General features: G+C 39.1%; 2 protein-coding genes across 4 annotated transcripts; one reads left to right on the top strand and one right to left on the bottom strand.

Moving 5' to 3' along the window:
- Nucleotides 1–30,173: 30,173 nt before the first annotated feature.
- On the top strand, nucleotides 30,174–36,045 carry LOC131222320 (subtilisin-like serine-protease S). Of its 2 annotated transcripts, none has more exons than XM_058217346.1 (11): nucleotides 30,174–30,620; nucleotides 30,724–30,818; nucleotides 30,905–31,002; nucleotides 31,114–31,272; nucleotides 32,749–32,860; nucleotides 32,964–33,513; nucleotides 33,773–33,867; nucleotides 33,963–34,205; nucleotides 34,293–34,407; nucleotides 34,526–34,712; nucleotides 35,125–36,045. In XM_058217346.1, the coding sequence occupies exons 1-11, from the start codon at nucleotides 30,537–30,539 to the stop codon at nucleotides 35,685–35,687; spliced, it is 2,301 nt and encodes a 766-aa protein (XP_058073329.1). In that variant the 5' UTR covers nucleotides 30,174–30,536; the 3' UTR covers nucleotides 35,688–36,045. The 2 variants fall into 2 exon arrangements, with proteins under 2 accessions (XP_058073329.1, XP_058073330.1); XM_058217347.1 differs by having other exon boundaries at nucleotides 30,600–30,620; nucleotides 30,916–31,002.
- Nucleotides 36,046–44,977: 8,932 nt separating this feature from the next.
- On the bottom strand, nucleotides 44,978–48,510 carry LOC131222319 (uncharacterized). Of its 2 annotated transcripts, none has more exons than XM_058217345.1 (2): nucleotides 48,197–48,510; nucleotides 44,978–45,602 (listed from the first exon to the last, which is right to left on the bottom strand). In XM_058217345.1, the coding sequence occupies exon 2, from the start codon at nucleotides 45,586–45,588 to the stop codon at nucleotides 45,145–45,147; it is 444 nt and encodes a 147-aa protein (XP_058073328.1). In that variant the 5' UTR covers nucleotides 45,589–45,602; nucleotides 48,197–48,510; the 3' UTR covers nucleotides 44,978–45,144. The 2 variants fall into 2 exon arrangements, with proteins under 2 accessions (XP_058073328.1, XP_058073327.1); XM_058217344.1 differs by lacking the exon at nucleotides 48,197–48,510 and adding an exon at nucleotides 46,585–46,657.
- Nucleotides 48,511–72,089: the final 23,579 nt, after the last annotated feature.

Here is a 72,089-nt window from a genome sequence, read left to right as displayed (position 1 = left end):
TGAGCGTCTCGATCGCATGGGCATGCGCGATATACATAAGCACCCGCGAGTAAGGAGCGTTGTAAACGGGTGCGAGTAAGGTTAGAAACACTCAAAATTTTTAAATGAGAGAAAATCGAAAAAAGAAGAAACTCAATCACCACCCTTTATTTTTTGCATTGCATCTGGATTGTCCAGTTGGTGGTGTGAATTGGATCTGCTGCCCACGTTGTTTATGACCATCCTTTGATTTGGAGACGTTGGGTCCATGTATTTTTGACACATGGCACATTTCTGTGTGTTCGTTTGGATGGTCCAAATCCAATCAAGGGTCTGCACCTTTCGCTTAATGGGCCCACCTTGGATCAGTTATTACCCAAAAATCACTTTGAACCGCAGATTCTAACTGTTTTGGGCAATTGAATTCGGAAACTTTCCTGTAGTTTATGTTCTCTTGATTGGTTTGTTAAGACCATCCTATCCGAGCAATTTAGGGATACGAGAGATTCAAGTGAGGGTAGTTATGTGGACGGTCCAGATCAGTGATTTATCTGTCCATTGGTCCAATTCATGCTGAGTTGCAAACTACGCGTGGCCCGGGAACAACAGCCGGTTGCTTGCTAACTGAGCATGCAGCTTCATCTTTCCCGCTGGCATGGCATCTGTGTAAGAAATCTGAGCCATGCAAATGGTTGGGCCCACAATGAAGAGAGCCTAGAACTAAAATCAGATCGATCCACTGACTAGCCACGCCACACTCTCAAAATCAACGGGCTGCCTAACCATGGTCGGACTCGATGTAGAGTTGTGGCCATCCTAATGAGTGGATTGGCCCCATTTATAAATGGGTGGTGTTCATGATGGAGCCCACGTTTTCAAGGGTTCAGATGTCCTACACGGGAGACAGGTGGAAAAGACGGTGACCGGTTCAACAACCGGCTGCAGGTTAGCTTTACAGTGGGTTATTTGTCCAAGTGGCCCTTAAGGTAACGTGGCTGTGGTAAGAAAAGTATATATATCGTTCCATTATTCATTTCTTTGTCAAGGCACTCGACAACTGTATTCCTCTTCAATTAATGATCAACATACATTGTTCTTTTTTCTTTTATCTCGCTATTAATCAAGCAACATGGTTAATCCCAGATGATATAGCAAAACCCTATGCAATTAGGTATTTTCTTTAACTGGATCCCTACTCTTGCTCCGGGGTGAAAGACTCTCAGGAGTTTCAACACCTGGTCAAGGGTTTGCGTATCCAATAGGTGGTGAAATCCCACTACGGTGTGAGTGTGTGGGGGTGTGTGCACGTGTAAAAGAAAAAAAGAAAAAAAAAAGTATATTCTTTAACTTCATAAATTGTGCCGGCCATCATAATCATTTTATAGAAACAATATTTTATGAGTTACTATATAACCCATTGAGAATACTGTTCTTGGTATGATAAACTTTTGTTTTAAAAAGTGAAAGGTCATTTTAAGAAAGGCTGCACATTCAAAATTAAAAATTGGCTCACCCCTTGATTAATTTGATTTGCTTATTTTAATTGGAGAATAGTAAATTGATAAAAAGGTCTTTTCAGTTCTATGCTTGAGCTCTTTATGACCCACAAAAATATTGACATTGTATATTAGTTTTGAATTGTTTTCTCTCGTGTGGTCTATTTGTGATTAGTTTTGCCCTTAAACTTGGACCGACGACATGAAATTAAATTTCTCTACATGTGGACGGGATTGATTTGCTTCGAGATAACCTAGTTGAGCTACACATAAGATGTGAATGGGTTCAAAGCGTGAGACCCTAGGGCCATTTGGTTGTTTCCTTCTCTCTCTCTCTCTCTCTCTCTCTCTCTCTCTCTTCTGCACAAGAGGAGAGGATGATATTTTTTGGCCCCCTTCTTTATTCTTCTTTGGTTTCCTTTATAATAATAATAATAATAATTATTATTATTTTTTAAAATTTAGTATGAATGATGAGACTTTGTGAAAGGGAATATAATTAATCAGTTATAATATTCTTTCACAATATTATAATTGATGAATTTTTATAATGAAGTAATGTTGTAATTGATGAATTTTATAATAGAAGAATGTTATAATATATAAATTTTATGATGGAATAATGTTGTAATGGATGAATGCGATCAACGTTAGAATTGATGAATGTTGTAATTGATACTTGTTGTAATGGATGAATTTTTGTAATGAAAGAATGATAAGATAAATGTTGTAATTGATACTTGTTGTAATAGATGAATTTTTGCAATGGAAGAATGATAAGATAAAAGTACGTTGTAATGGATGAATGTTATATGGTAGATCATCGATATTTACTGTGGATCCCTCATATTTACTGTGGATCGTCGACATTTTCACTGTGAATCACTGATATTCTATGTATATCATCGATATTCATTGTAGATTGCCGATATTCATTGTGGATCCTTGATATTTCCATTGTGGATCACAAATATTCACTGTTGGGTATTGGTCTGACGAAAATGAGTATAACTCACTCGTTATATATCTGATTTAGGTGATCTTGTGATAATTGGAAATGTAATTTGATGAACTTTCAAATGGATTTAAAAATATTTCATTTTGACACAATTTCATTGTCCAAAAGTAGCCTCAAAGTTCATCATTCATCGTGGGATTGTTGATATTCACTGTGGGGTATCGGTCTAATGAAAATGACCATAACTTTCTCATTACATGTTTAATTTGGGTGATCTTATGCCTATTGAAAATATAATTTAATGAAATTTAAAATGGCTTTAGATTAGTCTCATTTAGAAACTATTTTATTGTCCAAAATTAGGTCTGAAATTCATTATCCACCATAGGATCGTTGATATTCACTATGAGGTACCTGCCTGATGAAAATGGATATAACTCTCTCGTTACATGTCTGATTTGAGTGATATTATGCTCATTGGAAATATAATTTAATAAAATTTGAAATGATTTTAGAATAATCTTATTTTGACACCAGATACGAAAATTAGGCAAGTCCAATCATCACATGGACCAAAAGGGTAGAAAGCAATAAATGGGTTAAATCGGACGTGGATTGCCTGTAGACCCAATCACTAGCTATATACCTGATGACCCAACTCTATAGAGACCATTATGATGCAAATGCTTTATCCACGCCATTTATCTGTTTTGCTAGATAATTTTAGAACATGAGTTAAAAAATGAGGTAGATCCAAAACTCAAATAGACCACGCCATAGTAGACAGTGAGATAATGATGCCCACCATCGACACATAGAAATCTTTGTGGGGCTCACCTATGTTTACTCCCATTCAACGAGTTCATAAAGTCCCACATGCATGGTTGAAGGGAAAACAAAAATATTAGCCTAATCCAAAACTTCTGTGGCTCAAGAAATTCTGGATAGTAGGTGTTCAATCCGAATTATTTCTTGTGGTCCACTTGAGCTTTGCATCTGCCTCATTTTTAGGGTGAGCTGGCAAATAAATGAACGACATGGATAAATCATGGTGGGTCTATAGAGCTTTTACACCAGCTAGCTGGGCGATATTGGGTTCACCACCTACGAGTCCCTGTGGACTATCCTACTTGCAGGCCAATGTTGCCATGTGTAATTAAGGGAGACACCACAACATGAAAGGGAAAAAATTAGTGCTGTAGACGAGTCCCTACTATGTATTTTATTTTATTTTTCGCTGTTCAAAAAGTATCTCACAAATTTGAATTTTTAAGGTACGGAAGTTGGTTTTTTGACGAAAATACCTTTGCCTGTTAGGGTAAAGTAGCTGAAAAAAGCAAACGTATTTTCGTCTTTCTGAGTTCATCGGTATGAATAGTAGTCTAGTTTAATAATTTAGGTTTTTTCGGGTCAAATGAAAAAACGTACGTAGTACATCCGGTCTCTATTAAAAAAGTACCCCATGAAAGGAGATATTTAAACAAATAAATTTAAAAAATCCACCTTATAATTCTATTCCTTGGCATTAGCAAGAGAAATTATTGATGATCTTGAGGAGTATAACCGTCAATATCCATGTCCACAGCCATCCGATACATGACATATATCAACCTTCATCCTAACCTTTGAAATACTTTCTCCCATTTTAGATGGACCATAGGGCAAATATCACAGTTATTCGATGATCACAATTACCTGATTAATAGAGTGGTTATAGTGAAAATTAGTCAAGTTGAAATTGGACATGCGAATACCTGAGTCCTGTAAGGTCAAGATTGCACGTCCAATCCACGATTATAATCAAAATACCTTTCTATATATATATATATATATATATATATATATATATATATATATATATATATATATATATGGGGTTTGCTAAGCCCACGGAGGAGTGGCATCCCAACCATCCTGAAAAACAATGAAAGCTAAATGATCACCGTCTGATGGAGATTGACTGCGGGGAAAAAGGGTGCCCATGGGACACATGGGATGGTCAGATAATCAATTTTGTAAGGAAAAATCATGGGCAAACACTTATAATTATAGTTATTCATGTATTAACCGTTTAATTACAACCATGCAATAAAATTTTTATAATATTTTCTTTTATACAGTAAATGAAAAGGTTAATTAAAATTTTTATTTAAATAACTAAAATACCTTGTTTAATAAAACTTAAACTTTTTTCAATACAATCCTTCCCTCCCACACCGACTAGCCTAAGTATGCATAGGCTTAAGGGGCATGACTATTACTATGTAAGCTGTGTGTGGGGGAACTATGTGCATGAGATTCACTCCATCCATTAGTTGCACTGTCATGTTTCCACCATCGTTAATTGTGTATGAGGAACACTGGTTTTATACATGCCATCCAATCCATTCATATAACTCTCCTCATTGGGAAAAAGGAACCCTTCAAAATTCAGGCTATTCCAAAAACTAACTGGACCACACCACATGAATTTAGAGGTTTTAAGCATATTTTACAACTTTTCTTCAGTTGAGACCCATCTGAGTTTTGCATTAGTGTCATGTTCACTTGAAGGATAGGGTGGATCTCATCCACATATTATCATCCATCCATGTCAACAAATTAGCCATGTCCTCCGGGATTGCAAGTGGTCCCTTTGGAAATAGTATTTTGATCATGTAAATGCATTCCATTTGATTAAACATACAAAAGAAATTTTATGGTCAATTGTAATTAGATGAATAATAGGTAGATAACTGCAATTTTACTTTGATAATTATAGATGTTTAACTTAATCTTTATTAATTTCAGAGAACCATCGAAATGGTGAATATTAGAAAAAAAAACTATCTAAGAGGCATGAAGTTGAAAATTATTTGACTGCTGTTGTTGAAACTTGATTGATCTGCTGCTAGATGCTAGAATAACCGAGTGTAGTTTGAAATGACATACATACTGTAAGACTTTGATTGTTGACCGCACATCTGGCCATATATACAGTTGCTATGTAAGAGCATCGTAAAAGCCACTTCGTTTTTAACTGCAGCTCTGTAAAGAGAAGTATGTATGATACTTAAATTCGTGCCATGGGACATTATGTGTGATATACTTGAGTAGCCGTGAAGTTTCATTAGTGGACACTGGATCAATGCCCTTTATAAAAGCTTCAGTCCACATAAATGGAGGTAAATGATCTTTTGTGAAACACCAATAGTAAAAGTTCACTGTTGGTAGATCTATTTTAGATTGAACAGTGATGAAAAAAGACCACTCATATAATTCCAACCATTATGAGAAAGTGGTAAGGTACTGCCTTAATGAAATTCCAAGGTTGATGTCCTACACGTTTACTGGAAAGTGGGAAATGTTTGTGTATTGTCTTCAATACCAAACGTGCTGGTTCTGGGCCTCATTTTTTAGACTCTTTTAGAAGTCAGGTCTTTTAGCTACCCGCCTAACCTCCAAGCTGAGATGGGCCTGACCCATTCCGAATGCCACTCAGGAACCTTGGCCTGATCCAGATCACGATCAGCCCAAGCCCAAACATAGCCCAAAATTAGTTAAGTATTCCATGTCTAATCTTATCTGATATTTTAATTTTTAATTTTTTAAGGCTGGGTTAAATCCAGTCTGTTCATCGGTTGCATGCAATTTTTATTTTTATTATTATTTTTTTTAACACACACACACACACCCCCACACACACTCACGCCGTAGTGGGCTTTCACCACCTATGGATACTCGAACCCTTGACCGGGTGTTCATCGGTTGCATGCAAATTAATTTTCTCAGTGCATAACAAAAATAAGCTTGATCCCAATGTAAGGCTACAACTAAAATCTCTAAATGTGTATAAGGTGTGGCCTGCCTGACTTTTCTTTTCCCTCTAACAGCTGATCTTTGGGATGTATCTTAGTCCTGGTGGGGCTCACCTGATGAATGGGTTGGATGTCATATAAACATCAGAGTTGCCTCAGGAAGGTTTCTACAGTGGGCATGCCCATCCATGCTGTTCCCTGCAGCCTACCTGAATTTTAGATGAGCCTGCAGATTTTTGGGTTTTCTGTAGAGGATTCCGTCCTACACTTATATGTAACAGGCATTCATAGGACCAATGTACAAGATGTCATCAGCCTACCTAATGGTCCCCCTCATAAAAGAGTGGTGAATGCATGTTTTCTCTTCAGTAGTTAATTGATAGTACTCCGTCTGCAAACTAATTTATTGGTGCCTGCGTATTATCTATACACTGTTAGGGTATCAAAGTTTTTCTCCTCTCTTCTGCTAGTCCTTTCTGAAAACAAAGGGCACTTGAAAAATAATTTTTTTCTTAAAAAAAAAAAAAAATACCAGAAAGGTTTACAAGGCAAGAATAAGACATCCAGGGGTCCAAGCTGGTTCATTCATGCACACAACAGTCTCTACCGTCTCTACCTGTTGCAAAGTGATTAAAAAAAAATGTCCAAGTTATGGGACACTGTAGATAAGTCATCAGTCCAAATTCGGATTCGATAAGGGCCTATTTGGATACCACCCAATAAGCAACTTTTTAATTTATGTTAAATTAATGAGTTACCTTTTAACTTAAGTTAGTTTGGTAATCACACTTATAAAAGTAACTTATTTGATGTAATGGATGGTCCATATCATAGTAGGCCCTACATGTTGGGTGATCCGCATCAAAAGTGGGGTCCACCGTGTGCAATCCACATCAAAGGTAGGCCCCTAATGATGAATGACACATTCAAAGCAGCCTCCACATGATAGACATCACGCGTTGAAGGTGGGGCCTACACAATGGACAATGCATATTAAAGGTGGGCTCCAAATGTGGGCGGTGGATATGGATGGTCGCCCTACGTAATAGGTGATAGCATTGAAGGTGGACCCCACATGATGGATGACCCACATCAAGGTGGGCCCCACATAATTGACTGTCCACATCAAAGGTTGACCCCTAATGATGAATGGCCCGCATCCAAGGTGGGCTCGGCATGATTGACATGGGTCCCTCTTCGAAGGTGAGACCCAAACAATGGATGGTCCACATCATAGGTGGGCTTCACATGATGCGCCATGGACATTAAAGGTGGACACCACATGATGGAAAATTTTTTTTGATAGTGGGCCTCACATAATGTGTGGTCTACATCAAAGGCGTTGATGATGAATGGCCCACTTCCAAGGTGGGCCCCACATGATGGATGGTCCACATCAAAGGTGGGCTCCACATGATGGGGATGGATATTCAAGGTGGGTGCTACATGATTAGATGACCCAATTCAAGGTGGGCTTCACATGAGGACAATTCACATCAAAGGTCAGCTAGTAATGATGAATGACCCACATCCAAGGTGGGCCCAATTAATGGATGCCTCAATTTGAAGTTGGGCTTTGCATGATGGACGGTCCACACTAAATGTGGGCCTGCATGATGAACGACCCACATTGAAGGTGGGCCTCATAAGGTAGATGGTCCACATTAAAGGTACGCGCCACATGTTGGACAATTCACATTGAAGAAAGGGCTAACGTTGGTTCCACTTAATGATTGGTCCACATTAAAAGTTGGACCATATGATGGACGGGGGATATTACTGTTGGACCATACAAACTTGAGGGACAAGTACTCATGTGATGTTAGAAACTGAACATACTTTTTTATTTTTTAGATGATAAGTATGTTATTTACCAAATATTTTTATTTACTGAATATGTAGAAATTGAGATAAGTTACCTGAGGCATAAGTAACTTATGGAAAGTAACTTACAATTCAAACACCCCCTGAATAACCATGAACTCTAATGCTAATTTTATGTCCTCTATCAATTAGATGTCCATGGATCTTCACTTAAAAAATTAAGTTAATGCAACTTTTGCTTATGGTCCACCTAATAGCCCCACAAATTGAATGCTCTTATTTGAGTTACCTGTTTCCTCCTGCACAATGCCTTGCTACCTCTACATCAGCCACCACAATACAGTGGAGTATTTAAAAAAAAGTTAACAAGGTAGTCAATAATCTTTGTTCTTCATTAAGGGGATGATAAGGTAGAGCGACAAGAACCACGATACGGTCTAGAGTACGCATGGAAGCCTAATGCATCAATCATAACCTTTCATCTAATGGGTCCTATTATAGACAAAAATTAATTAAAGACACATTAGATGATTCTTTTGTTGGGATTTTTGAAATACTGGATTTTTTTCTTCAAAACCCAGTTTTAATTTTTACAGCCCTATAAATTCCTGTTATGATATTATCAGATTTCTTATAAAGAAAAAGATTAAATCCTTTATGGCTAAGATTTATCCAACTAGTGTTGTCAATCAATTGTTGATTTTGTTCACGTTGTTTCTTCAACTAGAATATATCTTTTTGTTGTATACCAGATGAGGAGAGAATGAGAGCCACATATCAGCCCTTGGAGTTAAGGCCAAGGGAGATACTAGAGCCCTTTACACAAAAAATATGGTTGGGTTAGCAGGCTTAGGTTGACCCAAAACCAGGTTGCAGACCCACCTTATGTTGGAAACTATACAGATTAATATAATTTCTGTATAATGTGGAAACTGAAAATTACAAATAAATCTGAAATATGGACAGGTTGAAGCACGTCTAAAACACTGTCCTTAAAGCGTTATTTGCCCCTACTCAAGTGAATTGAGTATGCTGATAGGTTACAGGTAAATTGCTTCTAGGATACGACGAGCCTGGTGTGGGTCTGCGTTCAACAAAGACGAAGGCCCACCTATTGGAACTCTATTACAATTAGTCTAGCTAGTAGAAATATAATAAATAAAAAATCTCAGAAGAAAGAAAAAGAAGAAAATTGTGATTTAGACCACTGCACTAGTCAAGTTTTCAGCCACTGGTTCAGTTGAACCGTTCTAGACCACACTGTTGGTTTGTTCTTCTTGCAAAGGTTTAACCGTTGCTATCTTACTAGAATTACTGGAGTATAGAGAGAGGAGTAGTGAGCTGTCTCAATTCATATGGTAGTGCTGGATTGAGTTGTGAGATGGTTTGGAAACCCATCCAGGCCCTCCTTTTATAGGCTATGGTGGATGAGGGTTATGGTCCAGGGAATTAAATCCCATGACCGTTTTCTAGCTGTTGGAGAAAACTAGCCATTTTATTGCCATTTTCTAACTATTGTGCATGGACCATTAAGCTACTGCATGCTGACTGTTGTGAGACAGCAGCTAGTCGTTTTCTAGCTGTTGGGCTATCCATGCAGCAGTTACTGCTGGACCCTACACTAATGGCACAACTATTACAGATCTGCTGCAAAAACTCTTTTTTCAGCTCTCTATATATACTGGAGGACTCTCATTCAGTCCTCTAGTCTCCCCTTCATCCAGCCATCTGCCTTAGCCACTAGCGCCTCTATAACTACGATGCGGACGTGCAAAGTGCAAAGTGCGCCACTAGCGCCTCTATAGCTACACTGCCTCACATGCCCACGCCCTCGCACCGAGCTTGTGACCGTGACCGAGACCGAGACCGAGATCAAGAACGAGACCGAGACCGATACCTATACCGAGACCGAGACTGAGACCGAGCCCGTGCCCGTGCCAATGTCTGTGCCCGAGCGCGAGCGCACGTGCGCGCGCGGGTGTTCCAGTGCTACACATTGGAACACGCAAGGTCCATAGTCCTTGGACTAGGTAAGTAAATATTATAATACTCCACTATTTTAATTTAAACTACTTTTTCTTCTCTTCCCTTTCCCATGTGGGACTATTCTTAAAAACCCCCAAAAGGTGTTTTTCAAACACTTTATATATTATATTATATTTATTTTAAAATATATATTTTATATAAAATCAACAATTTTTGTAACAATTCCCTACTTGATTTTTATAAAAAAATATTTTCTCGGTTAAACATTTCTACCAGAATAATCAGCTTATATGTATAAAGAAAGATATCTTTTGATTTTAATATTTTCTTAGTGTAAGTATCTCAAAACTCTGTCGAAATGACTGGTAGCCGTAGCGTTGAACCAAGTATTCCTAAAAAACAGAGTTGGAGAAATCATACACATATTCGCTATATATTTGTTAGAGTTCCCACAATCTTGCTCAGCACAATTAATGGTCATGTGCTTATCCTAATTCGTGAACGATCCCGAGAGAAAACTCCTAACTCTCATGAGAGACGGCACCATCTCTACGTTCATATAGGTGAAATCCTTCCAGTTTCTCCGTTACTATAAGACACTTTTCCTATAGACTAGATTTTATTAAGAGTTCTAAGACTCAACCCTCTTTCGTAATGCTCAACAGTTATCCATTATGGACGAGGTTTTATAATTTAGTGTTGAAAACCACATATCAGTGACTTGTTCTTACCCATTAAACCTAAAATTAGAGATTTTCTGACTTTAGGTTGAGTTACCATCACTGGTGGAACTTTGGTTGAAGAGTTTTAACCCCATCCATCTAGATGTAGCCTTTACTAGCTCTCTCGGTAGAGGTTTAGTAAAAGGATCTGACAGGTTATTGCTTGATTTCACATAGGAAATAACAATAATTCCATCTCGAATCAATTGTCTGACATAATCATGTCGAAGATTGATATGTCTAGACTTTCCATTATATGTGCTGCTATAGGCTCTAGCTAATATGGCTTCACTATCACAATGTAGTGACACAGCCGATATAAGCTTTACACAAAAGAATTTCTAATAGAAGATCTCTTAGCCACTCAGCCTCTTTGCCTGTTGCAGCCAGGGCTATAAATTCAGACTCCATAGTCGAGTGCGTTATGCAAGTCTGTTTCTTAGATCCCTAAGATACAGCAGCACCTCCTAGGGTGAATACCCACCTTGTAGTAGACTTGTTGTTCCCTGCACTTGATATCCAGCTCGCATCGGTATATCCTTCCAATACGGCAAGAAAGTATGAATAAAATAATCCTAAGTCTTTTGTTGCTTTTAAGTAAGTAAGTACTCTACTGATTGCATTCTAATGTTCAGTACTGGGGTTACTAGTAAACCTACTAAGTTTACTCACAGTATATGTGATATCAGGTCTAGTGCATTGCATAGCATACATAAGACTCCCTATAACACTCGTACATTCTAATTGTGTAACTGTTCTTCCAGTATTTTCTTTTAACTTGATACTTGGATCAAATGGAATTTTTACTTCTTTTATATTTAGATAGTTAAACTTGTTTAGTATCTTCTCAATATAATGAGATTGACACAAAGTATAACCCCACAATGTCTTTTAACTTTGATATCTAGGATGGTATCAACTTGTCCAAGATTCTTCATTTTAAATACGGAAGATAAAAACCTCTTTATTTCAGTCACACCTTACATATTATTACTGATTATTAACATGTCATCAACATACAGACAAATAATAACAATACAATTACCATCTACTTTAGAATATATGCATTTGTCAGCTACATTATACATGAAACCATGAGATAGTATTTTAAAATCAAACTTCTCATGCCATTATTTTGGTGCTTATTTTAATCCACACAGAGATTTGACTAATCTACATACTTTGTTTTCATTTCCTAGTAGAACGAAACCTTCAGGTTGTTCCATGTATATCTCCTCATTGAGGTCACCATTCAGGAATGCAGTCTTTACATCCATTTGGTGTATGTGAAGATGATGTATGGAAGCTAGCGCAAATAATATCCTAATGGATGTTATCCTAGCTACAGGAGAGTATGTGTCAAAGTAATCTATCCATTCTTTTTGTCTAAAACCCTTAGTTACTAGTTGGACTTTAAAGGTTTGGATAGACCCATTAGTGTGATATTTCTTCCTAAATACCCACTTACAGCCTATGGGTCTAGAATCTGGAGGTAAGTTTACTTGTTCCTATATTTGATTTAACAGTATAGATCTCATTTCATCGTTTATAACTTCTTTTCAGAAAGCTGAGTTTCTAGAGGATACAGCCTCTTTATATGTTTTAGGATCATCTTTTATAGTCATTACTATATGTATTTTTCTAATAACATTTTTTCTATCTCCTTCTATAAGATGGAAAATGACATGTTGTGAGTCTATGTAGTCATCTCCTAGACTCTTTTCTATTTCTGCTTTTTTACTCCTACGAGGTTCAATAGGAGCTTTCACTGTTTGTAGAACTGTGCTATCTGATTTTCTATTAGGAGTTTGGATTTCGTTATCCTTTGACTCTAAGGATAGTGAGTTCTCAAAGAACTCAACGTCTCTTGATTCTATTATTATATTAGACTCTATGTCTAGAAGTCTATAAGCTTTACTATTTTATACATACCCTACGAAGGCGTACTTAATAGCTCTTGGTTCTAACTTAGTTCTTTTTGGATCACGAGTTCTGCAGTATGCAAAACACCCCCACACTTTTAGATATCCTAGGTTAGGTTTTCTACCTCTCCATGTTTCATATGGAGATATTTTATATTTTTTAGACAGAATTTTATTTAGTATATGGCATGCTGTAAGCAATGCCTCACCCTATAGACTTAGTGATAACTTTGCTCTTATCAGCATTGAGTTGACCATTTCTACTAATGTTCTATTCTTCCTTTCAGCTATTTCGTTTTGTTGAGGTGTGTATGGTGTAGTACATTGATGTATTAGTTTATGTTCTTCACAGAAGTTATCGAATTCATTTGAGAAGTATTCTCCTCCTCTATCACTACGGAGAATTTTTATTTTCTTATTTAGTTGATTCTCTACTTCTACTTTATATATTTTAAACATGTTCAATGCTTCATCTTTGTTCTTTAACAGATAAACATACACATATCTAGAACAATCATCTATAAAGGTTATGAAGTACCGTTTACCTCCACGAGTAAGAATGTCGTTTAATTCACAGATATCACTGTACACAAGATCCAATACTTGAGACGATCTTTCACCACTTGGAAAAGGTTTCTTCGTCATTTTGGATCGTATGCACACTTCACATTTATCGGTTTCATTATCTGTGTATGAGATTAAACTATTCTTAGCCATGAACTTTAAGGTACTATACCCTATATGGGCTAGTCTATCATGCCATAGTCCAGCAGATTCAACCATATACGCAGAAGTGCTACTTTCATTCAGAGAAAACTTAACCATCCTGTTATAAGCATATCCCTTTCCGACAAAATTTTCATTCTTGGACAGAATTAGTTTTCCTGACTCGTACACCACCCTAATGCCTGGTTTACCCAGAAGATCCTCAAAAATTAAGTTTCACCTCATGTCTGGGATGTGCAGTACATTAGTCAGAATCACTTTATTCCTAGAGGTGAATATCAGTTCGACAGTTCCTTTGCTGACGACCTTCGATCGGACTTCATTACCCATTTGGACTTCTTGACCATCGGTCAATTCCTCATAGGTTTTGAAGGCTGATTTGTCGTAGCACACATGTACTGTAGCGGCAATATCATACCACCAACCTGGAACTTTGCTTTGGATGGTATTAACCTCAGTGATCATAGCCACAATATCTCTTCTTCTACTGCACTTGCCTCTTTTTTATATTTGTGATATTGGAATACTTGAGCATAGTGTTTGGTTTTTCCATAGATATGGCATGGGACTTTGAACTTTCCGTTCTTCTCTGGGGCGTTTTTCTTGAATTTTTCTTTATTAGGTTTAAGGGAATCATCCTTCTCGGGATTCTTGTTGTTGTTCTCTATTGCATGTACCTTGGATGAGGCATTCCCGTTATTATTCTTTCTGTCGCGGTTACGGGATTCTTCCTTAATCCTGAGGTGTTTCTGGATTTGTTCCAGTTTGTAGTCCTCGATTTTATGCAGCAACTTCTTTTTATAGTCTTCCACATCGGTGGTAATTTAGCGATTATAGCCCCGACTTGGAATGATTCGGGAAGATCAATCTTTGTCGCTTTGATTTTGTTTACTATTAGCTGCAGTTCTTTGATTTGGGGCAGCAGCGGTTTATTATCTACCATGCTGAAGTCAAAATACCTGACGATGAAAAACTTGTTGGTACCTCTTCTTCAGCCTTATATTTGAACTCCAAAGCGGCCCAGATCTCCTTTGCTGATGACATCTGTTGGTACAGATCGTACAGGCGGTAGGAGAGCGTGTTTAGAATGTGTCCTCGACATAAGAGTTCGTCTTCGGCTCGTTTGGTGCGGGCAGCCACCTGTTCAGGTGTGTCTGTGTTGGATGCTTCAGGTAGCGCTTGCAGATTTGGATCTAATATGTAATAGATCTTCAACGTCGTAAGGAGAAATTTCAGCTTGTCTTGTCATCTTGTAAAATTGGTTCCATCGAACCGATCAAGACGTATTAAGTCCTGATTCATCAACTTGATGGATTAAACACTGTCGGCTTCCATCAAAATAACGCTTTAAGATTGTTGGAAATTATATAGATTAATATAATTTCTGTATAATGTGGAAACCGAAAATTACAAATAAATCTAAAATATAGACAGGCTGAAGCACGTCTGAAACGTTGTCTTTAAAGCGTTATTTGCCCCTACTCAAGTGAATTGAGTATGCTGATAGGTTACAGGCAAATTGCTTCTAGGATACGACGAGCCTGGTATGGGTCCGCGTTCAGCAAACACGAAGACCCACCTATTGGAACTCTATTACACTTAGTCTGGCAGAAATATAATAAAGAAAAAATCTCAGAAGAAAGAAAAAGAAGAAAATTGTGATTTAGACCATCCACTGGTCAAGTCTTCAGTCACTGGTTTAGTTGAACCGTTCTAGACCAAATCGTTGGTCTGTTCTTCTTGCAAAGGTTTAACCGTTGCTATCTTACTAGAATAGTGAGCTGTCTCAATTCGTATGGTAGTGCTGGATTGGGTTGTGAGATGGTTTGAAAACCCATCCAGGCCCTCCTTTTATAGGCTATGGTGGCCGAGGGTTATGGTCCAGGGAATTAAATCCCATGACCGTTTTCTAGCTGTTGGAGAAAACTAGCTGTTTTATGACCGTTTTCTGACTGTTGTGCATGGACCATTAAGCTGCGAAGTGCAAAGTGCGCCACTAGCGCCTTTACACCCACACTGCCTCACATGTTCACGCCCTCGCACCGAGCCCGTGACCGAGACCGAGACCGTGCCCGTGCCCGAGCCCGAGCGTGGGTGTTCCTTGTTCTACGTAAGTAAATATTATAATACTCCACTGTTTTTATTTAAACCACTTTTTCTTCTTTTCCCTTTCCCACGTGGGACTATTCTTAAAAACTCACAAAAGGTGTTTTTCAAACACTATATATTATGTTATATTTATTTTAAAAAATATATTTTATATAAAATCAACATTTTTTGTAACACCTTAAAATGCAGCACTCATTTCATGATCCAACTTAAGAAATACTGTATTTTAAAGTGGGTGTGCAGCTTGGTTTCGGGTCAACTTGAACCCACTAACCGAACTTATTTTGTATAGGGCTGGATCAGGTTCTGAACCCATCTGACTGACCCAAATTTGGATCAGGTTGAGTTGGGTAATCAGGGTCCGCAGGCCGGGTGAGGGTAAAATCAGGTTAGGTTTGGGTTACGCAGATTCAGATTGGGCATCTATTTAGGCAAGAAAGGACGTGTCACGTCGGCCGTAGCAGAAAAGAAAAAAGAATTCCCCGGTTCTCTACTTTAATTTGGTATTACAATGGTAATAATGCTGAAAGTAGTAGAAGGAAAGTGTATCTATCAAATAGGAGGGTGAAAATATCAATACAACAAAAGCCTCATGTGGTCACCATCATTTCTTACCATCAGAGTCAACTTATTTTATCATAGCTTAGATAGGATGCCTTCCAAGGATTGCACAAAGGATGATGTATTATGATTATAATTATTTCTCCTTTGAGTGATGGATGGTATCATGCCCCTCATCTTTGTGGTCATCATCATCATGCATGCAGCCAACTCTGGGAATTTTCTGTGGTCATGATCTTCAGGATCTCATCTCATCAGTGGACCCGAATATTCAGTGGATGAAAAAAGCATGAAGTCAACCGCCGCATTGATAGATAGATGTAGGTGGTCATAACTTATTTAAAGTCACTGGACCAAACTTCTAGCGGCTCATGATGCCTTGATAACCCATCTTGGTTAAGCAACTAACCCAAGTAGAGATATGGACCTGAGCTGGCTAGGTGGGCCATGCTTTCCACGGCTTCGAGCTTGTCATGACATGTCTCGATGTGTTGTCGCCGTAAAAGGAGGAAAGTGAAAAACCATGTTACCTTGGTAATGTGTGGGGGCCATCCCTGATGTTTATGTCGAATCCAAACCGTGAATCTGGTGAGTCTCTTTATCTTAACCCCACATCTATTCACTTGTTGCGGGCCACCTAAATTTTGGAATTTCTTAAGTTTCGGTGTGTCCCTTCATCCGGGTGGGACGCACCTGCTGAATGGGTTGGATGACATACAAAAAACATGGTGGACCCCATTTTCTATTTGGAAGTTTATATGGTGGGAGTGATCCTCATCCCCAATATTCCAAAAATTTCCCTTTTGGTGTAGCCCACTGAGTTATAAATGAGGCTGGATTTTGGATCTACGGTTAGCATGTGGGGCGCATCTAGTGGACGGTTTGGATGGCTCTCACACATAACGTTGGGCCCCACGTGGATCATACCGTACGTTAGGCCGTTCGTGATCATTCCTCTACACTGGAAGTGGGATGAGCCGTACCAGTAGACTCCCCTACGGTACATGCGGCGTACATGTACCTTAATCTAGAATGTCCCAATCATGGGTCCCACAGTAGATGGGTCATATTCATAACCCGAAAAATCACACTAAACCAATGGTGGCTGACTGGTTGAACTCTATTGGACAGTCATTGAAAATTAATCTACGGTCGGAATTCAACAATAGATGTTAATATCATCCCATTAATCTAATTCGTGGGAATATACTCCATCTATAGTGGGTCCCACTATTTGGATGTTTTGGATTTCGGTGCCAGCATATCAAGTTCCTCAATAATTTGTGCTGATGCCCGGAAATCCAGTCAGTCCAATCACCAAGTAGGCCACATGTATATATAGGCCTTCCTGTTTCTGGTGCGAATGTGGACCACTTGATGACTGGGCTAGCCAGAAGCCACAACTAATACACGGTGTGGCTCACCTGATGAAGACCCTGGGGCGCCTGGCTAACCCACCTAGCTTTGGACTGGCCTTGGGCCTGGCTGTATGACCCTATCTATTTCGGGCTGGGCTTGAGCTCATATAATCCGAACCGACAACCGTCCTAGAGCAGCCAGCCTGGTTTCATGATACACGTCTATCCTACAAATATCCGTTCCAATCATGTCTGGCAACAAAGGCATTTTCCACCTAAGTTATTGATTTTCAATTTTCTAAATGTGTCTGGCAACAAAGGCATTTTCCACCTAAGTTATTGATTTTCAATTTTCTTCATGCATGTGTGGTCCGCCTTGCAAATGGATGGATGTGGTGCAACCATTTTTATGGGCTAGGCCGTACCTAGTCCAGCCCAGTCCATTGCCAGCAACCCGGTCTTGGAATTTCTCAAGTAAAGATTCCATTTGGATGGAGACTCCCACTACAGATGGGACTCTGCTGATTAGATCCAGGTAAATGAAATTTGTCTTTTCCTTTGCTTGATTAGTTCTTGCATGTCTAACCACGCCAACATGGCCCACCTAACCAACATTAGCATTGCAATCAACATCAATATGGACAATGCCTGTTCCAGTATGCTACTCTTGGCAATATGCACATGTGCATGCATGTGCACGTACAAAACCCTAACCTTACCCTGATACATCATCTTTCCCACAAATGTCTTGCGTGTAGGGTATTTAAGCCGCCCATTGCGAAGATCAGGCTGACCAACTCTTCAGGTGGGCCATGCTATTGAACCCAACATATCAGTGTGGCCCACTTGATGCGTGTGGATCTGCTTTTATCTTATGGTAGCTGATCTTGATGATGGAGCTCATCTTTTAAATGGCTATGATGTCATACTGAGGTAACACATTAGCAAACATACATGCAGCTTTAAATCCAAGGAAGATTCTAGTGTTTTTATTTATTTATAGGAGGTGATGAATCTTAAATTATTTTTAAAAAAAAAAGGAGAACCAGTTGAACCGTCCAATGTCGTATGTGATCATTTCTCCTAAGTATATGTACAGTGACAATGCTATGGTTGCCAAGCCTTTTAAGGCTCTCATCTCAGACAATTGAACAGCATTCACTAACTTAATCTACAAGAAAAGGTAAATAAAAAGAAAGTAGATGAAATTTTATGAAATCATTTAGGGCTCTTTTAGGTAAGGGAGCTTGCATAATTAGGATTAGACTCCTGATTTTGACAGCCTCTCAACCCTCCACATGGGATCATTGAAATGTTGCTTTTGTTTTTTGTTTTTTTTTAATTAAGTTTGGTAATTGTGCTTATGTGGTGTAGGTGATATACTTTAGGTTGGCTAATCTCATTTTAACACATATGAAAGGCATGAAGCTTATTAAAATTAGGATTGGCCCTTAATCTCATTTCTTTTATAGTTAAGTCTTCTTCTTTGAATATAGATTGTCTCTTTTACTTGTTGTTTCTGGGCAATCGAATCTTGAATATATGTTCTTCTGGGTATTTCTATCAATGGGATATCCCAATATAAAAACAGATTGGGCCATCAAAAATAACCTTAGACCCAACAGCTATAGATGTACTTAGAAAGAGTTTGTCTTGACTTGGTGGCTGAGTGTTTTGATGATGAGATCTGTCCATGCTATGTTAGCTGCCCCAGATAGGCTCTTGGTAAAAGGTTACTACTAATGTCTATAGATGAATTTAGAACAATTTGAAGAAATCTTTTTGATGAATAGCATGTCATTTTAAAAATCAAAACTCAGTATTATCATTAAAGCATGATTATGGGATAATAACTTATTTATGGTAGTGAAGGGAACATGAACGGTTCGAATCATACGGACCGTACTTGGCTACAGGTGGTCGCGATACATCCTGAGTTGTGACGGTGACCAAACTACCCTTCATTATTGTTAAATTATTATTAATTTTACCCATGTTATGATGTTGTTAATACTTGTATTTATGGTATAATTAGGGATCCAAAGTTGTGAATGAAGGCATTTTCCTCTTCAAAACTTAAAATTTCCAGCCGAGTAGGGGTAATTTGGTCCAAATATGATTTTTGAGAGCCTATGATGTAGCAGACACGATTGTGTCCCTTACGTGCACCTGACACGTACTTTAAATCCTAACCACCCAAATTAATTGCGGGACCCACAGGTTGGTCATGTACTTAAATTAGATTGATTATTAAACAATCCTGGCCACTGACTAATGGACCCCCCGCCCCTTTTTTCTTACATTAGAACTTGGACCTTACACCATTTCCATTTTCACAGACAAATAGATGTCCATCAATAGACCAGTTATGGTCATAATTTCTGGGTGAATATTGCATATAACCAACCTAAACTGTATCCTTCCATTTGAACGGTTTGGATTTGAGGTCCATGCCATGGATTTGAGGTGCGCGCCATGTGTACGTACAGGAAGCTTATATATATATTATTTACAAAGCACTACCCTTAGGGCCTTACGTGGCTAGAAATATCAATCTTGGGGTGTGGAAATAACCAGTTGGAGTAGACTTAAAATCACAAGATGTTATGCTTCGAGCAGAAAATAGGGGAGTTTTCTATGATTTTAGTGCACGCAATACATAAGGAATGTCTAAGGAGTCTCTCCCATAATACCTACCGTCAAAATCCTCTCCTTCAATCGCCACCCTCCATCCAATGCAAATCCAGTTATAATAAAAAGACACTTGATCTTAATTTCCAGGTGCAACACACGTGTATAAGGCAACTAATGTACACGCCATACATGTGCCGTCATCGTATATAACTACGATCCAGGCCATCCATCAGAGGGAAGATACCCTAACCCATGATTCAGGTTAGTCCACTAGGGCCACAGTTCATGACACATGTATGGCTGAGAGAAACTTAGCCGGGTTTTCTCATGCATTGCATCCACCTGTTTCTAACATCGTAGACCAATTTTGTTTTTGGGGCACAACATCTGGACCATCCAACCCAACTGAATGGCGTGGATACTGCACGTGTATATGATTCGCACGCATGTGATCCATTGAATCTTTTATCGCCGCCCAATGGGGCCCACCATTCTTGAGTGTTCAAACAATTGGATCCGTAAGTATTTTGGTGTGTGCTACGCGGGCCACCATAAGAAACGTACCCTAAATGGATAACTTCTACCGTCCAAAAATGGGACAGTGGAAAGAAAATTTTAATAGCTCCTGCTCAAGGTAAGGACCATCTTTATAACCTTTTTATAAGAATACAGCTCATTTATGGTAGTAAATTGAATATAAACGGTTCTAATAATCAGGCAATTCTCAGAATGTGGGCCCTAGTGATCTGAGTAGTGACAAAAGCGTACCTATCGGAACATGCCTGTTTGTACAGATTCTATGCAATGAAAGTTGCCGACCCAGACTACCGCTGCACCTACCTCACATGGCAGGATTTGACTTGATACCGGGCGTCATAAAGTCATTCGAGTCTGAACAAATTTTGAACATGTTTTGTACAGGTTTTAAATAGTAGCAATGCCGTCCAATTAAATCTGGCCACATTGGGAGTATAAAGAGCTCAGTCCAAGCTTAATAGTACCGAATTTACACTTTAAATTAAGTATGGGACATATTCATCTCTATTGTCATCACTTCTTACGAAAGTTAATCAAAATAAGTTGTGTTTGATTTGAATGGATTTGTATGGTTTATTTAAAAATTTTAAGGAATAAATAAAGAGAATTTTATGATAATACAATTGAAGCACATTGAACAACACCACGTCGTCCACTAAGTGGTTGATAGAAGAGTAATCGTATAGGAGTTATTAGGACAGATAGCAAGACGTGTTAAACCGTTATGACAATTGTTAGAGCACGAGAAGTTCTTGGATGGTTGAATTGAAGATATAAATGGTAGATGAATTCAGTAGAAAAATTTGTCTCCTACCCATTCAACTAAACTTGATATATTTTTCAATTAATCATCATTTACATTCCTTAATATAATTACTCTACTTTTCTACCAGTCAACTACCTTTTTTAGTGTAATTTTTTATTTTTTGTTTGCTATTTACATTCTATAGTGTAATTTGTAATATCAAGTATTTGATAATTATAACTGTAACTTGAATTTACACTTACACGTTCGATTCAGTTAGTGCTTCAATTAGAATTTTTCATCCAAAAATGTGTTTTAAAGTTATTTTCCGTGACTGACTTTAAAAATTCTTTTCTTAATCTTTTTATTTGTATTAAAAAGTCATCTCATATGAAAGGCAAAAGTGTAATCAATAATTAAAAAAAATGACCCATACTTCCTGAATATTCTCTAATTTTATTTACATACTATGTGAGTGGTTGAATAGGTAACTTATCTAACTCGATCTCAATCATATATTACGTATTTGCTTATCTTTATGCTTAACGTTGTAACTGTTCAATTTGAATTAAGCTCTGAATTTAATTCTAATTCACCAATAATTATCACATGATCAGAACTAAGAATCCATCGGAGCCTTAAATTGAGCACCAACAGGACATGATAAAGAAATGTACTAGCTAGTAGCCAGTTTGGGCCAGGCTGGAGCAGTACCTAATCTGCGTTTGGAAGTCAGATGTGGTAAAGAGAAGTACAAGCTTGCAGCGAACTCAGTCCAAGCTGGCACTTGTACAGCTATTTTAAGCTGCATGTGGGAAAGAGTTGTACAAGCCAACTCTTTAAGATTATCAACTTTAAAATATGTTTTGCACAACTATTTTAAGCTGCAGCCTACCATCTAATTAAATCCATATAGGTAGGTAGGAGTCCGGATCCTCTGTTATCAGGTTAATAGAGAATTCCTGATACCCTAATTCTCATTGGTGCACATCACCACTCACTAAAAAAATAAAAATAAATAAAAACAGCTTCCGACGCCAAACCATTAGGGTATCAGGAATTCTCTGTTGACCTGATGACAGAGGATGACGACTCAGGTAGCTAGTGTCCAATCTACTTTAGTTCATTGAGTGTAGTCCATTCATTCGGTGAGACCAAGAAATGGATTGGACAATCTTATCATCTGATTGATGACATGCGAAATGAGTGGAATAACAAGTATCTGCAACAGTCTTTAATAATATGATATTTGGATCAGGCCGTAAGATACATACCCCATCAGATTAACAGCTTGGATTAGATCATTGAGCTGATTTATTTATTTATTTATTATTATTTTTTGAATCTTTGCTTAGAAAACGAGCATTTGTCACCGTGCACAAAATGCATAACCTATCTTTTGTGGGAGCTTTGCCAAGCCCACACGCGTGTACACGTTACACACATACCGGCATGACGTTCTAGGTCCAAGATCTAATCTATCCAGTCTATCCATCAGAACGGCACGGCTCTGGCTGAAGTTTTCTACCCCATACACATGACCAGATTTTATTTTTGAGAATACATTTAGAAGGCCTGATCAATCTGATAGAGGGATTAGATCTCGCACGTATGTTACGTGCTCGTACATGCTTGGCGTGTACACCAGCTTTATTGCACATGCGTGTGCGCTTAGCAAAGCTCCTCATATGCAGTCTTGTATCAACACTTTTTAGCACTCGCCTCTTACACGGGTAGATGTGTCATGCGTGAGAGAAATCCAAGCTGCTCATCAGGTGGCTTCCGTTGTGTAGCTTTATATTGCCTAAAAAATCAGAATGGTCTGCTGACTAGGTGTGCCATAAAAAAAAAGTAAGTGGACGGTTATAACAAATTGTCAAACTGGTCTGATTCTACATAAACTTTTGATCTACTTGATGCGCGGACCAGCCTTATTCCTGGGACAGGGGATAATCATCCTAGATCTCGCACAGGAATGCCACGTGGCATGAGAACCACGAAGCCCTCTGTCCATCTCACGCGCGCGAGTAAGCTTTTTTAGTCAGTATCGGTGAAGCACGGAAAGTATTTACTGATTTTCACGAAAAAGACGCTTCGCAACTTTTCTGTCTTTATATAAAGAAAAGCAGAAAATAAAAAAATAATTTGCACAAAAAGAAGGAAAATTGCTGTCCGTTTGCTTAACTTTCGACAACCTACGGTTTTCCCTCCACGTTACGCAGTGTGCGCATTACGCCTAGTCATGTTCCCTCGCGACACGTCATTATGGTGGGTCCTGCCCATTTTAATCATTTGCGTGAAAAATGTTTGGGTGGAGCTGTCCACAATTAGATTCCATGCAACACTTACCTTCCACCGTACACGTGGCAAGAGTGGCAGAGAATCCACACATACCATCCAGTGGTCCCGGCCGTGGATGTCTCACAGTTTACAGATCAAGCCAATCAAACAATCATAGCCATCAAGTAAACCAATATTCATTGCTGATCGTGGCCATTAACTTTCTTTCACTTTCATTTTTAAGGACAATGATCAGATGGCTACCCTAGTCTGATCAATGTGTGGTTTTCACTGCAATAGATCCATGGCTGGACCCACTAAATGGCGTATCCTGATTCTGTATCCCTTCTGCCACCTGTACAATTTCAACGTTGGTTGCACGGTGGGATGGTACGGTCACAGAACTGTAAGCTACCATGCTCTTAGTTGCATCAGTACGCTTGAACACTCAAATCAGAGGAGATGGACTGTTCATTTGGCCAATCCACATTTCATGCAGAAATCACACCGATAAAACTATCGATGTGACTTATTTGATACTCAGGCTGCTTATGATTTGTGGACAATTGTTTAGGACGGTTGGATATTTTAATTTTTAACCGTCCAATAAATATCCACCAATCCGAAGATCAGATACTCAAATGAACTTAATTATCGATTTATGATATATATATATATATATATTTTAATGTAATAGCCCTAGGGTGTATTATACACTACGCTACACACTAAGCGCATTTTAAAATAGGAAAATGCTTTGGGTATATCGCCGAGGTGACGACCGGGTACATCATCACTTGTTCGGCCTTGATCCCAAAACTGGCTGATTCAACACACATGTGGGCCATCCAATGAAATTATACCTAAAACCTCTACATTCATATGGCATGGCCCACCTGGTTGTGGAATATTGCAAAATTTGGGTAAGTTTTATTCTGACGAGGCACATCAGATGAACGGGTTGGATGTCATATGAAAAATCATGTTTAGATCCTACAAAATACTAATGATGACCGTTCCATTCCAACTGTTTCATATGGTGCCGCCCACATGACTTCGGATTATCATGATTTTTTAGTTCAACGGTAAAAATGACGCAGCTTACATGATGGACGGGTTGGATTTCTTCAAAGTTCAACCCACGCGGCTCTCGATTTGCGAAAGTAACTAGCGCGGGTCTTAAACGACGTTACGACGCTTTGATTGCGGAAGCCGGAAGGTAATTAACTGTTTGGGTGAAGCCGTTGCGTAACGGGAAAAAGAAATAGAAAAAGCGGAGCATGAACCATGCATCGAATTCCGTGACGCAGTGCGGTTATTTATACTTTTTAAAAGCATCCTGTACAAACGGACGCGAATTTCCTGTGATCCCAGTTACTGTCTCTGTGTGGCCCACCGCAATGCCCGTGTGACATCCACACGGTCCATCAGTTTCTCCTTGACCGAAAATTGGAGATCCAAAACTCGAGTGGGCCATACCATAAGAAATAGTGGGGATTAAAATGCCTACAATTGAAACCTTCCTCAGTCCAGCATGCCATCCAACCCGTTCGCAAGGCGATTCTCGCACGGGATCAATGGAACAAACAACTATCGGCCTGATTCAATGCTTCTGTAGGCCTCGGAAATGTTTCAACAGTAGCCGTTCAACCCTCCCTATTTCTTGCTATATGGCCCAATTTGATCTGCCTGATTTTTTGCTCTATGTTCCAGCATGAGGTGCCAGAATTGATGGACCGGGTCGATATAAGACAGACATCATGTGGGACCCACAGTGCTTAGGGTTACAGGGGCTCCCTGTAACCCTCACTGTTTTCTGTACTTGGTATGGCACGGTATACAGAGGCGGATTGCATGCACGGCCGGTAGCTACTCGCAGCTGGATGGGGTTATGTGGTCCCACCATGGTACCATGATTTATGCGTTTCATCTACGCCGTTCATGCATTTTTCCAGCTCATTTTAAAAATGAAAAATGAAACCAAAGATAAGGCAGATTCAAATATCAGGTGGACCACATCACAGGTAATAATGGTAATTGAACGCCCACTAGTAAAACCTTCCTGGGCCAGACAACTTTTGGATCAAGATGGTATTTGTGTTTTCCTTCTATCCACGTCTGTGTGACTTAATAAACAGGACGAATGCAAAATCAACATTATAGTGGGCCTAGGAAGTTTTTAATGGTGGCATTCAATCTCCACTGTGTACCTGTGATGTGGTCCACCTGAGATTTAGATCTGACTCATTTTTTGGCTCATTTAGTAAAATAATGATCCCAAATGCATGAACTGCGTGGATAAAATACATACACTATGGTGAGGCCATGCAGCATCGCTCTAGCAATGTTGGTATGCAATCGTTCACAGTAGACTTGGTTTATAAGTGGGACCCATTGCTTAGTGACTCAGGCCATTTGTCTGATGCCCATAGATGACTAAGAAGCTTTCATCATTGGAAGATCCTGGGTTAGCCTTAGTGGGTCCCTTGCTGTGGGGCTCACTTTGTGATGCATTATATATCCATGGTGTCCATCTGTTTTTCCAGCCGATGTTAGGGTCTGGTCTCAAACATTAAGTTGATCCAAATCTTAGGTGGACTATACCACAGAAAACAGTGATAATAGAACACCCACCATTAAAAACTTTTTATAGCCCATCATAAATAAATCTATAACACTTATTTTCCATCGAACCTGTTGATAAGGCCAATTATAGTCATTCACCACTTTATTCGGTGGTGTTATCCACTAGACATATGAAGCTGCTTAGATTTTGTGATAACATATCCGAAAGCTTGTATTATGAGGGTATTCAAATTCTTCAATATATTCACTTGACTTTGATTTGATTAATTAAATCAGATTTTATATATCAAATTAGTATATTTGATTATATATATATATGCATGCAAATGCTCAACTGCACACCAGTTCACATGGAACCGATGCAAACCTTTTTGAGAACTTATCGTAGGTGATGTGAGTCCAAAATCTGATTCGTCCATGTGAAGAAGCATCTCATGAATCCCCCAAGCCCAATTTTTATTTTGATCTAGAACTTTGGTGGGTTATGAAAAATAAAAACAATTTCCTCCATTGATTTGCATTTTTGTTTGCTATGGCCTACCAGAATTTTAGATCATGGTGAAAATTTGCTCCATGAAGTTTTATGAGATTCCACATCACATGGCCCACCAGAAATTTAAGTGTGCAGGTGAGAATGACTTTATATATATATATATATATATATATATATATATATATATATATATATATATATGTTTGATAAAAATAATTGTAATAAGCTCATTAAAATATATACTTTAGTAAAAATGAGATAAAATTCCAAGCTTTAGGTGGGGCTATAAATGCAAGGATTACAAACAAGTGACTCAATGATGTATTTTACCTGTTCCATTTAGATGTCTAATATTTGGATAGTTTAAATTATTCTATTGATGTGATTTTAGTGCTGTAATCATTAATTAAATTGTTTTGAAAATTATCAATGTACTTGGCATCCCGTTGATTAGTAGCCTAAAGACACCTTCACAAGAGATGTGACTCTCCCACCCTTACATTAAAAGGAGGCAAAAAATGGATTTTGTTCGGATTCCACGAAAATTACAAATACTCTATTTCAAAACGCACTAAAAGAGTATACCACCAATTACATTTACCTTCAAATCGAAGGCTACTAAACATAGAAAGTAGCTACTTGATTTGAAAAACACCGATATACCACCAAATGCAAGGTGCCAAACGGGGTGTCTACTTTCTAATACGGGTATTTTACAATGCGCTATGGAGAGTATGTGATTTCAGGTTTCCAATTTGTACCAGGGGTTTCATAGTTAAGTGATCCAAGCAGCTGATATTATGCACCGTGTTACAGACTGACCATGGACCCAAAAATCTCTGAGATAAAAAAATCTCCCATCCCTCCAATTGTGGCCGACAAAACGGATGATCAAGAAAGAAAATACAGCAACCGTTCACATTCATCCAAAAGAAGGCCGATTATTGTATAGCTATGATCATCCAATCTGGAAGATTTGGTGCACGGACTATCCGTGTTGAGATGCATCATATCTTCCTTTCGGGATTTGGGCCAATGAGCCCTGGGCCCTACATGTACGCAACAGTATAATCCTCGTTTTAAAAATTGCAATTTACTTTTTAAAAACATTTTTTAAATATAAGAGAAGAACTTTGATGCTCTGGTTTGGTTCATACGCATGCACTACAAACTTGAAGACGTATGTATAAGGAACTAAAAATAAACCTTCAAAATAATGGGATCCACTTCAGATGGATCATAATAAAAAAATTTACATAGCCACTATGTCCTACCTAACAGATTGGAGGACAGCTAATGAAGGGTTGAAAATGGAAAACAGCTGATGGACTATATTCAATAAACAAACATCCGTTATTGAGAAATTAGAATTGATAAACTAATCCCATTGTTAGGTTACCTATCAACAGTGGGTCTCATGATTTGGACGGTTTAATTTGATTGACATACGTTCCACTTGTAAAATTCCTGACTGTATGCGTGTAAACTCGTTCTCTTTATCAGAGTATCTAATAACTCCGACTAGTACTCGCACTCAAACTATCACCTGGTTGGGTTGACTTCGGTCTTGGCGGGTTGACAAGGTGAGTCAAGAACTTATAAAAAAACAAAATCCATAAATCCATAATGAGTTGAAAATTAGTAGTACGTGTGTCCAAATTACATGCAGCACCCATAGAGATGGAAATGGCCCGTTCAGTTGCCTCTACTAAAGATGGGCCATGAAACAAAATGACCCCATCTGACAATCCTAACCTTCCAATGATGGACTTTTAATGTTGCATTTGTAACGCTGCTTTCTCATTTTAAGCTTCCTATTTGTAGGACTCAGAGTGACACATTAGATCATCCAAGAGAGGTTTATGCACCATGTCAATAACGTGGGGCCCAGTACGTGAACTTTTGATGTAAGGTGGACAGACCATCATGAAGTGGGGGAGACTTATCATATACTTTAGCACCATTTAAGGAAAAAAAAAATGGTGATGACTCGTCCGTTTCAGACATGAAACCGATGCACAACTATCCATACCGAGAGATGCTCACTTCCATCCGTTGAATTACACTAATTCACCATCCAATCAGTGAGTATTCTTCATCCTATCATGTTTGTGGAACATCCAATCCGTCTAAAAGGTCGGCCCCACCATGAGGGTCAAATTAAAAAAAAAACAGTCTAATCCACCAATTAGGTGGGCCACACCAAATATTTCTTTATTATATCAAATCAAACTCATCAAACAATCTTAGCCATTCAATTAATGCCTATCAAGAGAATGGTTAAAAGTAACAATGAGAGCAATCCAATCAGACAGTTAAATATTATCTTCTCACTTTATTATTATTATTATTCACTATGCGCTATCCAAAGATCAGTCCGCAATTTAGTCTGTCTACATTTCTGTACAACCACCATTTTTTAAATGGTAAGGAGCCGTAAAGCAAAAGCGGATTGCCCGTGGATCCTTGCTCTTGCTCGGGTGGTAGACTCTCAGGAGTTCCAACACCAGTATGGCAGGTGCCACAAGGATATCACTTAGCCGTGACATAGTCCAAGCTCTGTGGGGCCCACTATGATGTATGTGTTTTATTCTTACGCCGTCCATCCGCTTTGCCTTTTTAAAAAAAATAAATATTTCAGGGCATGATCCAAATAAAATGATACGCATAAAAAGCTGGTTTGGACGCAACACAGAAATATGAGGGCACTTGGTTATTTTTCTCTTAGTCCGCATCTTTGTAGGGTTTTCTATTGTGACAAGTGAGGCACAACGGTTGGAGAATCCGTACCGTCGTTCTGATGAGTCCTTACCGTGGATAAGGCCCCAAAAGCTCTCCAAACAAGAAGAACCCAGCGACCGGTATCAGGACTAATCAGTTGAATGCAATCCGTTCTTGTGTTTCCCGTCCTGACCGTCTTTTCTCTAGGATAACTTTAAATCTCAGTCCAATAACAGTGGGACAGACTTGACCAACGGTCTAGATCTTTGAACCATGGGCCTTAATTGTCAAATTTTAAAACGCGTGTGTACTTTCCAAACATGCGGCAACATGTTATTTTCTTAGAGAGAGGGAGAGGGAGAGGAAGAAAATGAATATTTTAACGGTTCCCGGGATCTAAAGGGAAGAAGCACTTTTGCTTGCTTGGTTGTTCCAAAAAGCAAAGAGCAAAAAGCCAAAAAGCCTACGCCCCTGTAAAGACAAATACACAGGCGCAAAACACATGTTGTAGTGAAATACCTGTGAGAGATCTGGACCGTTCATTAGATGCGGCCCACCGAAAACATACCCTGAAAAACAGTAAAAGAATTCTACTTATCTTTTATCACTTGGGTCACACCCGTACGTTGGTTATATGAGGTTGTTAATCTCTATTAGCAAGTGTATTATCATGTACAGCTACAGATTGTAGTCTTCTCTATATAAACTTCCAATCAATAAGGGGGGATTCATCCATCTTTCAATCTCTTTCCCATCCGTTTATTTGGGTCACCTGATTTTTTTACTGAATTGATTCTTGTCCTACATCTCATCCAGTTGGTGTGTATCAAATGGATCGAATCTCACACACGTGTTATTGATTCAGCACGAATGCCACGAATCGCCGCTTAATTCTGTACTCGCGCGCATCTCCCCAGAAAATTTCTGATCTCGAAAATCTTTGCATTTTTCGGGAGTGGGAGATAGGAGGGACATCCAAAAATACGGCTCGTATTCGGTCCTTAATACCTATAGATACGGCACTAACGCCTGTGAAGAAGCTGCGCACCCCTCTTTCTTATTTAAATCAGACATCTTTCTCTCTCTCTCTCTCTGGTTGGAAATGGCTCCATTGAGATACAGCAGCATTTTACCTCTTTTTCTTTCTATTCTCATTGCAGAAATTAGCTTCTGTTTTTCTTCTCAGGTGAATTTCTTTTATGCTAGATTGATGGGTCTTTAATGCATTTTTCTGGGTTTTCTTTTAATTAATCCTAGGTATGATTTCTTTCCGCTTATGGTGCTTGCAGGTGTATGTAGTTTACATGGGAAGCAAAAACAGTTATAGCCCAGATGAGATTTTGAGTCAAAACCACCAAATGCTTATTGCTGTTCATGGAGGAAGGTCAGAACATTGCTAATATAAGTTTTCTCCTTCTTGGATTCATGCTTTATAAATCTATTTATTGATTTTTAACTTGGTTTGGACAGTGTCGAGAAAGCCCGATTGTCGCATGTTTATAGTTACAGACATGGTTTCAGAGGATTTGCAGCTAAGCTGACAGATGAGCAAGCTTTGGCAATGTCCAGTATGTTCGTTCCTGTTATAGTATCTTACATGTATAAATACATGTATGAATTCTAGATGTTTCAGTGTTTTTTTTTTTTTTTTTGTGAACTTTGGGAATTCAATATTACAGAAATGCCGGGCGTGGTTTCGGTCTTTCCAAATTTGAAAAGAAGTCTACATACTACTCATTCATGGGATTTCATGGGCCTCATGAGCGACGAATCAATGGAAATTCCAGGCTATTCTACTAAGAACCAACAAAACGTGATCATTGGTTTCATTGATACAGGTGAGGTAACTCTCTTGAAGGTTTCTTCTCCTGAAAATTGTGAAATTCTCGAATACTCATTTATGTTTTTCATGTATAGTGTCCTTCTGGGAGTAGATGATATCTGTTTTTTGGAGTTATGAGGAGTTTCAGATATATTTGATAATTTATCTGATTTGTTAACTTGCAGCTAAACTCATTCATGTATGTACATGATTTCTGAACAGTTCTATAACCGTACATGGCTTTTCTGTTAAAACCCATCAATGCAACTTGTATCAAATTTCCAAAATGTAGAAATTTCGATTCATTTTGAGCGGTTTTAGCAGTTATGGGTATATTCAGTTGATAGATACGAATTTTGTTTTTTGAAAAAAAAAACTCCTTTGTTATAATGTATCAGACCTGCACAGGGGATTTTGAGTTTCTAATGAATAGATTTGGCAGTTGGAGAGATATTGGATTTGCAAGTATCTCTTTATATCCTATTGTATCATTATTATTTTTTTCCATTGTGGCGGAGCTTGATTGAGATGTTCACATTGTCGGGATTTCTGGTTAGATTCATGGTTCATTACTTACATGGGTGGTCTCTGAATAATGATATTCATGAGCTCCTCTGCAGAGGATTTCTTGCTCTCTATACATAGATGGGGGAAGTGCTATTTAGACCCCACGTTTTTGCAGCAGGCAGTCCTCTTTTTCTACTTTTCGTGCTAGGCGTCTAGTATACCGCACTTATGTCTAGTAGCAAAAGTAGAAAAGGTGTATCAACCAAAAAGTGTGTTGAATAAATGGCTCTAAAAGCTGTTTAATCAGAATTACATGGTAATCCTGTTTTTATCAGTGTTCTTCCTAGAATCCCTTTTAGATGGAGTTGTCGTGATCCGTCGTGGCCAGGTGGCGACCTGGGATTGGGTGTCACTCTGTGATGGTGCTTGGCTTGATTTGTTGGCCGGATCATGGTGAAACGGAAGGGCTTTTTATGCCTGTTTTGTAACATTTTTGCATCTACATAAACAGGGGTTTTAGATGAACCTGATACACAAGCAAAAATAAGGAAAAAAATAACGGCCCTTGATCTGGCAAACACTTTGACACACGGATTGGATATTCCTGCCAACCTTGATCTACTTGTGGTTGGTGGTTTACAGCAGCACCTGTGCACGTGCCATTGGAAAGCTTGAATTGTGACCATCTCGCCCTTTCAAAGTAGAGGTGTAACTAGTGGTTTTGTATCAATAAATGTGGCAAAATTTCTTCTTCTTCTTCTTCTTCTTTCCCTCAATGTTTTCAGATCATTTTAGAGCTCTTCAATTCATTTGTACATGTTACCAGATTTTCTGAATGATTTGGTGCTTACAAGGAACTTGGATTAATGTAGACTAATGTGGGTAGGAAATAGAATTTTCTTCTAATAGTTCGACTAGAAACTGCTAATTGGATTTTAATATTTCTTTTTATAAGTTTGGGAATTGATTTGATTATCTTATTCAGGAATATGGCCAGAATCCCCCAGTTTCAATGATCTTTACATGCCTCCAGTGCCTCCTAGATGGAAAGGGAAATGCCAAACAGGAGAAGCATTCAAAAATTCATCTTGCAACAGGTTTGCATGATAATTTATAGCTTCAAATATGAAGGTTTCTAGGCATTGGATTAGATTCTGTTCCCTTTTACTAATATATATATATATATTTTTCTCACCACAGGAAAGTAATAGGAGCAAGGTACTATCTGGATGGGTATGATGCTGAAGAAGCAAGCCATGTCTTTGAGTCAAGTTCTGATAAGACAGTGAAATTTAAATCTCCAAGGGACAGCTCCGGTCATGGTAGCCACACGGCTTCGACAGCAGCTGGTCGATATGTAAAGAACATGAATTTTAGTGGGTTGGCTGGAGGAGGAGCGAGAGGTGGAGCACCCATGGCTAGAATTGCCATGTACAAGACCTGTTGGGATTCAGGATGCTACGATTCAGATTTACTCGCTGCCTTTGATGATGCAATTAAAGATGGTGTTGATATCTTGTCTCTATCTTTAGGCCCTGAAGCCCCTCAAGGAGATTATTTCAACGACGCGATTTCAGTGGGCTCGTTCCATGCTGCTAGCCATGGAATTCTTGTTGTTTCTTCCGTTGGAAACGAAGGTAGACAGGGCTCGGCAACTAATGTTGCACCGTGGATGATCACGGTCTCTGCTAGCTCCACAGATAGAGATTTCACATCTGATATCATACTCGGGAATGAGAAGAACTTCACGGTGAATAATTTTGTTATGAGATACTCTTGGGGTGTCTTTGGATGAAACCAATTCCCTGATTGCAATTCCACGCATTTGAAGTTGACACTCAGATGATTGCAATCACAATTTGAGCTACATCCTTGCATGAATGAAATGGGGTTAGCCCCATGGTCATTTCCACTTATCGCAATTCAATTCAGTATTGCATCCAAACACATCCTTAGTTTGTTATCGATGCTTATTTCTGAGATTCTGAATTCTTTTCTGCCATTGATAGGGTGAAAGCCTGAGTCTCTTCGCGATGAACACTTCTGCAAGGCTCATGTCTGCCTCCAACGCCTATGCGGGATATTTTACTCCATACCAATCCAGGTGGAAGCAAAGGGTAGTTAGTAGTTGTTATTGATAATTACACAATCATTGATATACAAGGCAGATTCCGGAACAATTTCTTTTTCCTTTCGCAGCTACTGTTTGGAGGGCTCCTTGAATCGTACCAAGGCCAGAGGAAAGGTGTTGGTTTGCCGCCATGCTGAGAGTTCTACAGAGTCTAAGCTAGCGAAGAGCATTGTAGTGAAAGAAGCTGGTGGGGTTGGGATGATTCTGGTTGATGAAGGAGATAAGGACATTGCAATTCCCTTCGTACTTCCTGCCGCTCTTGTTGGAGCTGCAGATGGTGACAGAATCCTTTCGTATATCAATCAGACAAGGTTTAAATCCCCTCTCTAGCAATGGAAACTTGATCAAGCATTCCTAATGTGAGTGTGCTGACTTGAGTTGCCTAAAACTGTTTCCAGGAAACCAAGAGCACTAATCTTACCGGCAAAGACTGTGTTAGGATCTCAAACAGCTCCTCGAGTAGCATCCTTCTCATCCAAGGGTCCCAACACCTTGACACCGGAGATTCTCAAGGTATGTAGATCAAAAGCAGTTGAAATTCGAAGCTATTGATTGAATGTTGATTTTGTTGTTTTCTGTTTACTGATGAATCTTTTCTTCTTCTTCTTCTTCTTCTTTTTTTCCTCTTTAGCCTGACATCACCGCTCCGGGACTGAATATATTAGCAGCTTGGTCTCCAGCAGTGAACAAAATGAACTTCAACATTCTCTCTGGAACATCCATGGCTTGTCCGCATGTAACGGGAATAACAGCCTTGGTCAAAGCTGTATACCCGTCATGGTCTCCTGCTGCCATAAGGTCTGCTGTGATGACGACAGGTAAAATATCCTGAAATTTGGTAGTTTGTAGAATTTTCTCGAGTTACAAAATCTTTTAGGCTGTGTTTGGATGCTCAAATCAATTGAATCCCAATATAAATCAATTCACTACAATGGAAATGGCCTTCCTGAGCCTAAACCTACTCCATTCATAGTCCACCTCAACTTGAAACACATAAGAAACTGCAATTAGGTTGGTTGTCGTTGCGAATTAAAATGGCCCGACCTCAATATGAAATTGAATTATTGTAATCGAATGGAACTGAGCATCCAAACACACACTTACATTATAATCCACTTTCCAAGTAATGGGTTCAGTTTCTTAAAGTTTCTTATTTTCTTGGGTTTTTAGAAAATCAAGTCATGTCCATATCCTTGTTCTCAAAAATCTGATATTGAAAGAAAATTGCAGCAACCGTGTTGGATATGAATGGCAAAGTCATCAAAGCAAACCCAGAAGGAAGAGCAGCGAACCCATTTGATTACGGCTCCGGCTTTGTAAATCCCACAGGAGTCCTAAACCCTGGTCTCATTTATGACATGCAACCTGCAGATTACAAAACTTTCCTGTGTTCAATTGGTTACGACAAGCAGTCCCTTCGCATGGTCACCGGTGACGACAGCGTATGCAATCAGCCTTCCTCATCAGTTTCTGACTTCAATTATCCTTCAATCACAGTACCCAATCTTAAGGACACCTATACAGTTACTCGAACTGTGACAAATGTAGGGAAACCTATTAGTACTTATAGAGCGGTAGTGTCATCACCAAAGGGAATCAATGTGACCGTAACACCGAAGTTTCTGATTTTCAAAGACTATGGTCAGAAGATTAAATTTACTGTGAAATTCAAGGTAACTGCTCCATCCAATGGGTATGTATTTGGGTCGTTATCTTGGAGGAAGAGGAAATTACAGGTAACGAGCCCTTTAGTAGTCCGAGTTGCGTCCTCAAACACGGGCATATCAAGATAAGTGGGGCCATGACTAAAGGTCACAGAGATTGTGAAGTTCACATGCATTTACTGCTACAAAAGAATGCAGATGAAGAACTACCATGAAGTTGACAGGCAGACATTGAAATTTGGATGAAAGGACAAAGTGGGTTCGATGGTTGACGACTGATTCAAGCATTGATTGATTGATATTTCGACTACTAAATGATGAAACTGAAAGAATGGGATTTTCTCTATACATAGTTTTATATGTTTCTTATCTCAAATGTGAAAATTCAAGCATAGTAATTTGAAAATTCAATCATTGTATGTACATGGCAGAATTCTATATGCAATAACATTCACATTCTTCTGTGAATACAGTTTTAGAGGGACTATGAATTGTTGTCATGTGGTCATATCATGTTTCCTCTGTTATTCATCAGACATATCACTGAATTATGACTGCTCAAAACAAACCGTCAACATTATGGAATAACATTTTATACGCAGAATGACCGAAGGACCATCTCGACTGGACCATCCTGATCTCTGATTACTTGATATTTCATTGAATTTGGACTAAAAACAGTTTTTCACCTCTACCATGCTTTTGATGCCAATGATTCAACAGTTAGGATCGCTTCAGTGCAATTTTTGGGTAATGCTTCATTCACAATGGGGGCTCATAATTTAGATGGTTTGGGTTAAGCTCTACATGCATGTCTCATTGTATTTGGGTTAAGCTACATGCTTGGCTGATTGCAGTGGCTGTGTAGGTGCTACATTGGTGCAACTCATCCACGGCAATTGTGGGTGTACTAGCACACCAATCTGGCTAGTGGGCCCCATTGAGGATTTAGTGACCAACTTAAACATCTGATTCTCCATTGAATTTGACTGTTAATCATTTTCTTTTACACCATCCATTTGATGGGTCATACCCAAAAGTCATGATGGATGAACAGTTGTGCACCAAACGTACCCGATCGTGCGTCACGAATCCTCGAATGGTGGATAAAGATCTGAAAACACTACCCACCAAGTGGTGCCTATGGGGGTCACTTTCGATGCAGGAAATCAACCCCATCCATCAGGCGCATCACTAAAATAAGGCCGATTCAACACTGCGGTGGGCTACCTGACTTAAAAACCTCCACATTCACATGGTATAGCCCACCTGTATTTTAAAATACTATGATTTTTGGATAATTCTTTCACTTTGATGAGGCACATCAATTGAATGGACTTGATGGCTTATAAATGCTACTATAGGTCCTACACAAAACTAACGGTGAGTGCTCCATCCCAACTTTTCTCCCAGGATGTGGCCTAGAGTTATGGATGCTCATGATTTTTGGGTTCCAGGTTAACATTGAGGCTGCGAAACTGATGGATGGACGGGTTGGATTCAATGAAAGTTCCAACTGCATGGCTCTCCGTGGGAAAGGTGCCCAGAGCTGGCCCACAATATCCTGCCACCATTAATGGACGGATGGGAGACACTGCCCACAATCTCGTGTAGCAGTCGGAAGGCGAAAAGAATGGGACATGTGGGAGACAAAAAGTGGTAGGCTAGGGTGTAGGGAAGCATGCTTCATCATCATAGCTAATAAATACAACTTATGCAAATGCTCTGTATTATGGGACTGACACCAATCATGAGCGAGGAAAGTAAATACAACGATGGGATTCGGCAAGCCCACACGCGTGTACAAGCCATTTCATCTACGTTCCACCTCATGTGCTAGCTTGGACCACAAAGCACAAGATCCTAGCCGTCCATCAGGTGGGTCGCATTGTTTCGGTGTTCTGGCATAAAAGATGGGCCGTCCAGACAATAATTGGCTCGAAATTTTCAAACGAAATGGAAGGATGAGAAACTTTTGGTAAGTTCCTTTCAAAGCCGCCTGATTTCCTGCATGGGATATATACAAACGGTGGTACCCACTTGAACGGCTGAGATCCCATGCCAACATGCAATGCTAGCACATATGGTGTGTGCGTGAACTATCTTGTTCGCTTACAAAAAGGAATCTGAAGTCCGGGTTTGGTTTAAGATCCAGTGAACGTTGGGTGGATCCTGTATTAAGTGGCACGTGTCTTTACAAGCTATCGATTGGTGCAAATAGCGTTCGATCAAGGCCGTCCAAACAGTGTCCCATCTCTTGGATGAGCAATAGATGGAACTTTGCACCTATTAAATGGTGAAAAATATCCAAGCGTATCTAACACCAGGAGGGAGGAGCACCCAAAACCGGACCCAGAAACATGGATCAACGTATCTTTCATTAAAGCATTTACCCATCCAAATCAACGAGTTGTCATAGTCCAAAAATAATATCAACAAAAAAAATCCTTGACTGTCCGATCATTGGTCAACAAATGGACAGTTAAAGGGGGGAAAAGGAGGTACATTACATGGATGCCATGGTGTACGATTTCTGTTCATCTAAGATGAAATGAAGCGACCTTGCTCACCGTTCCAGTGCCACACCCACATACCCCGTTCATATGCTATATCAGCCGAGTGATTTTGGAGAGTATATCTCATGGGCCTTCTTGTAGATGGACCATGATAGACACGTGAAAGTTCAATATGGACCACTGGTCAATTCTTCTTAACCATACACTCTTCTTTTGTAAGGTGACCACCATTAGAACAGATTGGCCTGATTTTTGGACCAAGAAACAGTGGGCGGCTTGGATATCGTCCAAATTTGGCTATGTTCCCACTAATAGGCAGGTCCCTAAAAAGTGTATGGCCAGTAACCTAGACCAATGGTAATCCAAAAACCTACCTGACTGGAAGATCATAGCCATAAATCTAGGGACGGTCTAACCATCTATTCATAGGCCACCAATCCAAAGGTTAGGATTGTCCTATCGCTCATAATGTTGGAGCATGGTACATCCACACTAGTGGGACCACGAGTCTGGGTTACCACACCACAGGTAACACTTGCGCATGATGATTGCTAATATGCAGCACTTGCTGAAGTTAGTTCTATGCAGTGGCAAACATCAGATAATAAGGACTGTTGATCTGGTGGGCCAGCAGGTGGTTAGGCTATATGCCAAAAAGAAAGGGGATTAGATTGGCCCATTTGCTGCAACTGGATAGAGGGATGGTGCACCTCTTCATGTTCACTGTACATACCAAAATCAGGTGATTGGAATCAGTGTACAATAATGTCCAAAACATATATATTCGCGGAAGCGGATTAGATACTGACAAGGTCAGTATCCAGATGGCTACTGAAGTGACGTCACCAAGCTGTGTGGACCCCACCATGATGCATGTGTTGTATCCATACGGTCCAACCATTTTTAGGGATCGTTTTATGGCATTACAAAAAGAATGAGATAGATCTAAACTTCAAATGGACCCACCACAGAAAACCGTGGGAGCAGTCACACCCACCGTTGAAACATTTATAAGGCCGACCGTGACTTATTTTTGAGATCCAACCTATTCATAAGTTAATATAGAGATGGATGAAGTGAAAAAATATATATATATCAGCTTGACCGAAACTACTGTGGCCCCTAAGAAGTTTTGAACGGTGGATGTCACTATCCCTAAGAAGTTTTCTATGGTGGGATCCAATTGAACTTTAGATCTATCTCATTCCTTTTGTAATGCCATGAAATTATCTCTCTAAATGGTTGGACGGCATGGATACAATACATGCATCATGGTGGGGTCCACATAGCTTGGTGACGTCACTTCAGTAGCGATTTGGCTACTGACCTTGTCAGTATCCAATCCGTGCCCTATATTCGCTTGCTGTGGCCCAACTAGGTTTTGAATGGCTTGAGTTGCTATGTTCCATTGATCCTGATAGGTGCACCTGATGACAAGGTTGGATGATATATACACAACATGGTGGACCCCGAATTCCATCTGTATGTTTGATTCTTCTTCCATTTTTTTGTTACTAATTATTTAATAGTGTGTGTGTGTGTGTGTGTAATCAATTTAATTATTAAATATCGAGTAGGGTGAAGTAAAGACTCATCTGATTCCCAAGTCAATCCCACACAGCTGGACATTGGGGTGTCTAAAGGACGGATTGGATCCACTCACACATCAGGATGGGCCCCTGGTACTCACCATACATTAGAACATATGTGATCATTACCCTTTCTCCCCACTCTTTTGTCCTAGACAATATCATAATACTATTGAGGTTGAATACTTGTAAAAAATGGCTCATTGGCGACAACAATACTCAGAATACTGGTGTTCGATTAGCTGGCTTGGGCGACATGGGTCTCTACACAAATGCAAATCTAATTCCAGCTCAATTGAACTTCTGGGTCTACAACACAGACCCAGTCCAACCAAGAGGATTTGAGGCTCAGCCCAAAGTGAGCTGGGATTGGACCAATTCTAATGTCATGTTTGAATAATCAGAACTAGCATCCATTGGTGAAGATTTCATGGACCAGAAGAAAGCTTGAGATTTTTCCTTCGGATGCCATCCCCTGTTGCTGCCCTACTTCTGCAACTTAACCCACTTATATTAACATAGTCCACTTATAACAGACATTTATGCCCACTCCCACCATCTAGGCTCCCTTAAGGTGACTCAGACCAATTTCCATACTCTTAGGTCCACTTGCATTGATACATGAAGACGGGGACTCAATTTAGGCTGCATTACCACGACTAAAGACCAATTTCCCAGATTGGGTCCACTTAAGTTTACGTGGGCCCAAACACAACGTCGCCAACCCCAAGCTCACTATCCTAGCCTTTCTTCCACATGACACCTTTTTTTCCCACTACCCTAGACTTCTTCCATGCCCTTCCATAGAAAATCCCTCTTGAACTTTTTTTTCCAAGGATGCTTTCCAGGCATTTAAACAAGGATATGAAGTAGACATAAATCTTAGCAAGGGCGAATTGATGAGGATACGCCTCGTATCTTCTCTTCCAACTGGATAATCATTTTTCCACCATTTCCAATATGGCATCCCACACACCACGCATAAAGGAGAACCAAGATATTGAAACAACACCACCTCATTTTTGCAACCAAACTTTCTCGCAAACCCCTCAGCATCCTCTTCAGGCAATCTAATCCCAACATCTGGCTCCTTTTGGATATTGACTTCAAGGCTTGAGATTGCTTCAAAGAAACAAATCACTTTGATATGTTTTTCCACGCGCATATTGTTCACATCACCAAAATAATAGCACGTCATCGGCAAATTGAAGGTCGGTCACCTGAAAATCCGCATTCACCACCATGAAGCCCTAATCAAACCCTCGTCTTTTGCCTTTGCTAGCATCCTACTTAGTGCTATCGACCATCACAAAGAGAAAATGAGATAATGGGTGGCCCTGATGCAACCATCAAGAACTTCTAAAGAAGCCTTTTGGAGAAGCATTGTAAGAACTGAATATTACAGATCCCATATACTCCTGGAACCACTTCTCCATTTAAGTTTGAAGCCAAGTCCTCTGAGCATGTAAATTCAAAAATTCCCAATCAACATGGCCGTAAGCCTTTTCCATGTCGAGTTTATAAATGACACCAGGCCTTCCCTCTCTATACCTCAAATTCATGCATTCATGTGCAATGAGAGACCCATCTAAAACCTACCACCCAGGTACAAAAGCCCACTGGGGCCACCCGATTACTCTCCCAACACCCATCTCAGTTTGGAAGCAAGTACCTAGGCCAAGATCGTGCAAGGACTTCCAATAAGACTTGCAGGTCTGAAGACCTTATGTGACTCCACCCACTCCTTGGGAATAGGGCAATAAATAGCCCCCAGCTCCTTGAAGAATGCCCCTTTCCCAGAATTCTGCCGCAAAACTTAGACGATCACCTCTTCCCTCTTAAATAAATAAATAAATAAACCTCAGAAAAATGAAATCAGGAAGCCATCTGCCTGGAGCTGTCTTTGCCAAGATCCATTATTGTTGCTTTCACCATTTCCTCCTCAAAAGGTCTATCGAGCTAATCACCTTCTTCCTCAGATATTAGATCGAATGAGAGGCCATTGATTTTTATTTTCCTTCCATTTTCTTATTTTTCAAACTTGGGAAGTCTACCAAAGACCTTGCATTTGTGAGAGAGTTATTGGGTGCCCTAACCTCATCTTGATGTGCAACAAAAGTCTTCCACAATTTCTCGAAGTAGCTGTAATAGAAATCTTCCTCAATTTCTAATTGGCGTCGGGTACATGAATCCTATTCCACCATTCCACTCTAACAAGGAGTAGACCTTCAGTTAGACCATAGGTCATCAAGTCTTTTCTTATTACCTCCACCCACACCCTTTTGAGCCTTTCCCTAGCCCTTTTAGAGCCTTCAACATGTACCAATTCACTTCTACTGGTATGGTTCTTGTTCTTCTTTGCACATATCTAAACCATCCAACTACTTATCTTCATCTTATTACCCTATTGGCACTACTCCCAAATACCCTTGAATGCATTCATTTCTAATTCTATCCTTCCTTGTCTTGCCACTCATCCATCTCATCATCCTCATTTCAGCTACAGTCATCCTATGGACATGTTGTTCCATAACTGCCCAACATTCTGCCCCATAAAGCATGGCTGGTCTTATAGCTAAGCTATCCTATAGAATTTCTCTTTCAGTTTGAGTGGTACACAATAATCACATAAAACTCCAAAGGCACATCTCCATTTCTTTTACCCAATGGAAATCAAAATTTCAAATTCAAATTATACATACACACTGCCAACAAAAATTCAACTTCGAAGGTGGCGTAGGGCATCATATATGTGGTGGGAGATGAGTCTAAAATGGGTGGAATTTATTTATTTATTTATTATTATTTTTTTCGAAAAATTACAGACTTGTTTGGGGTGACTACACAGACTTGTTTGGGGTGACATCAATCAAAAAAAAAAAAAAAACAGACTTGTTTGGGGTTTTTTTTTAAAAAAGTTTTATGAGGAAATGAAGATGTTTGGATGGGATCAAAACAGGTCACATTCTAATTCTCATCATTCTATCAAGTTGTATTAAAAATGTTTTTTGCAAAAAGGAGATTACATAATAGTTGCCATGCATCTTTCAAGCTATCCATAGATTCTCAATTATCAAGTGGGGACCATTGTTCAGTAATTTAACCACCGGTACATTGTGTCCTACTGTGGATGGACTATGCCTAAAAAATCTCATTGATAGGGCAATCTTAATGTCCTGGTTTGTGGCTACAGATAGACATTTAAGAAACTAAATAACACAATGGCCCACATTCAAGTAGAAAATATCCTAATATTGGTTGTTGGGATCTTCCAATCGCAGAGATTTTTTGGGGAATTCTCCTTCAATGAATTGACGTGCCAACAAATTCAGGCATGAGAGATGGGAAGCATCTACTTCAAAATGTTAGCAAGCATAAACAAATAGGAAGAGGGAGTCGGAGCATAAGTTGGAAGCGCACAAGGTACATGCCTCTGGAAAAGATGTTGCCTTGCTGTCATTTGGGCAAACCATGGATTCAATTCAAAGCGTAATTCGCACCTTGTTAGAAGGATCATGTCATGTAAAATGTCTTGACAAAATTTCCCCCAACCACCAAGAAAAGGTAAGGTGTCATCGTCTAAGTCTAGAGTGGATGCTAGAATTTGCCTAAGAGTTCTGACGGCTCTCTTTAGAATCAGTTTTGATGGATTCACAAGATCTAGTGGGTGATGCTTTCCCAGTTTGGTTTGGTGTAAAGGGGCCCACCTCAAGTGGAGGCCTTACATTGGATTGTAGCGGCAAATGCGATACTCAAGACAAGCTGATTAAGCAAAGACATCCCATACCAAATATGTGCTTCATGAGCATGAAAGTGGAAGAAACCTATGCAAAGTTTTTATTTACTGTGACATGGGGGGAATTTTGTTAGCATTTCCTTCTACCTTTTCGGTGTGAACCAGGAAACTGGTTTCCTAGAATGATCTGGTAAAACAGATGGATGGCATGGATCATACATGCATGTCACAGTGGGCCCTATAGAATTTTTACTTCTCCTCGGTATTAGTGTGGGAACTTGGTGGTTGTTAACATAGCTAGTTGTGCTATATGAATTACACCAGTAAGTAATAATTACTCATTTTCTATCATTTACCACCATTTACCGGTGTAAATGGGGGAAAAAAAAACACCCACCTAAAGTGAAAAGGAGGGATGATACTCACTAATGTCTGCCTTTGCTGTATGTCAAATGAGGAAACGGTGAATCATTTATTCATTCACTGCCCCTTCATCAGCCATATCTGGCAGGATATTCTATCTCGTTTCGAAATGAATTGGGCAGCCCCAAGATCAGCAGGAAGTTTTTTAAAGGCTTGGCATGGTATTCCTTTTGAGAAGAACAAGTTGCTGTTATGGAGAATGGCGTTGCTCGCTGTCTGGTGGGCGGTTTGGGAAGAAAGAAAAGACAGATGCTTTAACGGGATATCCACATCAGCTGATTACGTTGTGACTGGAACTAGATTGTTAATTGTTGAATGGGCTGTTAACGTAGAAAAACTAAAGGGCTGTAATCTGCTTTTTTTTTTAGGCTTGTAGTAGGCTGTGTAGCTCCCTGGTGCAGCCTTTTTTTTTTTTTTTTGTATTTTCGTTAGTCCTTTAATATAATATGTGACTTTTCCAAAAAAAAAGTGTTTCCTGAGCTAGACAGCCAGGGGATTTGTATAGGGTGGAAGCTCAGGTGCCAAGAGAAGGTCTAGAAAGTTGAAACCTTCCATTTTTGCTGCTTTGGGTGAATAGTCATTGACGGGACTCCAAGAATATTATGAGTAGATGTCCATCAATAAAGACATTTCTGATCTCTCCTTAGGATTAAATATTTTGTTTAATCATGTTAGTAGAGAAGTAAACATAACAGCAGACTCTGTTGCGAAGGAGGGCAACCTAAAGACACATTTGAATCAGGGGCACATAGCTCATTGTTTGATTTTCATCTATTTCCTTCTTCTTCTTTTTTTCTTTTTTTTTTTCTTTTTTCTTTTTTTAAACTTAAAAAACCATTATCCATGCTAATGGGTATGACATGTTCCATGTACACAGAGGAAGGGAGAGAGATTGGAAGATGGATGTGGAGGGAAATGATGCACGCTGTCGGCAAAATCTGCACCATTCATCAACGTGGAGCCAGTAAAATCCCAGCTGTTGGTTGCCAAGCGCACGCATTTTGAAACTTCCCTCAACACACGTGAATCTTAAAGTTTACAGCTGTCCCAAAACTAATTGTATGGCAAAATTGTCCCTTTGCTACTCGCCTTACAATGAAATGTTTTATTAAAGTACAAACGACAGAAACAAGGAAAACCCAAAAAGCATCAACATAAGATGAAAGAAATAATTGTTATCACTTTCTTACTTCTAGATTTCGAATTTCACATCTGTCTATCTACAACAGGATGGTCTCAGTGCATAGTCACAGGAAATAAATTGAAACAGACACAAGTCACGCAACTATTTTACATATAGTAAAATAGTTAGACAACTTACTTCACGATCCACCACGGGGCTGAAGCTCTGAAGGATCAACAAGACCCTCTAGGACGACAAGTTGATCCAAGAGTGCAGTCTTCTCATCTTCCAAGCTTTTAACCTCAGCTTCAACCTCTGTCAACTCTTTCCCCAACAGGAAGCTCTCCTCCTCCAAGAGCAAATACTTCCGTCTCAACGCTCGATACTCGTTGCCTGATCTTGAGGAGTCAGGCAAGGAATCTGAAGTTGATCTATCTGTCTGTTGAAAAGATGGGGAAGCTTCATTCCTCATGTTTCTTTTCAGGACCTTTTGTTCCTTGAGTGATGGATGCAAGGATTCCTTGCCCCCTTTGATCTCTCCTTGTGGCGAAGGAAATATAGGAGCAACATTGGCTGAGGGTTTCTTTTTTCGCGGCTTCACTTCATCGGGTGGCAACATTCGAGGTTCTTGCATTCCCAACATGTTAACAAATAGCTCTGCACATGAACATAGAACAATTTCAAAATATCAACAATCAGATCAAATGGGGAACAAACCCATGTCTAGTTAAATTTGTTGTGAATGGTTAATTGATTCATCCATGAAGCAACCAACTGGTCAAGAAGTTACTAGAGAAAATTAAATTTCAAAACACAAGCACTCAACAAGATTCATTTTGTCCACAGTTTCAATTTATCGGCTCATGATTGTCTGCTATTTGATAATTTGAAAAATTGTTGACTAAAACAACAAAAGTAGCACTCAAAGACACTAAGGGGTCGTTTGGATGGCTGTAAATGGTTTAGGTGGTAAATGATTTACAGGCGTAAACCATTTATAGCCTGTCCTTTTTGGCTGTAAGCTGCAAATGATTGTCTGTGTTTTGATGGCCTGTAAATTGTTTACGTCTTGTAAACGGAGAGCCAATCTTTGAAAATATAACTGTTAGGCTGTAAATGGAGAGCCTGTAAATGAAATCCCAGCTTTTTTCCCGTAAATGAGATGGGGGTAAATGCTGTAAATCATTTCCAGCCTATAAATGATTTACACGCAGAAAAGGTCATCAAAACACAGAGTATAAATGATTTCCCTGTAAATCATTTACAACTTGCCCCATTTACAAGCATCCAAACGACCACTGAGGAAGAAGCTTTTTTTAAAGAGGAAAAAGACTATGAAGTACTTGATCAAGCTGAGTTGACATGGTAGTCAATGAGTCCATGTTGAGCCTTGGGTTATTAAATCTCAAGATATCTTCATAAGCTTGTCTTTCAATAACTAATATACATGATACCGGAGGGGAACATTGAGAACACAAGAATGCAAGAAATCTCATACCCATGCATTGAGCAGCCAACCTCTCAGATCAAGTATGGACATCATTGTTTCTTAAACTTATAAAAAGTAAAAGGAAATGAGCACAAGAGTGGGAGCATTGACAAATGGTGTGAAATAAGCATTCTTTACATCCTAAAGTACTGGGGACTGGGGGATCGTGGGATTCTGAAATTGAGTAGTATCTGAAAAGAAGGCCCATCAAATTATATTATAAAAAAAATAAAAAATAAAAAAAAAAACTGGAAGAGCATATCCATTGACTTGACAGAGAGCATAACAGTAAACAGGCAGAGACTATAAATATCTAAATACAAAGGGCCTATGAAAAAGCCAGAGGAAGTAGTAAAAACCTAAAAAATAGAATTTTGTGTATGCACCTCCACATCTGTGTATGTACCTCCACATCACAGTCCCTAAACGGCAATGTAAACAGTACAACTGATTTCTTCCATGTAGCAAATAATTTACTCAGGGAGGTCGTCTACAATGGGTTATCCTAGAAACAAGATGACGAAAGAACTCATCCAGAAAGATCGTCCACTTATGCATTAAAACAGTTAATGTGTCAAAATTGGTGACGAAGAAAGATACACCTGACACTAATATGCCATTTTTGAAGGTGACACCTTGGGTTTTGAGATTTTCCTCAAATTTTCATAATTTACATTACAAAGATGGGGATTCATCCTTTCATGGTTCACCATCTCAAGTAATTTTGGATAACAAACAGATGGCAAATCACTAATATAATTCTTCACTAGAGATGTAAAGGGGCTGGGCTGGGCTGTTTGATTGCCCTTCCTAGGCTTGTTTGATGAATATTTTGGATAACAAACAGATGGAAAAGGCTTGGTTTATGAATATTTTAAGGCCTAGTAAATAGATAGACTGGTCCTAGGCTTGTATGACAAATTTTTTTTACACCGAGGCAACTTTTTTTTTTTTTTTTCATTGAGACCTGATCCTAGCCCAGATCTAGGCTGGTATATGGGTTAAATTGGACTGAAAAATAAAAGGAAGAGTGCGGCTGAGGCTCACCCTTGCCCAGCCCATTGACATCGTTTTTTTTTTTTCCAGCAATAATTCATTTCCACGGCCTGACTGTTGCAATTGGATATAGAAGTGCAACAGATTGTAAATATTCAGTCCATTCAAGAGGAAACAGGGCCGTTAATGGGCTAGATCCATACCCAGCAAACTCAAACTATTGAACCACAAACAAACTAATCGTGTTCCCTTTATTCATAACAAGGAAGTAGCCTGCCATTTGCAGTTATGTTTCCCTCCAAGCCCCATTCATAAGCGAGGCAACTGCAGCTTTGGTGCTTCAACCCTCGGCATGAATGCTAAAAAACGTTAATACAAAATGGCTATTTCCATCTTATCGGACTAATGATTTCAATTCAATTTCGACAGTGCATCCAAACGCAAGGGTTGAATTGTAATTCTGCTTCCTATCGCTTATGGAATTTTTTTTATTTTTTTATTTTTACATTGATCGGAACCATAGCCAATCATACGTCGATTGCTTTCCGAACGAATGCTAAATACAAACATACAATCAAATTGAAACAAAATATAAATAAATTCAATCATATGATTCAAGAAACAGTTCAATAATCTTATATCAACATCGACCCAAACCCTAAAATTCAAATTCATGAAGAAAGAAACCCTTAATTCCTACACATTGCAAAGATTTTCAGAGGAGTTCAATAGTCAGAAATTAAGAAAAAGAAAATATGGAAATTACCCAATCGAAGAATCACGGAGATAACTCGAATTGCCAAAACCTTAGAAAAAAAAAAAAAAAAAAAAACGCCCTTTCTTCTTTCTGAGAAACAGGAAGAAAAAAAAAGGAGAGTGCAAACAAAGGGCGCGGATTGGGTGTGTTACACGGGTAACAGCTGGATTGGGTGGGTATAACCCTTGCCGTACCTTGATTATATGTTGTATATCCACTCCGTCCATTCGGTTTTCCAATAAAATTTTAGGGGATGCGGATTCGTCCTATCCCGGCCCGTCTCTGGCCCCGAACGGGGGATGCGGATTTCTTTCGCAGGAAGTTCCAGCACTGGAAACCTAGACGGGCCCACTATAATGTTTGTGAGAAATCTAGCACGTTCATCCGTTTTATGAGCTCATTTGACGAATAAGATTCCAAAAATTAGAAGGATCAAAGACTCAAGTGGGCTGCACTACAAGAAAAGGAGGGCAGGGAAATTCCTACCGTTGAAACCTCGCTGGGAACGACAGTGATGTTTACGTGCCATCTATACTGTTCATTCCTATCGAGATAAATTGAAAATATAAATATTAACATGATTCAAAACTTCCGTAGCCTCATTAATATTTCAATTGTAGACGTTCAATCCTCAAGTTTTCAGCCCACTTAAGTACTAGAACTGCCTTATTTTTAACACCGTGTCTTAAAATGATCTAAAAAAACAGAGAGAGTGGATTTCTCAAAAACATCAGGGTGGCCCTAACTAACAGTTGTGTGGGCGGGCCACTGATCCATACCATCCATTCCTTCTCTCACAGAGAACGTGGATTTCCTGTGAAAGCCTTTCGCAGGAGTTCCTGCACAAGGATGCTGGGTGGGGCCCACCACCATGTTTTTGGAAAATATACTCTGTTCATCCATTTTGTAAGCTAATTTTAGGACAATCAACTAAAAATGAGGTGGATCCAAGACTCAAGTGGGCCACACCAGACGAAACAGTAGGCATTCAGTGAGAACTGTTAAAACATTCTTATGACCATAAAAGCTTTGTTTCAAGTTTATTTATTTATTTATTTATTTTTCACTTCATCCATGTATTAAAGACCTTATAAACAGTTTGGATGGCATATAAACATCAAGGTGGAGCCTAGAAAGGATTCAAGGTAGGTATTTCTTTCCACAATTTTTTCTCTCATGTGGCCCACTTGAGTCTTGGACCCACCTCATTTTTTAAATTAATTGTCCTAAAATTAACTTGCAAAATGTATAAAGAAAATATATTTTGCCCCACCCAACATCCTTGCACAGGCACTCACTGCGGAAGGCTTTCGCAAGGAATCCGCGTCCTCTCACATATGGTTCTAATGACTAAAGTATAAATATGGAAACAAGGCAAATATAACTCTCAAGTGAACCAGTCCAATACGACTCTTGCATATAATGCATCTTTCATTTAATGCTTAGAATATTTAATGTAACCCAAGTTTATTATTTGGTGTGGGCTACTTGAGCATCTGATCACATGCATTATAGTGGGCCCGCCCACAAAACTACGTGTTTGGGCCAGCGAAGCGGATTGTGTCCTACCCCATCTGTCTTTATAACGGCACGTGGGCAGGTCTACCGTGATGTTCCTTCTTATCCATGCATTTCACTCCTTTTCTCGAATCCTTTTAAAATATGAATATAGAACGTGTGACACAACCATGTTTATTATTTGGTGCGGTGAACTTGAGCATTAGACGTACTATTTTCGTGTATATCTTAAAATAATCTGAGAGAAGAGATGGACAATGTACGTAAACAGATGTATCACAGTAGACCCGCTCATAGAATTGTCCGTTCAAGGCTAGAGACGGGCGGGGGTCCGCATGATGCAGCGTGCAATTTTAGGAATTGTACAGAATATTAAGCACACCAAAATCTCAGGTGGACCATGTCACAGGAAACAATGACGATTGAACGCTTATATTTAAAAACTTCCCCAGGCAAAATCCGTAATGTTTATTTATCATACAGAATATTAAGCACACCAAAAAAAAAAAAAAAAAACAAACTGGATGAAGGAAAAATATTAATATTATCTTGATCCAAAACTTTTGTCACCTAAAAAATTCACCTGAGATTTGGCTTTGCATAAGTTCTGCTTAAGTTTTGGTATAAAATCTTTAAATGAGCTGTAAAAACAAATGGGCTGTATGGATATGAAATAAATTCATCAATTGGGCCCAATACGATAACAGTAACACCAACTACGCCGTTAGCCGGTTAGCAGCTAATCCGCTCCCGCAAAGGGGTCTGACCAGGCAGAGTTATTATGACAGCAGATTAGCCAATGACAGGTTGAGCAGCGAGACTGGCCATTGAAGTGACGTCACCAAGTTATGTGGGACCCACAATGATGTATGTGTTGTATCCACACCGTCCATCCATTTGGAGATATCAATCTATGGCATGATGCAAAGAATGAGTCAGATCAAAAACTCAAGTGAACCCCACCATAGAAAACATTGGAGAGAGTGACGCCCACCATTAAATTTTTCTAACGACCACAAAAGTTTTTGATCTAAGCTGAAATTTCTATTTTCCGTTATTTCGTGTCTGTCTCAACTTATGAATACATTGGATCTCAGATTAACATCATATTGAACCTTAGGAAGGTTTCAATAGTGGGCGTCACTCTTCCCACTGTTTTATGTGTGGTGGGGTCCACTCTAGATTTGGATCTGACCCATTCTTTGTGTCATGCCCTAAGATGATCTCTTCAAATGGATGGACGGTGTGGATACATTACTTACATCATGGTGGGTCTCACATAACTTGAAAACGTGGCTTCGGTAGCAAGTCTCGCTACTCAACCTGCAAGTATGGACGCGGATTAGATACTGACAGGTTGAGTAGCGAGATTGGCTCTTGAAGTGTCATCACCAACTTCTATGGGCCCCACTATGATATATGTTTTGTATCCACACCGTCCATCCATTTGGAGAGATCATATTAGGGCATCATCCAAAGAATGAGTCAGATACAAATCTCTAGTAGACCCCAGTAGAGAAAACAGTGGAGGGAGTGACGCCCACCATTAAAAAGTTCCAAGGGGCCACGAAAGTTGTCGATCAAGCTCATATTTCTGTTTTCCCTTCTTTCATGTCTTCTTTAACACATAAACAGGTTGGATCTCAAATAAACATCACGGTGGACCTTCAGAAGGTTTCAACGGTGGGCGTCACTATCTCCACTATTTTCTGTGGTGGGGTCCACTCCAGCCTGGGATCTGCGTCATTCTTTGTATCGGATATGCACCGATATTCGGCAATGGTTCACCTATCCAGACCGTTGGTCTGTTGGGCTCGCCGTAGATGGACCATGACTTAAAAAATCTCCTCGACAGTTATCCTTTCAAGTTTTGGCCAGTAGAAAGACGGTCAGGAAGATGGGCCTCATTCCACTGAGAAAAGGCCCAGGATTAGTAGCTTGGATTTTTCAACATGGGAGGACATAGTCCATCCAAGGTGGATGGCATCAGACCAACAGACTAGATTATTGATCAAGGTCCCACGTATACAAATTGAAAACCCAAGTATGTCCATATCCGAAGTAGCTGTAAACGGACCCGGCCGGTGATAGTTTTGGCCCGAATTTTGAACTGTTTGGGCGGGTGTTGGCTGGCCCAGTTCAAAATTCTGATTTTGCAGGCCTGAGCCCAGCCCATCGACACCCTTAATTGGAAGTGAGTTTCTAAGTGAGTGCGGGTGTCTATGGGCCTCGCTCTAGCCTTAAAAAAATCAGAAATTTGAATAGGGCCGACCTGACTCGAAACAGTTGAAAATCAGGCCGAGACTTACTCCAAGCTTGGCCCGTTGACAGCCTTACTAGTGAATAATCCAAGACCTACCCTAATCCCGGCCCGTTGACAGCCCTACTAGTGAGTGAATCACATTGGACGAAATTTGCCTGTGCCTCCGGCCACAGGAAGTTTATGTGGATAGAAGCTACGTGGGGCCCACAGATGTTACCGTAGCAATCTACTATGTCCATCAATTTCACAAGACCACAATAGTCCAAAAATCAGACATATCCCAAACTTAGGTAGGTCACACCACACAAGACAGTGGGGATTGAATGCTTATCATTGGAAACTTTGTGAAGACTACAAAAGTTTTTTATATATATCAGGATGGTATTTGTACAGACAATTTATCTGAGTGGTAATGACACTGAACAGTTTGGATGGCATACAAACATTATGGTCAGCTCTAGGAAGGTTTCAATGGCGGATATTTCCTTTTTACCTGCTTCATGCGGTGTGGCCACTTGATTTTTGGATCTGCCTTAATTTCATATTCCTGTCATAATGGGGTCTTGCAAAACTGATGGGCAGAGTGGCTTTGTCACATGCATCTCTGTGGGCTCCACTTAGGTAAGTCCTATCCGTAAATTTTGATTAAGTCATGTGTTACTGTTAAAGATGAGCCCATTAAGTACCCAATGATGCCCACCCAAAAGTCACTGTGTGATCCATAGCTATATGATGCTACGGAAATTCCTATAAGAAAATAAATGTATCCACCAGTTCCTCAATCCTACACTGGGACAAAAGGAAATCCACCATTGAAATCTTTTAAGAACCGACCATAATGGTTATATCTAACCATTCATAAGGTTATTGACACTGGTAGAAACTATAGGCACAAATATCATTTTGGCACAAAACTTCCTGGTTATATCTCATCTAAACCATTCATAAGGTTATTGACACTGGTAGAAACTATAGGCACAAATATCATTTTGGCACAAAACTTCCGTGGCCTCAAAAAATTTCCAGTGGACATTTTTACTTCACTGTTAGCTACACCTACTAGGGATCAATACCAAGACCTCAATGTTGAAAAGAGGTATCTTTCACTCAGCCTACCACTTGAGATATGGATCAGGGTGTTATAGAATATGAACAGTTAAGATCATCATCTAAGATGCAATTTGGGGTAGAAAAACTAGACCTGTATGGTAGCTGTAGCATGATATCCACAAAAATCCTATCAAAACCCAGACCATACATGGGCCAACGGTAGAGAATGGATCCGTACACTTAGGGTGTGTTTGGATTTGCGTATAGTATTGTACAGGGAAGTAAAACTGTCCCATCAACGTATTAGTGGTCCTGCAGTGGTAATGCGTCTGCAAATTGCAAGCCACTTACAATGTTTGGACAAGAGTGCACTTCCAATTTGAGAAAACCATCGTTTCCGAAATCAGTGTTTAGGAATGGAGTGTTTGGGAATAGAGTGTTCATCTCTTGGTAACATCCTATATCATCAAATGGGAATACTCTCTCCCCGAATCGATCCAATATGCATGTATTTTGCACTTTGTAGGGCACGCCATGATGTATGTATTGAATAATTACTCCGTCCATTAGTTTTTCCAGCGAAAATGAGAATGAAAATGAAGAACTTGGGCATCAAGAAAGATCCAGGTTGCAGTTGGATTGAAGTAGGTAACACAGTTCATATGTTTGTAGCAGATGATGAAAACCTTGGCGAACTTCCACACTTACAGATTTAAAAATAAAAAATAAAAAAATCTTGTTTCGTGCGTCGACAGTTGTGGAGGCAGGATCACCGATCGTTACCGCTGCTAACAGAGGCAGCGGCTGCGATTAGGGTTCGACCACTGCGTTTCAAAGGGAACAACAACGGCATCAGCGTCATCATCTTCTCTGGCGTCTGTAGGTGCAGCTGTGTTTCAACCATTGAAATCGGCAGTATCAATTGTTGTCGCCACTGCTACAATGCCGTGTGGCCATTGTTACCCAACGGCAGACCCACATCACTCTCTTCCTTCATCTTCTTCAGAGCTAGCGCCAACACCATCATCCTCTTCCATCTAAATCCCTGTCGCGTCAACCGTTATAGTTTACAATCATCGGTATTGAGAAGGAAGTCATGGATTCTGGCTACCGGTCGTTGGTCGTTGTGAGTTTAGCTGCAAGATGAAGGGGCTGAGGGTTTTGCGATGATGGTGATAGGATGGCGGCTATGGTTTTTTCAAACCTTGCTCGAGAAGAGAGGTGGCTGAAGTTTTGGGAGTTGAACATAGGGATGCGGCTGCTCTGTTTCAAAAAAAAAAAAACTAGGGTTTTATTTTTCCAAAGGAGGTGCAGTGCAATGAAAGCACTGCACTACGGCCTGCACTGTACGCCGATAAATGAGACGCATGTATTCGATAAAGTGGGTCGGCGTGGTACTTGACCCGCCAGTGTACCACGTGGCAATGTTTAGATAGAGTAGCTGTGAATTGTATATTTTATTAAATTTTACAGTACCATACGATATGGGCCCGGCATCCAAACATGCCCTTAGTGTATATGGTAATAAGTAAAATTTTGATGTTCTGATAGGGTATGACGGTGATACACAAGCACTTATAAGTTGTCTAATTGTGGACCCCAATTTAAATGGTAAAAATATGAAAGATAATTGGGTGGGACATACACTCGATTGATAAATGACCTTATCTTATTTGACACGGTTGTCCTAAGAAAAACAAGAAGAAGAAGCTTTGATTCTCTAAAAGAGCATGAAGCTCACAAACATGCACTTACCACTACACCAATTATACACATAGCAAACATGAATTTGTATTTAATCCATTGGGTTTGCTCGACTCAACCTGAGTCCCGCCAACCTCTAGAGCAAGGGCCAATTCTAGAGCCTCTTTAGCCCATTAGTGTTTGGGTCAGGCCAGGGTAAGGGCTCAGGGCTCTAGGGCGTGCTATGTATGGCTAGCCTTAGCCCTTCTATGGCCTAGCTTGGATGGTTTATTTTGAATTTATTTTTTGCTTTACATTTTTTTAGTACATGTGTATCAACCATCGCACTAGTCACAGTATCAAATACTCATGTCAGTGATTGGAGACATGAGTGGAGTTGCAAACAATTTTACTCCGTGGCCTTCGTGTTGCTGTAGATGTACCATTCCCAACTGCAAATTGTCATATACCAAGGTCGATTTACAAATTGAACTACGATGATTTGGAGAGAGAGAGAGAGAGAGAGAGAGAGAGAGAGAGAGAGTTTGCTGTTCGAGATTATATGCAATGCGCGTATGAGAGAGAGACTTTGCATTCATGCAATGGTAATAGGGAAGCCTTAATTAGTAGGGATTCTTACCATAAATTTTCTTAAGAAATTTGTTGGTCTTGAATTCAACCATGTGGAATGAGTGTGTAGGTTGCAAGCATGCCAGAATTGACTGGGTTCGATTCAAACCGTGACCATTGACTTTTGGCGTCAAGATAAAGCAAGGTTCGGTCATTGTTAAGGGTTGAATATTGTATATTAGACCCGATTATTGCCTGATTTTACGTACACGATAATGCCTAATATTATAAATTAATCGTGTTTTGTTGCAGGATGTAATAAGGAGCTTTGATTGAAAAAGAGTATTAAAAGTATGGATTTAATGCTCCGAAGCCACCAGAGCAAGGAACAGACTCCAGAGGACTAAGATCAACGGATTTGCATGCCAGGGATCCGAAGAAATCAAGCCGTTCAGGTTAAAGAGGCCCAAAAGTTGTCTAAGATTCAAGATCACATGGTTCCAACCATCCATTCGGCTCAAAACATCATACATGACCTGGGGGCCATAAATTAACCGTACAAATAAAATTCCAGCCATTGGATACCTCTGGAAGTAGCCCAACGGACTGATCAGCCCATTAATTCCTTAAGTGGGGCCCACATGGTCTTTGGATATGCCTCAAATTTGGTATCAACCCATTACATGAGGAGATAAAACAGATGATCGGATTGGATTTTTCAGAAACATTGCAGTGGACCCCACCTAGTACGGAATGCGTATGGTGCACATGAGCACCCGCCGTGCGCCAAACGAACTGAGACGGTCAGCGGGTACTGATCCGACTCCCTTCCTAACACGGAAGTTTCTGTTTTCTACCAGCGCAACGGGGAGTTGCGGTTGAAGTCAGGTGGGCCACCATCATCACAGATATCTCTGATCCGAACCGTCCATTCATTCTAAGAGACTAAACCGACCGTACAAAAGGGTGGTTTTTCAGACCCATACATAAGTATAAACAGAACCAGAGCCACTACATCTAACGGACGGTCGGTTCAAAATTCAATGGGCCACACTCAACCCAATCCAAAACTAACCATCTCAAAACGGTTTTTCGACGTGAATCGAATAGTCCGAGTGGATTTCCATGAATACACTGTCAAGGGGCCCACCGACTTCCACAACGCCCGACTGCACAAGCTCTGTTCCGCAACAGAGCTGCGGTTGATCCAGGTGGGCCACTATCATTCATCAGGTGCTTGATCCGGACCGTCTATTGTGTAGAGGGGCCAAAACCGTCCGTAGGGACGTCTTCATTTACGTCGGTTGTGGATATCACAAGTACCAGCAAAGGCGCTGAAATTTCGGGCTCTCACGTGTAGCTGCGCACGTTTTGCGGAAGGAGTGCGTAACTCCTTCTGCAATGACCGACCTCAGGAAGGCAACTCCGGCCAGCGTTTCTGGAGGGACTCTCATAGCTACAAAAGAAAAAAAAAGAAGTGTGGAGAATCATTCTTTTTTTTGAACAGGGAAGCTTGGACGTGGGGCTAGAAGGTGGAACGTTAGACAGGGGTTAAAAGTAGTTTTTGTTTTTGTTTTTTATTTTATTTGTTTTGGATCCAGCCCATTCATGTTGGGCTGAACCTCTTAGCTAGGGCTAAGAGGTGAAGCTTGTGGCGTGATGGGGTTGATCCTACGGCTTATATGCATGTGATGAACTGACGTTGAGTTTAGTTTGATTAAATGGAATGCTTTCAAGTTTTTAATGATTTATTGTGACTTAAATTACAATATATTTGCGATGGCTTTGAGTATGTCAATTCCCTTATTGTGACTATGCAGTTAGGAAACCCTGTTGTTCACCATTGCCCCTTGGACATGGTTGGATGACGGAACTCTTCCTGACATTCATACATCACTCAAATTGGCTGTGAATTGTTTTGATTTTGTTGTTTGCTTTGTCTCATGGGCATAGTTTTGTGATGGAATCCACTCTAATTTACACCCGTCTGATCTCGTGAAGATTAAATCAAGTAAGTTCAGTTTGATTTCCATGATTCTTGATGTAGGCATAAGATCTCCCTGATCTCGACAAGTGGATCCTCTGAATCCCTAGTGTTCTTCCTCTGAATTCCTTAAGTTTTCGATAATTATTCCACAATTATTCCTCAAATCACACTCGATTTAAATTTCATCTCATTCTAGTTCTAGTTCTAGTTAGCTTCAGATTACGTACATGTTTCAGTCCCTTGGGATTCGACCTCGGTCTCACCGAGTTTATTACTACATCACAACCCTATACTTGGGGAGTGAACAGTCATTTGTTTGACCAGATGACCATTTTCTATTCAAGCAACTATTGCATACTCTCTAATCAAGCGATTGGAGAAGGTCGGGGCTCTTCCTATAATGAACTCTTTTTTACCTTGAAAATTCAAGGACTTTCAAATGTGCAATAGTTGTATGGTTGAAACAGAAAAGATTGTAGAGAGGCAGAGAAAGACGTTTAGCTTACCATTGAAGCAGGATCACTGGCTTAGCTGAGAGCAGCATGGTGCTTTCGGGAGTAGGATGCCAATGAGCGAGCAAGATGCTGATAAGCAAGGCAAAGGTAATGTCAAAGATTATAACTATGGTTGGCCCAATGTATGAGCGTAAGCAAGGTAGATGGATTCTTAAGTTAAGGTCTTCCTTCAAATCTGGCATGCAGGCACGGGTGGAAGTGAATTACAACTATTGGCTGTAATTAAGAGTCGGTCGGTCTATCATGTGCGTAGGGACAGACTGAAACTAAATCTACCTTAAGGTCCGCTAATGCTGAACAATGGAAAACTTAACCTAGATGCACATCGTTGCTCTGGATTTGTAGTTTGATTTTTGGGTTCAGAGAAGGCTCACTTGCTTTGGATCTGCTTCTACTATTTATAACTTTTTGGGAGAAATGAGTGAATAAATGTTCATCCACGTGGTGCTTTTATATGCAACCAATTGGGAAAGAGCAATTACATTCATCAACTATGATCTTCTCTTCGTTAGATGCTCAGAACGTGCTATAAAGCTAATGTGGTTAGAACAATTGCTTACTTTTATCCGACGATAACGTAAATATCAAAACCAACCTCAAAAAGATGACCTGTCATTTAAATCTCTAGCACGTGCTTCTCAAATATCTTCTATGCCATGTGGATAAATTCGCATAACTTATTTAATTCGGATGAATTTTAGTACAAACAGAATTGGACCAAAATAACGACTCTAGTAGTCATTGATATTCCTGAATAATGCTTTTTAAGAGATGAAATTACATTACTGCCTTTTTTTACTTTTTCTTTACAACGAAATGAAAAATAGAAAGTTGTAGGGCCCACATGGTATGTTTCTCACATCCAACCTACCTAACAAATGCACACCAACATTATTATTGGATGAATAAAAGATACAATAAGTCTAATAGTAGGGTGAGCCAATTTATAAGAAAATAATGTACACCATTCAAAATATCCCAACTCAAGTGCAGCCTATCGGATGATTTGGTTGACTTGTTGTTTTGTCCATGTTATCACCATGGTATGGTGTATATGTTTACTTAGGTGGACGATATACACATAAGCCCTACAAATCTTTAGTTTTACTACTTTTTAAAGAAAAAATGGCGGTATTTTTATAATTTCATCCCTTAAAAAGCACTTCAATGTTATTTCTAATTGTAAAGGCATTATTTAGTAAAATATAAATTTCTCAGGAATTTTGTAGAAAAATCATTAATTAATATTTACTAATTACATTAAATATTAAATCGAAAAGTGATTACCCAACTAAATAAGGTTCAGCCAGTTCTCCCGGTTGACTTGACCGAGTTTGATAAGTGTTTTACAATCAAGTCATATCATCTCCAGTTGAATCGGCTCGACCTGAATGAGTTGAATCGTGTTTTCCAAAATTTTAAACTATGATATATGCTGTTTAGAGGGACGTCGCATCATGGATGGCTTGCAAGTATGAAAAATAATGACAACCAAGGGATCTTCAATTGTCCATGAATTCATTCTCTTATTCTTATGTTTTCCAAGGAATGTTATAGTTTGGCCTATTTCTTGGAGATTTTTTTAATCTAATTAATATATTGGGTTTTTTTTTTTTTTTTTTTAATAAAAAATGTTTAAAATTCTCTTTTTCTTCCACTTGGGCAAGTTTTATTTGGAAATTTACCAAAGAGCTATCTATTTAATATAGAATTTATATTTTGATACCTTATTGAAAATGTTTACAGTAATCTACTCGTTAATAAGTAACTATCGTTAGGAGTACCTTCACTTACATTTATTAACGGTGGGTTGGTTAATGCTGACAAAGTCCTTGGTGGCTAGGGTGGCCTCACCATGATGTTTATTTGAAATCCACCCCTATCACCAGTACGTCACCCCCGGTTAGGCCCAAGGCTCAAAAATCGGACCCATCCATGATTCGAGTGGATCACAATTAGAAATAGTTCATAGGAAGACACTCCCTCCAAATGATTTCCCTTGGTGTAGCCCACCTAAATCACGGATGGATCTTATTTTTAGGCCCTAAGCCTAAATTTTGGTGTGGCATTTAGATGCTTGGAGTGAATTTTATATGATCATCATGGTGGGCCTTATAAAAATTAAGGGTAATCAATTCTCTCCCAATCATTTTCTTTTGTGTGACCCACCTGAATCACAATCAGGCCGTCCTACCATAGGATCATATATCCAATGGTCATAGTGAATTTCACGTATACATCTTAGTGGGCTCACCAATAATCAAGGGTGGTGTCCCTCTCCCTTATAGATATTTCGGTTGATATTTTGGAAAAATCTTCTCATATACATCAGGGTGGAGCCACCGTTAAAAAGTCTAATGAACGTACTATACAGATAATTCATTGGATTATATTATCAAAACCCTTTTTGAATAAGATAGCAGAATATAAATCCTGTATTAAGTAGGTAATTTTCTATAAAATTTCCTTTTTTATAATAAAAAAACAGTTAATTACTAAGCTGAGAATATAAAAATCGGCAGGCAAAGTCCGTGTTAGAGGTCCTCATCATTTAGTGAGATGTAGACTCATTTCTCACTTTTTAAAAATGGATGTCTGACGAGGTTGCCTCACCATTGATTTTTATTTTTTGCCATGCAAATATGTAGATGGATAGGATGAAAGGGGGAAGTGGATTTACCTGTTGACCCATGTGGTAGGATTTGATTGGCCAACCAACAGCTGTCAAAGAAGAACGGGTCAAGTATGATAATTTTGACTAAACTATCAAACATGTATAAATGAGTTCCTTGCAGCACTACATATTCCAATCAAATATTGTCACGTCAAATAACACCATAATATTCCTACTAATTTAGTCACCAGTTACGTATTTTCCAAAGGAGCTGACGTTTCACCAGTTGGATAGAAAAGAATAATACTATGACAGATTCGCACACTTGATCGTCTGCATCCCGACTGTTCATCAGGGGTGCTAGCCATCCTTCCTTTTTATGGGCTGGTCTACTAATCAGATGGCCCACTTCTTCTTCTTCTTCTTCTTCTTTTTTTTCACATTGACTGAGGACCATTGGAAATTTTTTAGCCGATCATGTCTTCTATACGCCTGTGCGCCTGGGGCTGTTACTAAACCAGTGACGTAGTCCAGCAAAAACAAGATTTTGAATGGGCCTAGTCCATGGTTTTAAGATTCGGATGAGTCCCACATGATCCGGTTTGATACTAGGAGTTGGGTGAGTCATGAGTTGACTCGAAAGTGATCAGGTCAATTCAGGTTGTGGGTCAAAAAATCATGGCCTGGTCCCACTGATACAAACACAGGCTTAGCCAGTTCACCCATCTGATTAGACTAGACCTGCCTATATTTTAAGCCGGAGAGCTTGTGTGGTGGACCTGCCTTACCAACAGCCTGGATATTTCGCACGTGTGATAACCAATATGGGGCGAGTCTAGATGTGTGAGTCACGCTGAAAGGCCCCATGGACATTTGGGGTTACATTAAAGCTTTCTATGGTAGACTGGATGGATGATAGGCAGACACTTAAATTACAAGTAAATTAAGAAAAAAAAAAAGATTTATGATGAAGTGACATTTAGGCTTATTTGATCATCCCACAATCAGATTGGTCCGCCCCTTTATTGTGGGTGGTTAAAAGTGAAAAATATAGAATGGTCCTATTGTAAGAAACAACTGTATGCTGGACCGTGACTTGGCAACTCTGGGTTCCACAATTTTCTTGCTTTAATTTGAGTTCATTTACACCATGTTTATGATTTTTTAGTACCTATCTATCAACCGGCCTAGGCTGCCAGAGCAACAAATAGGTCCCTCTTGGGTTAGGGATCAGACTCGCCTGGTTTGACTCAGTTTTGGTTGCAAATAGGTTGGGTCAGTACCTTGAGTCACCCTAGATTCATGTCCAGCTAGGGCGAGTTGTGACTCAACTCGAAACTGAATGAGCTGGAACGAATCATCTAGTCAAAAACCATGCTCAGAAGATGGGGAAAGCTCATACAGGTCGCATCCGGGCCCAAGAAGGTCCAAGTCAAGCCCATGAGCCAAGGCTAGGTCCAGCCCAATTAATCATTGAGGTCGAGCCAAGTCCCAAAATTCATGGGCCTTGGTGCTCAACCCAAACCTTGCCCAAGTGTGCATGTGCGCGTGTGTAGGCAATGGTCAACGGTCCATATCTATACCCAATTGGATGGCTGGGAGTATAGAATGGAAGAGAGACTGGTCAATCTCTCATCCAAGGAGGGGCCAACGAGATGAATGGTCTTGATCACTGAATGATGGCAGTTGCTAGCTATTTAGATGATACCCACTTGCATTTGAAAATGTTACCTTTGTTTGGAAAATTCCAAAACCGTTAAAAGAATATACACACGAGTCGAAAGTGGGCCCAGATGAAGCATGTCTAGACCTGACCCGTGAGTTACAATCTAGATCTGAGCCTGGCCGAGCCCACTAGCCAAGTGCTCAGATCAATGTGCTCATAACCACTCCAGCATAGCTCGCATGGATACAACATGGGTGCGTATTCATTGATAACCGAAAACCATATGGGGGGAATGTGAATGAGATCCACCCCATCCATCAGATGGCCCTGGCTCATGTTCACCCTCAAACCCAAAAAAAAAAAAAAAAACATGTGATCCACTGTACAAGCAGGCCACAACAAATGGAATAATTTGGATGGTCACGGCCACCATTAGTTGTGTAGGGTTGGATCAGCCTGATTTTTTACATCAAGGCCAAACAAGGAATGACAAACCTGATGAATGTGGTGGATCTCATGCAGTCACTCCAAATGAGGTGGGCTTTTCACATTGGACCCATCTCCTGATTTTTATTTATTTTTTATTATTAATTTTTTCCCTTCGCTGTTAGGGCTGGGAACCATTGTTTAGGAACTCAGACCAAACCCTTAGTTATTCAATGGGTAAAATGTGTTTTGACTAAAAATCTTCCTTGAAGAACTACTTCAATTTGGAAGCTTGCATTTCACCACTGATCATGGCCATCCAATCTAGATTGATGGACCAATACATCCCTCCCTCTGCAATTGATCACTGTGGTATATTTCTCTTTGAATATTGATTATCAAAATAGTACATATATCAAATGCATTAGATTTGAACAATCCATCAGGTGGGCCCTAGTATGAAGTTGCCATGACTTGAAAGCCATACTAAGGGGTCGTTTGGCACCATGGATTCGAGGGGATTTGAGGGGGTTTCAAATCCCGTGGTTGTTTGGCAGCATAATGTTATTGGGGGTTTTAAATCCAGGGGGTTTGAAATCCACGGTGAGGGTTTGGATTACACTTAAAATCATTTCAATAGTTGCAAGTGTAACATGTGTGTCACTATACATTCGTTATATTGGGCACATGGCTCACTAATGATGATCCACACTGTCCAAACATTGTCCATGTAAATCAGCATCGTCCAAACATTGTCCATGTAAATCAACGATTACAAATTGTTAGTTAGTCACTCATACATGATCTTGTGCTTGTGGCGCATCTGAGACTTGGAATTTCATCGTTTTCAGGCAAAGCATGTATTTCAGCGGGCTTATCACAATCATTGTGTCAAAATTTACATATCTCACTAATTAGGGATATTAAAGTTGATTTAGTAATTAAATTCAAATCCCTATAAATATACCATGCATAGCTACTTTTGGATTAAAGTTGATTCACACTCCAGGGTGCCAAGCACACTTTGAGGATTTCAAATCCAAGGGGTTCCAAATCCACACTCCCAAACAGGCCCAATTGGATGATCTATCTATATAACTCTCAGCCTACCAGTTAAATGTTGAGAGGTACAAGAAAAAGAATCTAACAGGAGATGTTCATTGATTGGAAGACTAGACTCCTTTAATATTTTAAATATTCAATAACCTTGATGAGTTTTATATAGTTCCAATGGGCTGGGTTTTTGGCCTGTCTGAGTCAACCCAGCTCCTTTTTTAACAACTCAAAAAGAAAACATAAACCAAAATAAAAATTGCGTGCATGCATGCAGCTATATGAAAGCGCATAGAGCAGGCTACAGCGTGAATTTCTTATTCCTTAGGTGGCATTAGCAACGCTCTAAGTCAAGAAATAGTGACATCACAGACCTAGACGCAAGAATCAAATGAACATGTCACCTGATTTTTGTCCCTTAGCTCTGCCCTAGAGCTTAAGCCAATTCTTTCATTTTTTAACTGTTGGAGGGACGAACATGTGTAGATGAAAAAGAATAAAAGATAAAATGAAGTTTGCACTTAAATGTGGAATTCTTTTAAATCAATTTTCTTAATTATTTGAATTTTTAGGTATGTTTGGATACAAGAAATGTATCGCCATGACATGGTAATGATATTGATTATTTTTTCATACTATAACTCAGTGAAAAAAGAAAAAGTGTTATGTAGATAACTAACAAAAATATCATATTTATTAGATAATAATTAGATCATAAGAAAAATTAAAAAATCTTGCATTATTCTAAGTTAGGTAAACTCATTAATTGTTTTGGCGTGGACCATCATGGCCAAGGTTGGGGCTAAAACTCTGGACTTGTTTAATAATTGGGTCCAGCTGAAGTTAAGCTTGATTGGTCTCTTGGGTTGGCCCGGGGACATGATCATGATTATAGTCTTACATCAGGTAAGCACATATGCATTAAAAACCATAACATATATATATATATATATATATATATATATATATATATATATATATATAGAGAGAGAGAGAGAGAGAGAGAGAGAGAGAGAGAGAGAGAGAGAGAGAGAGAGAGAGAGAGAGAGAGAGAGAGAGAGAGAGAGAGAGCTTAACAGGATATACTCAAGATCAATAAATTGACTAGGTCCGTCATGGGTGTTAAAAGAACGGACCCTGGTTCGTCTCCGGCTTATGCTCATGATCTAGGCTCTTATTCTTGGGTCTGGCTTGGGCTAACAGGAACCTAACCTAGATCCCACAAGCATCAGGAGCCCACATATTGAGTGGTCCAATGAATCTAGGCTACCTGGATGAGTGTGACCACTAATATCTACAGATTGAATTAAAAAAATTTTAAAAAAAAATTAAAAATTTTATATATATATATATATATAACAACTGCAAAAATCAAAGGTTAGGATCATCAGTAAAACCATGTTAATGGGATGACAGCTTATTTATAGAAGCAACACTAATATGGGCATCCATATGACCAAATTATATATCTCAGCATATGGACCCCATTGACTGGTGAACACAGACACTAGATCATGAGTTGGAACAGATGGAAAAGGAACTCCTGGAGTGTTGATCGCATCTACTTGCCGCGCAGAAAAGAAATCTTATTTTGCTCATAGTTTGGACGGATGCCGTCTAAAAAATAATTAATTTGTTTTTAGCCAATGGATGTTGTTGTACTAGCTAGCTCTCATGGACCAATTCATAAACAATTAAAAAACCATTGTATGGTACGGTCCACTTAAATAAAGGGTTGGCCCTTGGCTGCCAGTCATTGCTCGGTTGGATTCTCTCACACGTGTCCCCAGTTGGTACATATGAGAATAAAATGAAAAATGATGCATTCCAGATTCGTTTCCAAGCAAACAAGAAGAAACATGTTTTCCTCTAGCGGTCTAATGGTAGCAACCCTGAGATTCCAAATGAAAAAATATAGATAGAGAAAAATAAAAGATGATTTGGTAAATATTTCATGTTAGGAAAATAGAAATAAAACCTCATATCAACCATTAAAATAATATAATGGCTATTACACATGGTATTTTCTAAATCGTTTTTGTTTTTTGTTTTGCCCTTTCAGTTCGCTAACGTTGGCCGTATCATCTGGGGCTGTCAACATGCCGGGTTTGGGACAGGTGCCGAGTTTGGGTATTGCTGGGTCCGGGTCTCAATCGTGAAGATCCAGACCCAAATCTGATCAGGTTTGGGCATCCATAGCGTACCCATCAGGGTTTTTGGTTTTAGGTTTTGAATTAAATGAAAGCATTTACATGGTCAGGTCCACACAATGAATGGATTAAATTTCACACATTTGCCACTTAGGCACGCGTGAGTGTGTCAATGCCCTCTCTTACATGCACGTGACTTGGCGTACATCATTACTTCACAACTAGACCCAGCTAGACTTGAATTTTAACAGGGTCTATAAAGGTTAGACCCAAACCCTACATGAGTTCTCGACGGTCTGAATATTTTTTGGACTCAGCTTATAAAAATCAGTTGAGGTTCATTGGGTACCCATTGACAGCCCTAATATGCTATTACAGGACGCTAAGGTTGTGTATCATCAATGAAAGACAAGATCTGTATTTGTTATATATATTATATGAGATCTGTATTGGTTTTATCTATTATAAAATCTAGATTATTCCAATGGGGGTAAGCTTTAATGCTAGCAAGGGCTCTTCTGACTTTAGGGACATTGAAAAATGAATGATACTATTTTATTCCAAAGACAAGAAAAATTAAAAATCTTGTTTTGTAGGTAAGTAACATATCTATATATTCAGATGAACTGCATACCCCTAAGCCTCTCGACCACAAACATTGGACTTCTGTTCTTGTCATACAGTCCTGTTTTCTCACCAAGATGTGATTTGTGTATTACATCTGTACCATGCAAATGGTTGGTCCCATGACCAAGATCATCGATCCCTGTCAAAAATCAGACTGACCCACGTTTTAAGTGGGTCACAGCTGTATGCTGAGTGGGATTGTCGGCTGTTCATTGATTAAAATGGTTTGTCCCACAAGATGAGCGGACTGGTGGATTATTTTTTGGCCAGGTGATCCTCATGGTGTGGCCTACCTTTTGCATGGAACTGATGTCCTACAACGGCATGTGGGCACTCACGGTAAGATAGATATAGATGATCAGTTCTGTTTATGTAAATGCATCGATATGGCGCTTGCTAGGCCCACGCACATTAGAGACCTGCTAATTACGTGGCGATACATGCGCTACAATGGCTAACCTGTGTGAGGTCCAAGCTTTCCATAAGGTGGGCCACAGTGATTAGATCTTGGATGGAAGAAACCATTCTTTTCACTCTAATGCTATCATGCTTGTAAACTTATAACAACAGTAATTTCTATCACATCTATGATGAAATCGTAATCAAGAAATTCCAACAATATATGCAATAGGTGTGTGTGGGTGATACTGTGGAGGAAGTCTTATATATTTACTAAAGAATTTTAACATCCTCTATTAAGTTAGACTATTTGAAATTAATTCTACCCAACATCATCTTCAATCCTAAATGACCTTTGAGTATTAGTGATTTTAAAAACTTATCCATCTCTTTGTTTTTAGACATGAAAAACACTAGTTTCAATTGAGTTATATCAATTGCTTCAATTATCATGGATGTCTGGACTGATGTGTGAATTATATTCGGTGATTTTGTTATTCGTGTCATATTCATGTTCTGCTATAATTTGTGCTTTACATGCTTTACCTTGAACTTCGGCGTTGGATAATAAGTGGACTCTTGATCTTTCTCTATATTTTTGAAAGTCAACCTTTTTATTGTAAATTTTAAAATTCTCTAACTATATTGAATCTTGATATTTCAATATATGGTGTTTTCACCACCTAATCACAAATTTAAAAATAAAAAATAAAAAAAAAATCAGTTAATAGCTTTCTTTATTTTCATGTAGTTTTTCAAGTCAAGTAGAACATTTTATTTTCCTCATACCTCTCTCTCTACAACTCTCCATACCAAACCCATTGTTCATAGTCTCCACCTTAATAAAATTGATGTTGCCAAAAGTACTTAAGGAATTAGAATTTGCCAATTCCAAATTAAGGACATGTACCTTTCAGATTTCAGGATCAAGGAAGGCACCTTGTGATTTCAAAAACTTCTTTCGTAAGGTTCTTAAATCCTTTAATGTTCATTAATTTTTCATTTTAAAAAAGGAAAAGAGAATTTTCGATATCAACATCCTTTTCATAATTTTTCTTAGGCTTAAAAATATCGGCCACATTTTCTATTATTGGATCTTCCTTTCTTGTTACAGTAAAAACTTGACCATTTACTTGCAGCCTTATTTAGTTTATGAATATCATCTTCACGCTTAGGTTTGATGGCTTCGCTTTTACGAAATTCATCTGCTTCAAAATCACTTATCCAGTAGTTCATAGGCACCTGTGAAACACCACTTGTTAAATAAAATTCTTCAATATTCCAAACTTAAGACATATAAACCAAGTCATCTACAAATGTCCAAACATTTTGACACTGCTAGCATTTTCTTCAATACTACGAGTACATTTTCAGTTTTCCAATTCCAATCTGCCTTGATTGATCACTCTTTAGCATTTCAACCTTGTTTCTATTAATAACTTTCCAAAGATCACAACCTTGGAAATACACACATCCTTTTATTCTCCAAATCATGTAATTAGCTAGTGTTGGCTTTTCCATCATTGCAGTGATAAACATTTTACATTTTCAGAAGAAATAGTCTTCTATTAAATATTTCTTGTAGCACCAACTAATATAAAATTTGAACTTTTAAGTTTTTGATCTCTTGATCTACAAGTCTAAGATGCACATGAAGAGTGATCATGAAATTATCACTAAACTGCAATGTATACGTACTAAAACCACCGCTAGCTTACACATGCAAAATAGTTGCAAAACACTTCCATTCACCATGCCACTTCTTCACATGGCACTTCTCCACCGTAGCTTTGTTGCCATTTGTATGCTATGACAACCCTGCTTCTATAGTTACTATGGTAACTAAAATAAATGAGTGTAGAGATCACACACACACACTCTCTCCCTGTCTCCTCGCTCTCCCTTTTCTCACGTCTCTAGGGTCTTTTCTTATTTATGATTTTTTAGAAGCAACACAATTTGCATTTGAAAATAGGTAATCAACTTAACCTATATATATATATATATATATATATCCATCCGAACGCTCCACTGCGCACCATTTCACAATGAACTTGTGCGAACTTTTTGAGAACTCATCATGCATGATGTGAGTCTAAAATTTGAACGGTCCACGTGATGCAGAACCCCATGAAATCCCCAAGGTCTAACTTTAACTTTGATCCAAAACTTTGGTGGACCATGAAAAAAAGAAAACAGTTTCCTCCCTTGATTCGCATCTCTCTTTGTTATGGCTCACCACAGTTTTAAATCAGGGTGAAAATTGGTCCTTGAAGGTTTCATGGGACGCCGCAACACATGGACCATTTGGAAGATGCCCATGACACGTGTGCAAAAGTGCGCAGGTGAGCACGCCTCTCTCTCTCTCTCTCTCTCTCTCTCCCTCTCTCTCTCTCTCTCTATATATATATATATATATATATATATACACACACACCCAGAAAATTAAAGTAATATAAAAACTAATTCAAATCCTATTTGTACTAAGACTTAGAAATCAAGTTTACTCGACTTCTTATAACTTACAAAGCAATCTACATGTCTCCCAATCTCAATCTTCCAATTAGCTGGCCCGTGCCTGGTGTGGACGGGGTATCATCCAAAAGTCAAAATGGTTGGGCCATCAAAAGGATGATTAAAAAAGAAAAATATTCAACTGTTCAAATTCAATGGGAAAATGACAGTTTTATGTATGGCTAAGACTACTGTCATCCTAATCTTCGGACAATAAACTATCCATAAACGGCCTGCGAGCTACGTATCCGCCAAGAGTGTGCATGCATAGAATCTGTCATGCTCTGCACAGTATCATATGCTTATTTAATTATGGGAAAAGATCCCTTGCGACACACTTTCTTATCCCTTAGACACATGCGTGAGATCAAGACACTTCATATTGGCGGCCCTGTGCTGGATCAGGCACACCCTATAAACCATAATTATATTCATTTCTGACCACTCAAATGGAGGACCGTAAAATATCATATTAAGGGCCTTTATACCATTTTAAGTTTTTTTAAAAAAATTATTCTTAACCATGTTTGTTAGGACACGTAAATATAAAAGAAGTGTTTAATTATTTAATGAATATTTTTATCAGCAGGGTTGAAGAACTACTTTTGTTTTTAAGCTTTATGTTATTTTGCAATCAGAAATCTCAGATTTAATTACCCTAGGTTAAAAAAAGTACATGCCAGACAAGGATAATGGTTATTTACGTGCATTTAGATCTACCTCATTTTTGGGATGGTGAAAAATGGATGTACAGCATGGAAAACACATTCATCATGGTGGAGCTCGGAGCTCACAGAGCTTCGACTAGTACCGAGCTTGGCACTGGAAGGGTCACTACAGAATCTGCCCTGAGCTACCCGTCTCCACTACACATGTGGCACTATCCTCAAATGGATCTGAGTCAATATACTGGTATAGCCCACCTAACGAGCAGACTGTCCTGAATTTTGTGCCATGTGATCTCCATGGACCATGGTAGGGTTTGTCTGGCTGTAGTTGATCAGTTCAACCCCGTAATTACACTCAATAAGTTCCAATCTTCACATGGAAATGGAAATGGAAATGGCAAGACTAATCTCTGCAGATGAGAGAGAGAGAGAGAGAGAGAGAGAGAGAGAGAGAGAGAGAGCTATGGTTACAAGGAAAGCAACCAAAATCCTATAAATATGCTGATTCTACTATAATAATAGATGGGGGGGACATGGCTAGCTAATATGTGTAAACAAAACACACATGCACTTGACATGAAACATGTGAACGCATGTGGATAGGCAGGGATACAATCACATGCTTTCTCAAAGTAACCATACATCTCCCTAAAAGCAAACTCTCCCTTCGCGCCCTTTTTTTTTTTTCTTTTTAATTGCATGTATCAGTGAAAAAGTCCTGTAATTGTATACATATAGAAATATTAAAGTACCATTCCTATCTACCTTTCCATTGTTTATTGTTTCTTTTTTTCATGGCCGTACTGGTTTGTATGTGAAACCACGAGGGAAAGTCAATATTTTATATATCAACCCTATTTTATTTTTCTTAAGGGGGGTCATATGATACTCAGCCCTGCCTACGTATGATGCTGCATACACAGGCATTCCAAAATTGTAAATACGGCATGTATATATATTAACTCAAGTTAAACCGATAAAATTGTGGAACCCGCTGTCACTAAGTCACATGCCTAATTTCAGATTGGTTGAACAATCCTAACCTTTGATTCATTGACACTTGCTTGTAGAAATATGACCATTAGTTTTTTTTTTTTTTTTCATTTTTAACCGTCAAATAAAAGTATACTAGTCCTATAGTACGATGAAAGAATTACTTTAATTAATTGTAATTAATTGTTCTAAACTGAGACCCATGGTTTAGATGGTTTGTAATTAATTGTATCTTACATATGTAATTTCTAAGTGCCTATGTATCATCCATCACACTCTACCAGAGTATCAAAGTTTTTTTCCCCTGAATTTTTAAGTAGTTTTGCGATGCGGAAACCATTGAAAGCAACATGTGGGTTGTCAAGGTTAAGACGCAGGTCAGATAATTAAAATATAGCATGACAGATTTTAGAATATATTGTAGTGATTATTATTTGAATGTCCAAACTAACATGTCGGTGGAGACTTTGTAAAATATGAGAAAATTCAGTGTGGATAGATACTATGTTTGAAAACAATTGATTTGGATCCTCATTCAATGTCAATTAATGAAGTGTGATGTGGTTCATTAACATACACTTGTGTGTGGAATTTTCCCAATGAGGAATTACAAGCACGACTGTCGTTTTTCAAATGTATTGCATTATTACCATTTGTTAAATTGAAATGCTTATGGTTCAAAATTACTGAATAAAATGAAATTATGGTGATGATTTAGTTCAGTCAGTTACTTGATTGGGAAGCGGTCAGCACACCCAACAGAGCACATGCTGCGCAGCATCATGTATCGAACCTCCTCCACTGTAGTATTTGTGAGGTAAACAAACGTGGGAGCACTTTTTTTTTTCCCACCTTTATGAAAAACATTTCAATTTTTTTTGGGAAGTTTTCACATGATGCATGCCCTGGCACATTTATGGTGAGATGTTTCATGAACAATGTCATGTGTGTCAGTCGCAATCCTTGAAAATGATAATTAGAGCTAAGCAGTTTCTTTAATTAGATGGGTTGTTAGGCTAAAAAAGATTGCTTTTGATGATGAGTTTCAATTTAAATCTTATTAAAAAGCCGTTTGGAAGGGTGTCTATGCTAACTTTTATTTTGCGAAAAATGACCCTAACACTAAGTGCTTGTTTGGGAGCATGGATTTGGAACCCACTGTTTTAAAATTCTCTTATTGTGTTTCGCACCCTGATGGAATCAACT

Source organism: Magnolia sinica, chromosome 13 (assembly GCF_029962835.1).
Source record: "Magnolia sinica isolate HGM2019 chromosome 13, MsV1, whole genome shotgun sequence".
In the NCBI taxonomy this organism is placed as follows: Eukaryota; Viridiplantae; Streptophyta; class Magnoliopsida; order Magnoliales; family Magnoliaceae; genus Magnolia; species Magnolia sinica.
This window is presented reverse-complemented; position numbering and strand designations above follow the sequence as displayed.

Coding starts and splice junctions, on each gene's coding strand:
- LOC131222320 (XM_058217346.1), top strand. CDS start 30,537: ATGGCTCCATTGAGATACAGCAGCATTTTACCTCTTTTTCTTTCTATT. Junction 31,003..31,113: donor GCAAGCTTTGGCAATGTCCA/GTATGTTCGTTC, acceptor TCAATATTACAG/AAATGCCGGGCGTGGTTTCG. Junction 32,861..32,963: donor AAAAATTCATCTTGCAACAG/GTTTGCATGATA, acceptor TTCTCACCACAG/GAAAGTAATAGGAGCAAGGT.
- LOC131222319 (XM_058217344.1), bottom strand. CDS start 46,642: ATGGGCCTTCTTTTCAGATACTACTCAATTTCAGAATCCCACGATCCC. Junction 45,603..46,584: donor CCACGATCCCCCAGTCCCCA/GTACTTTAGGAT, acceptor GTTCATGTGCAG/AGCTATTTGTTAACATGTTG.